The sequence below is a fragment of the Oncorhynchus kisutch genome, linkage group LG19 (genome assembly GCF_002021735.2).
Source record: "Oncorhynchus kisutch isolate 150728-3 linkage group LG19, Okis_V2, whole genome shotgun sequence".
In the NCBI taxonomy this organism is placed as follows: Eukaryota; Metazoa; Chordata; class Actinopteri; order Salmoniformes; family Salmonidae; genus Oncorhynchus; species Oncorhynchus kisutch.
Genome location: NC_034192.2, coordinates 31,550,022 through 31,622,110, shown reverse-complemented (window position 1 = coordinate 31,622,110; position 72,089 = coordinate 31,550,022). Strand labels below are relative to the sequence as shown.

At 43.3% G+C, this 72,089-nt stretch overlaps 2 protein-coding genes across 2 annotated transcripts in view; both read right to left on the bottom strand.

Annotated features, from left to right (window-relative positions):
* The window catches only part of LOC109910115 (short transient receptor potential channel 7), a 60,651-nt gene extending 60,241 nt beyond the window's left edge, over positions 1–410 (bottom strand). The window contains exon 1 of the mRNA XM_031797920.1: positions 1–410. This exon is cut by the window's left edge and continues 343 nt beyond it. Within this exon, the coding sequence (XP_031653780.1) occupies positions 1–410 (410 nt within the window).
* A 29,327-nt stretch (positions 411–29,737) lies between these two features.
* Positions 29,738–68,680, bottom strand: LOC116354965 (keratin-associated protein 5-11-like; the record flags this gene model as incomplete). Its single annotated transcript, XM_031797229.1, has 8 exons — positions 68,650–68,680; positions 68,040–68,233; positions 52,235–52,380; positions 48,283–48,291; positions 40,352–40,470; positions 35,193–35,216; positions 33,925–33,963; positions 29,738–29,781 (listed from the first exon to the last, which is right to left on the bottom strand). Coding segments are annotated over exons 1-8 (606 nt in total), but the record flags the coding sequence as incomplete, so codon positions are not given.
* Between the last annotated feature and the right edge of the window lie 3,409 nt (positions 68,681–72,089).

The following is a 72,089-nucleotide window of genomic DNA, read 5'->3' as shown; positions in this document are numbered from 1 at the left end:
AGCTCCTGTTCGAGGGGACTCTGGGTGAGCCGCAGCCCTTGGCTGAACGCCGGGTTCGCCAATATGGCTTCCACGATACGCACATACCCTTTAGAGATAGCCAATAAGAGCCCGTCGCCCACTCTGGCTAGCCCATCCATCTTTAGCAACAGCTCAGTCACTTCCAGGTGTTCATTGCCCACCGCCAGCTGCAATGCATTCTGGCCCATGTAGTCCACACAGTTGAAGTTGAGGGTCTTGGACTCCTCCAGCATCTTACGGACCACGGGGATGTTGCCGTACTCGGCAGCGTCAAGGAAACCCTCTTCCTCCGGCGTCAGGGCCGAGCCACGCTCGTTAAACATGTAGGCTGGGCCTCGCACAGCCTGGCGACGCCCCTTCTCCCTCAGCGTGGTGTGTCTCCGCTGCATTGCTTCCACTCTAGAAGAGGGGGGAGAGGGAGGGTGACAGGGAGAGAGAAAACGGTTATTAAACGGTTATTAAGGGTTAAACCAATGTAAAATGACACACACACACACACACACACACACACACACACATACAAACACTCAAATAATGCGGCACTGAATCACACAATCCCAAATACTGCACGACAACTAGCTGTCTCTTACACCATCAGTTCATATTTTTTTTCCATAAATGTGTATTGACAGTATATCTGCCCTGAGCTGTAAATGTACACATTGCTTGCCTCTCAGAGGAACTGAATGGGTCAATCGGAATCTCTTGAAACCAACACAGTGTGCGGCAGGCGCCTCAGACAAAAGCCTCCAATATCTGGTTACCTCAAAAACAAACTGTTCAGCTCCTCAAATCACATGTTATACACAGAAAGAGCACCCGAACGCTGAAGCAAAACACTCAGTGATCAACTGCTCTCTGTGTGGAGGAAAATCTATAGACACGTTCATTTTCAAATGAATGGAAAAGAGAAACCATTCGAGAGGTAGAAAAGAGGTCGGGAGCCAGAGAGAGGGAGGGGGATGGAGCAAGAGAAAGAGAGAGATAGGAGGGAGAAGAGGCGGTAAAGTTTCTGCAGTGAAAAGGATGAAATGTACAACTGCATACAATATGCCATCAACAACTAGGGTAACAGGCTTACTCTTTTAGCATTTTGTCCTAGAATTTAGTCTTCATTAAAGGGCTAGATCAAAACTTTGTTTGAGAAATAGAGGTGGTTCCAAAACACAGTCCACTAACCCCTAGTGTAGATGTTTGCATCGGTGCGTAAGAACCGTTTCATCATTATTTTAATTGCGGTTTTATTCATCAAAAATCTGTCTGATTTAAGCTAGAAACTTCCTGGTTTTTGCAAGGGCACGCTATCGGCCTTCCGCATCTGTGAAGGAAGGCGGCTGAGGTACAGTGCTGTCTATCAGACCAGGAGTAATCCCGAAAACCGTCCTTCTCACAAAAACGTCTGCAAAGTCTGAATGGTTTGAGCTACACAACTAATATAATCCCACTATGGAAAGTTGAGCCTCTCACCAACAAGAAAGTGTCCATTTTGCTCTACGAAGCTTCACAGAACCAGGGTTACACATGTAACTGTTTTGTTTTTGTCCCTGATGCTTTCCTATATCTCTCAGATGCATTACAGACACCTAAAACCATATTTCATTTTGATTTATTTTTTTATTCAATGCGTTGCTATGGGGCTAATAACAGTAAGGACAAATTTAATGTTTCATCAGATAATAATCTGTTTATTTTTTGGGATACCTACAGGGGTCCTAAAACTCTAAATCAAATAGCTAAATGGTCCATCTTATGGCCATATTAAAACAATTCCATTTGTTAGCTCAGTATATATTGCCATCTACAGGCTTTGATTTTTAGGGGCTTAACAAAGCCATCACAGGATCAAAACGGAGGAGTGTCGGGAGAATTGGAGAACAGGTGAAAATGGGAACCTATTCACGTGGGACTGAGAAGATGAAGAGAGCTCACTCATGCAACACTGTGTGTGTGTGAGTGAGTAAGTGTTCATTCGGGTACTCTTTTTTTTCTCAGATTTTGTCTAGTCTTAGTCATTTTGACTAAAATATCATTAAGTCTTAGTCACAGTTTTGTCATTTGAATAATGATTTAGTCTTGTCAAAATGACAAAAACAGTGGGCCATTTTAGTCACATAACATTTCTATCATTAACCCATAGTAAACATAAATCACTGACTTCCATGTGCACAAACATACAAAGCCTTGTCCTACCAACATGTTTTTCTTAACATCCAGTTTCTCTTCCCAACAGCAGAGAAATGACAAACGTATAAGAATATATAACACTTTTCCGGCAATGTAAATTCCTAATTCAGCCTATATCGATATTGCACATTACAGAACAAACAGACACACACAAGCAGAGAGAGAGAGAGAGAGAGAGAGAGAGTAGCACAATCACCAGATAGTGCAGCAAAGTTTTGACCAAGCATAATGGGTTGCACCTCCGCCACTCGGTTGCATCACTGCCATTGTTCAATGGTCCCCTGACGGCGCAGCCAAATTGGTGCACAAACGTACAAGGGGAGCTAATGACTGTTTCGCCCAGTGTTATAGTCGAGTCAATAAACCGGAAGTTCGAATCGAGTCCCAAGTCCCTTGTGCTCAAGTCTGAGTCACTGGGTGCACGTTTACTCAAAAAGAAAGTTATTGACCCAGTCAGATATAGGGTAGTGGCAAGAGCCATTTTGTCAATAAATTGTTTGCTATCCATTTTCCTTTCTTTATATGCAACCAAATACTTGCATATAGGCTACTGGTTATGTTACCAGGGCTGCACTCAGTTGCAAAACGAGCATTGCAGGTAGAAATTCAATGAATTTATCAAGGGTTGAGTGAGACTACAAATTCAAAAAGTTTCTGTACTCAAGGGAGAAGAAAACATAGCTAGACTGTTGTTTTACTATTAAACGTAATGCTGCTATTGTTTTACATTTTGGTAAAGCAGCCTGTGTTTCTTAACCAGACAAACGGTATCTACTGTAACTAGAAGGCTGGGTTAGTTTCAGTGTGTATAAATCCGAGGCAGAGCCGGAGCATTGCTTGCTCGCCCGGGGCTCCTGTGCCGGGTGTGGTGTACCATTCCCGCTGCTGAACAGAACTGCGCATCTGTGCCGCTATTGTGCTTATCGCTGACATTTTTTTCTGGGTCTATTTAGTCCGTTACAGTCTCGTAAATTATCAATGAAAAAGTTGTATGAATATTTTTGTCACTATTTTTGTTGAAGAAATGAACAAGGGTCTGTGTTTGTGCATGTTTATTGTGTTTGTGTGGGATTTTATGGTCCCAAAGCACTGTAGTTTATGGGTATCGACTTAAATTTACAGTTGATCAGAGCTGTGTGTGGTAGACTGGAAATCAATGGAATATAGCCAAAAAAGAGAACCGAGCAAAAACCCTTATGACACAAACCTGAGCTTCAGCACAATGTCAACACGTTAGAATTACAATTGATAGAACTGACATTCTCATTCAAATCAATGTTCCATTCTAATTATATGGCAGGCGCTGCCCCTGCTCAGTCGACCGTCCAGGTAAATAGGACTTTCAGATCACTTCAGAACTGGCCACTAGGGGCAACGGTGAGCGCTATTACCATCAAGTAGTCGTGGGGTTTGCTAGGGTGTGGACGGGGATGGCGGATGGGCGTAAACCACGGGCTCCGGCTCTGAGGGTCGAATGTTTAATCCCAGTGCTAGGTACTTGTTGTTAATTGTTTTGTTTAAAAACTATTGTTTTGTTCTAAACTATAAAAACTAACCATTCATAATTAATGCCTATACTTAACCATAGAATTGTTTTTGTTTTAACCCTATGCCAAACCTTACCCCTTAACTTAACCAATGAATGCCTAAAGTGAACCTTCTGTAGTGAGACTGTGAGAGCTTATTGCAGAGCGATTCAATGAGTAAGCTGTGAAGAAGGTCGATGGGAGATGCCCTGATTGTTTTTTTAAAGGATTCCTAGTCCTCTCTCTGCTGTGGTGGCACACACACACACACACACACACACACACACACACACACACACACACACACACACACACACACACACACACACACACACACACACACACATAATTGCCAGCAGCTACCATCATGGGCTGTGAGAGCCACTTAGATCAGTAAACACGGTGTATTTTTATGTCTGTCATGTCCCTCAGCTCAGGGTGGAACAGAGAAACCATTAACTTCACAACCACTGAGACTAAATAGTCCCACAAACACACACCCAAAATTGATTTCCATTCAAAATCCTATTTTCCCTAACCCCTAATGCTAGTCCTTACCGTAACCCTAACCCTAACTCCTAAACCTAATTCTAACCCTGACCAAAATTGGAACACTAAACCTACCCCTAAGGTTAAAATAGCTTTTGTCCTCGTTGGGACATGGGAAATGTCCCCACGAGGGAGAATTTTACTTGTTTTACTGACTTTTGTAATTTCCAGTACCCCCCTTAAACTCACAGGAACAACTATGGCTACTACTACTACCACCAGGGTAGGTTACTTTCTGAATGTCATCTTTTACAGTTACTAATTACCTGTCCACAAGTCCACAGGTGTGTGCCCTTCCAATTTTTGTAAAAATGTTTTAAAAAATATATATATTTAACTAGGCAAGTCAGTTATGAACAAATTATTATTTACAATAACAGCCTACCGGGGAATAGTGGGTTAACTGCCTTGTTCAGGGGCAGAATGACACATTTTTACCTTGTCAGCACTGGGATTCAATCCAGCAACCTTTCGGTTACTGGCCCAATGCTTTAACCACTAGGCTACTAGGCTACCAAATCATGTCCAATCAATTGAATTTAGCACAGGTGGACTCCAATCAAGTTGTAGAAACATCTCAAGAATGAGAAATGGAAACGGAAACAGAATGTACCTGAGCTCATTTTCAGGTCTCATATGAAAGGGTCTGACTACTTATGAAAATAGGATTGTTCTGGTTTTTTTATTATTATTTTTAATACTGTTTTCACTTTGTCATTATGGGGTATTGTGTGTCGACTGATGAGGGGAAAACATGTATTTCATACATTTGAGAATAAAGCTGTAACGTAACACAATGTGGATAAAGGGAAGGGGTCTGAATACTTTCTGAATATACTGTATGTTGCTCTGGTTGTCTTTGTTAAATAACATCTGTAAATATTTTAAATAGATGCTCAAGAACCTATGGAATGATATTCATAGTCATCTTATTTTTCTGTTGTTCAATGCTCAAACTCCCATGATTCTATTTGACAAAACCACTATCACCTACAGGAATTGCTGCTCTGGCAGCCATCATGTGCCCTTTCCAAAAAGCATATATTTTTGTTATTACTTATAAACATGATACTTTTTATTTGTTCCAATAGGCCTCAAGTGTTGTTGGATGGTTACTTGGACAGTCGCTGAGGCTGTATTTGTTTGTTATCGTTGAAAACACGTAATTTCGTATGCAGCAGGTTTAGTTACTTATCTAGCTAGCATTGCTAATGTTAGCACCAAAGATACAGGCTGAGAGACAAGGATTATTTAATGATTTGTCTGTACATTTTGTAAGAAATGTTGTTCTTCTAACAGGCCTACTGTCACGCCCTGACCTTAGCTATCTTTGTTTTCTTTAATATTTTGGTTAGGTCATGGTGTGACAAGGGTGGTTGGTTTAGTTTTTGTATTGTCTAGGTGTTTTTGTCCTGTCTAGGGTTTTTGTATATCTATGTTTTTTTTGTATGTCTAGGTATATGTAGGTCTATGGTAGCCTGAATTGGTTACCAATCAGAGGGAGCTGTTTATCGTTGTCTCTGATTGGGGATCCTATTTAGGTTGCCATTTTCCATTTTGGTTTTGTGGGTTATTGTATATGTGTAGTTGCATGTCAGCACGCATGTTTTTAGCGTCAAGTTCATTTTTGTTAGTTTGGTGTTCTTCGTTTTAATAAAAGAAGAATGTATTCATCTCATGCTGCGCCTTGGTCTCATCGTTATGACGAACGTGACACCTACATGTTGTTTGGACTTTTGTGTAAGACAGTCTCGAAGATGAAAGTCAGCTGTAATTGTTGTAAACATTTATTTTGGCTGTAGCAGTCGGGCTAGCTAGCATGCTAACTAAATACAGCAATTGTGTGTTATTGTTAGCGTAGCTACTAAGCATCTAAATTCAAATGATTTGTTAGTGTATTGCAGTTGATTGGTGACAATCACGTGAACATAACTTATCACATGCTATTTGGACTGTTGTTTAAGACAGTTGCTTAGATGAAAGTTGGCTGATATTGTAGCAAACACTTCGGGCTAGCTACATACAGTAACTCTTATGTTTAGCATAGGTAGTGTAGTTAGCATCTAAATTCTAATACATTTTGAGTGTATTGCAGTTGGTGACAATGACATAAACATATATTCAGCTTAACAGTCATGCAATCATTATAATACATTTACAACCCAAATTTACGACATGAACAAACATATAAACGCAACATGCAATAATTTCAAGGGTTTTACTAAGTTAGTTTATTTAAGGAAATAAGTCAATTGAAGTAAATTCATTATATCCTAATCTATGGATTTTACATGACTGGGAATAAAGATATGCATCTGTTGGTCACAGATACCTTTATTAATTAGGGCTGTGGATCAGAAAATCAGTCAGTATCTTGTGACCATCATTTGCCTCATGCAATGCGTCATAGAGTTGATCAGGCTCTTGATTGCTGCCTGTGGAATGTTGTCCCACTCCACTTCAATGGCTGTGCGATGTTGCTGGATATTGGTGGGAACTGGAAAACGCTGTCATACACATTGATCCAGAGCATCCCAAACATGCTCAATGAGAGACGTCTGGTGAGTATGCAGGCCATGGAAGAACAGGGACATTTTCAGCTTTCAGCAATTGTGTACAGATCCTTAAGACATGCGGCCGTGCATTATCATGCTGAAACATAAGGTGAAGATGGCGGATGAATGGCATGACAATGGGCCTCAGGGTATCGTCACTGTATCTCTGTGCCTTCATATCGCCGTCGATAAAATGCAATTGTGTTCATTGTCCGTAGGTTATGGCTGCCCATACCATAACTCCACCGCCACCATGGAGCACTCTAATTCCCTAAAACGGCGTCGGAGGTGGCTTATGGTAGAGAAATTAACAAAATTCTGACAACAGCTCTGGTGGACATTCCTGCAGTCAGCATGCCAATTGCACTCTCCCTCAAAACTTGATGCTTGCTTCTTCTCGTCAAAGACAAGGCTTTCAAGCTTAATGCTACTGTATCATAGAGCAGATAGAGACCAGAGTGATCAAATACAGACACTGCAGGCCGTTTGGAATATATCCTATTATATTTCCAACTGTAATACCACTGGCTTAGAACATTTTCTAGAGGCTATATGTTATACTTTGTTGTGGCAGCCTTTCTACCTGGGTAATACAGTGGATGACGTCACATGACCACGTCTGTCCAATAGGCTTATTTGTCAAACTTCTCATTTGCATACGGAATATTGACTCAGCACGGCACGCACGGCCCTGCCTCGGTTCCTCTCGCCGCCATCCTTTAACTTATCGGTCTCTCCGGTGTCAATCAAGACTCTCTGAAATCAAGAACAAGCAGCACAAACACGCTGCAACGTTAACCGCCAAGCGGTGTCATGGGCCCGAATTAGGGTGTGCATATTTTAGCTGGATCTGACTGATGGGTTGTATGTATTTTATTTATTTAGTATTTATAATTTTTTTATTTAGGGTTTGGAGTAACACGAGACGAATTCCTTTAAACGAGGATGGAATCCCCCTACTCAGTCTTCAAAGACGAGACACACTCAACTATATTTCCACTGAGAATACAACATTACATTGAAAAACAGAAAGATAAAAGTAGCCTAATAGAATGACAGAAAAAAATGCACAGTTAAAGACAATGAACTAGAGAATGAAGCTATTATCTGACATCATCAGCCATATGGTCACTGTACCTGTTGAGGTCCAGCAGGAAACCCCATTAGCCCATACATCCCCATTGCGCGTGTACAGTATCTCTTGAGTAGAATATTATGTCTGCGCACCCCAATATTTAATCAAACAATATGGCACATCTGTATCCACTCATTCATTGTATGGGATTCATATTTTGCGTAGCATATGGGCTACATAGACTACACCACCCACATGATTAATTTTACTAAATTATTCTGTAACAACTAACTGTGTTTCCTCATATTTGAATAAGGTATAGCCTAACCGTGTCATAATTAATTAAAGGGTAGACTCACGGTGGCTGGGTCTCACTGCTGTCTCGCTGGGGCTCTAGGAGCTGATTAGTGCAGTGGTAATACTCTCGGTCCTGTCCGCGGGGGAGTTGCTGTCCAAGGTCCTGAAACGTTGCCGAGGTGGTGTCTCCGTCTCTGCGCTTTGGAGAGAGGGCATCGCGCCCGTTGTCCGCCGCAGCTGTTAAGCGCGCATTCTGTCTCTGGCGGAACTGAGAGCCCGTCTTCGTCAGTCGCTGGGTTAACTTTGGCAGGGTACAGCGCGGGGAGTCCCCGGGTTTGCAGCGCTCTGGAGACGGGCGGAGGCAGTCCTGGGGTAACGGGGCTGGGTCTCGAAGCACCGGGGGACTGGAAGAGAGGTCTGGCGGCAGTGGAGGAGAGGGGGTTCCGGGGGGCCCGGGTGGAGATGGGGAGGGAGAGCACCGGAGCTCTGCTAGCTCGGCGCTGTCGCTTCTTTCGTCAGACATCGGGAGAAATCGTGAGCAGCATAAGTTAGAGTTAATATTTAGCTATAGCGACAAAATACTGCATCTGAGATAATAAACAATATATATCACGTCAGGGCAGGTTCAGCAAGTTGAAGGCACAATTTTATATTTTTCACCAGCACGGGTCGGGACCGATGGCACCAGTGTTTCGAAAAGCAACTCTCACCCACACACAAGCCGGAAGCCTGGCACACACACACTCTGCGCACGCAACTATCCTATTTAACATCCTCTCTTGGAAAATAATTAAGCCCTCAGATCGATAAAGTCGTTAGTGCTTAGGTTGAAATAATAAAACCGACAAGCATACAACTAGGGAGCTCAGCTCTTGACTATAAACAGACCAAATACAATAGTTTACATACAATTCTATATTCCTAATTAAATTTAGACTGAATTAGAGCATAGTCCTATAGGAGGTAATTTAAAGGTGAAGCATGCAGAATGCAATTCTAATTAGACAACTGGCTATCTATAGGCCTACCTTTGGGTAAGGTATATTTGGTTATGTGAAGCTGTGATTTACATACTTAAATCGTTGGTGGTTTTGAAGTAAGATCTTGTCCAGTTAAGAACTGACAGAATGAAACGGTTGCCTTGGCTTTCATCGTCTGTTTGCTATGAAAAGAGATTCCCTTCTTTCACTGTGGGAAGCTCATGTGAACGAGGTCGGGGTCGCCCCTTTGTGAAGACCTACTTGAAATGTATTTTGTAAAGAGGGGTTGTATCACCTGTTATTAAATAAACGCACCTGCTGTTGTGGCTGTCTTATCCACTGGTAGACGTCACTCAGTTGTGTATGGGTCTACTTGAAATAGCGAATAGACATGTGCCCCCGTCATTCCCACAAAAACTAATTAAGTCATACATGAAGTTGTACACTAAGGTTTTATAACGGTTTTCATGAGTACCCTAATTATTGTGAGTCTTGTTTAAACAGTTTGTGTGTGTGTGTGTGTGTGTGTGTGTGTGTGTGTGTGTGTGTGTGTGTGTGTGTGTGTGTGTGTGTGTGTGTGTGTGTGTGTGTGTGTGTGTGTGTGTGTGTGTGTGTGTGTGTGTGTGTGCATGTGTGGGTGGTCCAGGACAGGATATTTGACATGCAAGACTGGCGGCTGAAGAGCTGCAGGTGGAGTCCCCTAATTAGACACAGACCAATTAGTCAAGTGTACCGAGGTCTCCCTGACCCCTGCCGACAGCACACACACTAACACTGATACACTCAGAGTTGGGTAGGTTACTTTCTAAATGTAATCCATTACAGTTGCTAGTTATCTGTCAAATTGTAATCAATAATGTAACTTTTGGATTACCTAAACTCTAACGCACTGCATCTCAGTGCTAGATGCGTCACTACAGACCCTGGTTCAATTCCAGGCTGTATTTCAACTGGCCGTGGTTGGGAGTCCCATAGGGCGGAGCCTGCAGTGTTGCCAACTTAGCTATTTTCAAAAAAACGTTTGACTACAAATCTAGCAACTTTTTCTGGTGTTATTGGGGACTTTTGGAGACTGACTTGAAAGCATGTATCGTTCTTACTCTTCTCAATGAGCAGCGGATGCTACCGTGGGCCCCACCCCCGTCCCAAAGCACTCACAGGTGGCCCAGTCCTCGCGCAACAGTCCCTCCCAGCTGCAGTCAGAGCAGGAGATGTTCACCCCTCCTCATCCAGACTGCAAATGAATTGCGCATGCGGGAAGCCGCCACTGGCTGATCCCACGCTGGCTTGTAATTAAAAAAACACAATTAACCTGAATTAGGGCCAGACTAGTTACCATAATTTTCTCACATTGCCATTGACAGTTTTTCTATTGTCTATTTTTGGTCCATTTAGGTTGTTAATGTAGATTGTATACAATAAAATGTAAAAATATGTTTTACTGTGACTTGTTGTAGGTTCCTAGGTGGACCATAAGGTTAAAAACCAAACCAAACTAAAAACCAGAAATAAAATATTTAAAAAAATAAAAAACTAAGTAAGTTTACAGTCAGATCAAACAACCATGAACCATAGGCTCTCTCTCCCTCAGTTGCCTATGCACATCAACAACAAGATCAACAACTAATGTTAGCCAAAGCGAGATGAGCTAAAATGTAACGAGGGACCAGTATATAAACCCTCTCAAACTTTCTTAGCTTGTAGTTGGCCGTCAAAATTGCATTGATAAACGATAGGGAATAGTAGCCTGCTTGCCCTTCTGCAGCTTGCCTGCCAATGCATGTTTATCCCAAACCACGTTTTGACAACTGACTGGAAACTTGCCGGCCTGCCCTCCCATTTGATCGATGCCAAATACATTTGATTGACAACGACGAGATATGCTAACTGTGGATAACAGTCGTTCAAGTTCAGCATAGCTAGCTAGCAAAGTGATTCACATCTCTTGCTAGCTAACCAAATTAGACTTGCATCCTAACTGTCGCCAACGAAAAAGTTGGCCACTCACCCACTCGTCCAATGTCAATGACATCCCCCCATTAGCTAACTAATGTTAGTTAGGTTCAAGTGTTTATAGCTTGCTAAATAAATAGCTACATAAAGACAAAAGCTATTAGCCACGTTATGACTGATTTATGGTAATTGCCCTTGCTAGTTTGATTGTATTGACATTCCCAGCCTTAGTTATATTTGTCAGTTTTTGTCCAAAATATTTGGTCATTAAAACTGAAACCGTACATCCCGAAGGGCTGGAGGCAGCATACAATGTACCAGGCCAGCTGTGATTTACAACCTGATAGTAATATTTGTTGGACTACCAAGAAATGTATTGGTGAATTAGTCACTGAATTTTGAGTCAAATATAACCTATTTTAAAACCTTTTATGAAGTTGGTTTTGTAGCATAAATTGGGAATTTGATATGTTTTACTGATATTATGATTGTCTGTTTGTTTCATATCTACAAAGTAGTTAAAACGCTGTCAGTTCCACTTTAATTATTTAATAGGATATCTATACGTGACCCTTTGATACCTCGATAATTTGCAGATGTTTAAATCCATCAAAAGTGTGCTAGTTTAAGCATATGTCTGCTTCTACATCTGCATCGTTGCTGTTTGGGGTTTTAGGCTGGGTTTCTGTATAGCACTTTGTGACATCTGCTGATGTAAAATTGGCTTTATAAATACATTTGATTGGTTGATTGATATGCCTTTGGATTTGTTCTTCTTTCATCAGCCTGAATTTGATTGAGCAATTAAAGCCCTCCTCGTTTTTGACAGTGTGTATGGAGCACAATACCATGGAGGAGTTTACAACAGTTACATTTACATTTTAGTCATTTAGCAGACACTTGTATCCAGAGCAACTTACAGTTAGTGCATTCATCTTGAGTTACAGTAGCTAGCTGGCAAAACCACATATCTCAGTCATATTAAGTCCTCAATAAAGTACTTATCAGCAAAGTCTGTGCTAGTAGGAGGGAAAAAAATAGATATTTTTTCCCGTCATTTAGTAGATGCTCTTGTCCAGAGCGACTTACAGTAGTGAGTGTGTATACATTTTCATTTGTAATATTCCATAGGCTGGGATCTGCCCTAAGCAGCTGTTGCAAGAGCACATTTGTCACTGGCTGTCCACAGATTGCACAAATAATGACTGCTTGGCAACTTAGCCTACACTTCAATTCATCCAATATTGGGGTAAAATACATCCATACATTTGGGAACAGCCATCCACAACAAACACAATCCATAAGGTGCAAATGATTGAGAGGGCAGCAGTGTGATTCACATAATTGCTATGTAGATATCATTAATAGACCTAAGTGACATCCGTATCACCTGTATGCTAGCTAGTTTGGCACCGTGTTTGGTTATTTGGCTACATTAGCTAACGTTAGCTGGATAAAGTTGCACTGTATCTCACCGTGGTGTAGTCAGACATTCCTGACAGTCGTCAGACTTTTCCTACGAGTGAATGTGCCTAACGTTAGCGATTAGCACTAACTAGCTAACGTTAAATATACCTACCCTGGTGGACTAGCAGGCATGTCACCACACGTGGGGTCAGGGGAAAAGTCTGACTACACAAGCGTTGAGCTAATGTAACTAGCATCTGTTTTGTGCTTAGTGGGACTATCATTTGTTTTTCAACAGGACAATGACCCCAAAACACACCTCCAGGCTGTGTAAGGGCTATTTGACCAAGAAGGAGGGCGATGGAGTACTGCATCAGATGACCTGGCCTCCACAATCACCCGACCTCAACCCAACTGAGATGGTTTGGGATGAGTTGGACTGCAGATTGAAGGAAAGGCAGCAAACGAGTACACAGCATATGTGAAAACTCCTTCAAGACTGTTGGAAAAGCATTCTTCATGAAGCTAGATAAGAGAATGCCAAGAGTGTGCAAAGCTGTCATCAAGGCAAAGTGGGGCTACTTTGAAGAATGTCAAATATAAAATATATTTTGATCTGTTGAATACTTTTTTGGTTACTACATGATTCCATATGTGTTATTTCACAGTTGTGATGTCTTCACTATTATTCTACAGATTCTGTAGAAAATTGTAAAAATAAAGAAAAACCCTTGGCATTGGCAATTTTCCTATTTTGTTGCCTTACAAACTGGAATTAAAATGGATTTTTTGGGTTGTTTGAATTATTTTGATTTGCATAACATGCCTACCACTTTGAAGATGCAAAATAGTATTATTGTGAAACAAACAAGAAATAAGACAAAAAAACAGAACTTGAGCGTGCATAACCATTCACCCCAAAGTCAATACTTTGTAGAGACACCTTTTGCAGCATTTACAGTTGCAAGTCTCTTGGGGTATGTCTCTTTAAGCTTGGCACATCTAGCCACTGGGATTTATGTACATTATTCGAGGCAAAACTGCTCCAGCTCCTTCAAGATGGATGGGTTCCGCTGGTGTACAGCAATCTCAAATCAAATTTTATTGGTCACATACACATGGTTAATGCAAGTGTAGCAAAATGCTTGTGCTTCTAGTTCCGACAGTGCAGTAATATCTAACAAGTAATCTAGCAATTCCACAACAACTACTTAATACACACAAATCTAAAGGGGTGAATGATAATATGTACATATAAATATATGGATCAGCGATGGCCGAGCAGTATAGGCAAGGTGCAGTAGATGGTATAAAATACAGTAAATACATGTGATATGAGTAATGTAAGATATGTAAACATTATTAAAGTGGCATCGTTTAAAGTGACTAGTGATTGGGTCTCAATGTAGGCAGTAGACTTTCTGAGTTAGTGATTGCTGTTTAGCAGTCTGATAGCCTTGAGATAGAAGCCGTTTTTCAATCTCTGTCACGTATACCACCGAAGGTGGCTCCCCTTCCTGTTCGGGTGGCGTTGTCGTCGTCGCCGGTCTACTAGCTGCCACCGATCCCTTTTTCCTTTTCGTTTGTTTCTTTTTCCTTTTCGTTTGTTTTCACCTGTTCCTTGTTGGGGTTTTGGGATGGGTGTTATTTAAGTTTGTTTAGCCCGCTGGTGTTTGTGCGGGCTTGTGGTTATTTTATGTTAGTGATGTTTGTTTGTTTTGGGTTTTCGCTGTCCGGTATTTTTATAACAGTGGTTTTGGGTTTGTTGCGCCTGTGTTTTGGGCTTCACCCATGTTTGTACCTGCTACTGTGATTGAGGACATGAAAGCGTTTTTTCCCGTCTACCTTCTGCTCTCTGCGTCTGACTCCACACCCATCACTCTCCCGACGTTACAGAAGCCCGCATCACCATATGGAGTCAGCAGCAGCAGCAATCACCCCTCTCCCCACGATGGAGGAGAGAGTCCTTCATTATAAGTCCGCATCGGATCAGCGATGGATCAAATGATGGAGAGGATGGACCGTTGTGAGAGGAGTGGTCTCCCTACTACCCCACCTACCCTCCCACCAGCAACTCTACCATCTCCTCCAGCGGGATCAGGTGCCAGCGCTCTGCATATCATGCCTCCGAGGGAGTAAGATGGAGCGGCGGCGGGGTGCCAGGGATTCCTGTTACAACTAGAGCTCTACCTGGCCACCGTTCGGCCGGCTCCATCGGACGATGCCGTCTGGAACGGGCCCGACTCAGCGAGGGGCCACTACCTGGAGTTCATCCGCCGTTCCCGTTTCGATCATCCTCCGGAGGGCCAAGCAGCGGGTGAGAGGTTGTTCCTTCTCCGGCAGGGGACGAGGAGCGCGCAGGACTTCGCGCTGGAATTCCGGACCTTGGCCGCTGGAGACAGGGCCCTGATAGACCATTACAGGTGTAGCCTAAGAGAGGATGTCTGCAGGGAGCTGGCTTGTCGGTACACTATGCTCAGCTTGGATGAGCTGATCGACATGTTAATCTGGCTAGACCATCTGCTGGCTGCTCGCGGACGTTCTGAAAGGGTCCTGTCAGTTCCACCTCCTGGCGCCCCCACTCCCATCCCGATGGAGCTAGGAGGGGCTGCATCTAGGGAGACCGCAGGAGGAGGCTCCTCCTGTACCCATTGTGGCCGGAGAGGGCACACTTCCGGTCTGTGCTGGAGGAGTCCATATGGGAGTCAAGAGGGCAGGCAGAACAGTCCTCGGTCACCCCAGGTGAGTCAGCACCACACTCTCCCAGAGCTTCCTGTTGGTCACATGTTTTTGTTAATTTGTTTCCTGAAGTTTTTCCCGTCTCTCCAGCATAAGGCGCTAGTCGATTCAGGCGCAGCAAGGAATTTTATAGATCGCGGACTCGCCCAGAGGTTGAGGATTCCGTTAGTTAAGGTAGACCCCCCCTTCCCCGTGCACTCCTTAAATAGTTGACCGTTAGGGTCAGGGCTGGTCAGGGAGGCCACGATTCCTCTAGAGATGATTACGCGTGGGAATCATAATGAGCGGATTAGCCTGTTCCTTATCGATTCACCTGCGTTTCTTGTGGTGCTGGGGATTCCCTGGCTGGCTATTCACAATCATAGGATTTCGTGGAGACAGGGAGCTCTCCAGGGAGCACTCCAGGGGTGGTCTGATGAGTGTTCAGGCAGGTCTTTAGGAGTTTCCATCGGTGCGACAACGGTGGAGAGTCCAGACCAGGTTTCCACCTTGCGCATTCCTGCTGAGTATGCCGATTTGGCTACTGCCATCAGTAAGAAGAAGGCGACCCTATTACCACCCCATCGACAGGGGGATTGCGTGATAAACCTCCAGGTAAACGCTGCACTACCCAGGAGTCACGTGTATCCTTGGTCCCAGGAGGAGACTTTGGCTATGGAGACATATGTCACGGAAGCCCTGGAACAGGGGTACATTCGGCCCTCCATGTCACCTGTCTCCTCAAGTTTCTTTTTCGTGAAGAAAAAGAAGGGTGGTTTACGTCCGTGCATTGATTATCGAGGTATAAATTCCATCACTGTGGGTTTTAGTTACCCACTACCTCTCATCGCTATAGCGGTGGAATCATTTCACAGGGCGCGATTCTTCACGAAACTGGACCTCAGGAGCGCGTATAATCTGGTGCGTATTCAGGAGGGAGATGAGTGGAAAACCGTGTTTAGTACCACATCTGGCCATTATGAGTACCTCGTCATGCTGTACGGGTTAAAGAATGCTCCAGCCATCTTTCAATCCTTTGTTGATGAGATTCTCAGAGACCTGCACGGACAGGGTGTAGTGGTGTATATTGACGACATCTTGATCTACTCCGCTACATGTGCCGCACATGTGTCTCTGGTGCGCAAGGTTCTTGGGCGACTGCTGGAGCATGACCTGTACGTGAAGGCGGAGAAATGTGAGTTTTCCAAACGAACCGTTTCCTTCCTGGGTTATCGCATCTCCACCTCGGGGGAGGTAATGGAGGGTGACCACGTCAAGGCCGTGTGTAATTGGCCGACTCCGACCACGGTGAAGGAGGTGCAGCGGTTCTTAGGGTTTGCCAATTACTACCGGAGGTTTATCCGGGGCTTTGACCAGGTAGCGGCTCCTATTACCTCACTGCTGAAGGGGGGGCCGGTGCGTTTGCAGTGGTCAGCAGAGGCGGACGGAGCTTTCCGTTGTTTGAAGGCGCTGTTCACCGACGCGCCAGTGTTGGCGCATCCGGACCATTCTTTGGTATTCATAGTAGAGGTGGACGCATCCGAGGCTGGGGTTGGAGCTGTGCTCTCACAGCTGTGCTCTCACCCATGGAGCCTGACCTCGGGTTATCACCCAGAGAGTAATGGGCAGGTGGAGAGAGTGAACCAGGAAGTGGGTAGATTTCTGCGGTTGTATTACCAGGACCGGCCAAGGAAGTGGACGAGATACATCCCCTGTGCCCAGAACTCACTAAACCACTCCTCTACCAACATGTCACCATTTGAGTGTGTGTTGGGGTACCAGCCGGTTCTGGCACCATGGCATCAGAGCCAGACCAAGGCTCCTGCGGTGGAGGAGTGGGTGCAGCGCTCTAATGAGACATGGAGAGCCGTCCAGGAGTCATTGCGTCAGGCGAGTCAGGCGATACATTTGATTTCCATTGATAATTTTTGTGTGATTTTGTTGTCAGCACATTCAACTATGTAAAGAAAAAAGTATTTAATAAGAATATTTCATTCATTCAGATCTAGGATGTGTTATTTTAGTGTTCCCTTTATTTTTTTGAGCAGTGTATATACTGAGACCATGTGACAGATTATGTGACACTTAGATTGTACACAGGTGGACTTTATTTAACTAATTATGTGACTTCTGAAGCTAATTGGTTGCACAAGATCTTATTAAGGGGCTTCATAGCAAAGGGATAAATACAACACTTGCAACACTTTTCTGTTTAATTTTTTTATTTAGAACTTTGAAACAAGTTATTTTTTTCATTTCACTTCACCAATTTGGACTATTTTGTGTCTGTCCATTACATGAAATCCAAATAAAAATCCATTTAAGTTACAGGTTGTAATGCAACAAAATCGGGAAAAATGCCAAGGGGGATAAATAGTTTTGAAAGGCACTGTAGGTGTGTCCAAACTTTTGACTGGTAATGTAGACCAAAGCCCAGTCTATTTTACCATTACTAAAGTCAAGTCTGTGGGTTATTGTATTTTAATATAGATGTTACCAGTTTAGTAATCAACTTAGCTAGCTAGTAAAATAAACCCACACTCGGGTCTGCAGCTGCCGTTTTCCGTAGGGAAAGATAAATACAACAATGAATTTGTAAGATATATATACACACAGTATGTTTGTGTATTGTGCTCATGACTTAAGATTGGGTGTTGATGGCGCTAAATACATGGAAATTCTTGAGGGAAACCTGTTTAAAGAACGGGCAAAAATGCCAAGCTTATAGAGACGTACCCCAAGAGACTTGCATCTGTAATTTCTGCAAAATGTGGCTCTACAAAGTACTGACTTTGTAGGGTGAATAGGGTGAAATGCACGCTCAAGTAGTTTTTTTTGTCTTATTTTTTGTTTGTTTCAAAAACAATATTTTGCATCTTCAAAGTGGTAGGCATGTTGTGTAAATCAAATGATACAAAACCCCCCAAAATCTATTTTAATTCCAGGTTGTAAGGCAACAAAACAGGAAAAATGCTAAGGGGGGAGGGTGAATACTTTCGCAAGCTACTGTATGCCATTCCAGTGAACTACAGTGCATTCAGAAAGTATTCAGACCCCTTCACTTTTTCCACGTTTTGTTACATTAAAATGTATTCAATAGTTTTTTTTCCTCATCAATCTACAGGCAATACCCCATAATGACAAAGTGAAAACAGGTTTTTTGACATTTTTGCAAATGTCTTAATTATAAATCTTCTTAAGGATCCGCCCCTTTTTACCCAATTTTCGCCTAAAATGACACACCCAAATCTGACTGCCTGTGTCTCAGGGCCTGCAGCAAGGATATGCATATTCTTGGTACCATTTGAAAGGAAACACTTTGAAGTTTGTGGAAATGTGAAAGTAATGTAGGAGAAAATAACACAATAAATCTGGTAAAAGATAATGCAAAGAGAAAAACCACCATTCTCTTATTATTATTATTATTTTACCATGATCTTTTAAATGTAAGAGAAAGGCCAAAACATATTTTTCCAGCCTAGATTTTGGCCACTAGATGGCAGCAGCGCACGTGCAAAGTTTTGGGCTGATCCAATGAACCATTGCATTTCTGTTCAAAATGTTCTATCAAGACTGCCCAAATGTTTCAAATTTGTTTATTAATAACTTTTCATATTCAAAATTGTTAACTCGCCTAAAACAATAACAGGGTATTCTTTCACAGTAATAGCTACTGCAAATTGGACAGTGCAGTTAGATTTAACAATAATTTAAGCTTTCTGGAAAATGTTCTTGTTAGTTACAACCTCATGCTAGTCACATTAGCATACGTCAACCGTCCCGTGGATGGGACACTGATCCTCAAAATAAAAAACAGAATTACCTTATTTACATAAGTATTCAGACCCTTTGCTATGAGACTCGAAATGGAGCTCAGGTGCATCATGTTTCAATTGATCATCCTTGATGTTTCTACAACTTGATTGGAGTCCACCTGTGGTACATTCAATTGATTGGACATGATTTGGAAAGGCATACATCTGTCTACAGTTGAAGTCGGAAATTTACATACAACTTAGCCAAATACATTTAAACTCAGTTTTTCCCAATTCCTAACGTTTAATCCTAGTAAAAATTCCCTGTCTTAGGTCAGTTAGGATCACCACTTTATTTTAAGAATGTAAAATGTTAGAATAATAGTAGAGAGAATTATTTATTTCAGCTTTTATTTCTTTCATCACAATCCCAGTGGGTCAGAAGTTTACATACACTGAATTACTATTTGGTAGCATTGCCTTTAAATTGTTTCATTTGGGTAAAACGTTTTGGGTAGCCTTCCACAAGCTTCCCACAATAAATTGGGTGAATTTTGGCCCATACCTCCTGACAGAGCTGATGTGACTGAATCAGGTTTCTAGGCCTCCTTGCTCGCACACGCTTTTTCAATTCTGCCTACACGTTTTCTATAGGATTGAGGTCAGGGCTTTGTGATGGCCACTCCAATACCTTGACTTTGTTGTCCTTAAGCCATTTTGCCACAACTTTGGAAGTGTGTTTGGGGTCATTGTCCATTTGGAAGACCCATTTGCGACCAAGCTTTAACTTCCTGACTGATGTCTTGATGTTGCTTCAATATATCCACATTATTTTCCTTTCTCATGAAGCCATCTATTTTGTGAAGTGCACCAGTCCCTCCTGCAGCAAAGCACCCCCACAACATGATGCTGCCACCCCCATGCTTCATGGTTGGGGTGGAGTTCTTCGGCTTGCAAGCCTCCCTCTTTTTCATCCAAATATAATGATGGTCATTATGGCCAAACAGTTCAATTTTTGTTTCATCAGACCAGAGGACATTTCTCCAAAAAGTATGATCTTTGTCCCCATGTGCAGTTGCAAACCGTAGTCTGGCTTTTTTATGGCGGTTTTTGGAGCAGTGGCTTCTTCCTTGCTGAGCCTCCATTCAGGTTATGTCGATATAGGACTCGTTTAACTGTGGATATAGATACTTTTGTATCTGTTTCCTCCAGCATCTTCACAGGGTCCTTTGCTGTTGTTCTGGGATTGATTTTAACTTTTCGCACCAAAGTACATTCATCTCTAGGAGACAGAACGCATCTCCTTCCTGAAATGTATGACGGCTGCGTGGCCCCATGTGTTTATACTTGCGTACTATTGTTTGTACAAATGAACGTGGTACTTTCAGGCATTTGGAAATTGCTCCCAAGGATCAACCAGACTTGTGGAGGTCTACCATTTTGTGGAGGTCTTGGCTGATGTCAAGCAAAGAGGCACTGAGTTTGAAGGTAGGCCTTGAAATACATCCACAGGTACACCTCCAATTGACTCAAATGATGTCAATTAGCCTATCAGAAGCTTCTAAAGCCAATACATCATTTTCTGGAATTTTCCAAGCTGTTTAAAGGCACAGGCAACTTAGTGTATGTTAACTCTTGACCCACTGGAATTGTAATACAGTGAATTATAAGTGAAATAATCTGTCTGTAAACAATTGTTGGAAAAATTACTTGTGTCATGCACAAAGTAGATGTGCTAACCGACTTGCCAAAACTATAGTTTGTTATCAAGAAATGTGTGGAGTGTTTGAGAAACGAGTTTTAATGACTCCAACCTAAGTGTATGTAAACTTCTGACTTCAACTGTATAAGGTCCCACACTGACAGTGCATGTCTGAGCAAAAACAAAGCCATGAGGTTGAAGGAATTGTCCGTAGAGCTCTGAGACAGGATTCAATCGAGGCACAGATCTGGGGAAGGGTGCCAAAAGATTTCTGCAGCATTGAAGGTCCCCAAGAACACAGTGGACTCCATCATTTTTAAATGGAAGAAGTTTGGAACCAACAAGACTTTTCCTAGAGCTGGCCGCCCAGCCAAACTGAGCAATCAGGGGAGAAGGGCCTTGGTCAGGGAGGTGACCAAGAACCCGATGGTAACTCTGACAGAGCTCCAGACTCTTCAAAAGGTTCACCTTCCAACAGGGCAATGACCCTAAGCACACTGTCAAGACAACACAGGAGTGGCTTCGGGACAAGTCTCTGAATGTCCTTGAGGGGCCCAGCCAGAGCCTGGACTTGAACCGATCGAACATCTCTGGAGAGACCTGAAAATAGCTGTGCAGTGACTCTCCCCATCAAATCTGACAGAGCTTGAGAGGATCTGCAGAGAAGAATGGGAGAAACCCCTCAAATACAGGTGTGCCAAGCTTGTACCGTCATACCCATGAAGACTCGAGGCTGTAATCGCTGCCAAAGGTCGCTTCAACAAAGTACTGAGTAAAGGGTCTGAATATTTCTGTAAATAAGGTATCTTTTTTTTTTTATAATACATTTGGAAAAGTTTGTTAACCTGTTTTGGCTTTGTCATTATGGTTTATTGTGTGTTGATTGATGAAAAAAAAAACATAACGTAACAAAATTTAGCAAAAGGGAAGGGGATTGAACACTTTCCAAAAGCTGTAAATCAGGTTTGATTTGATTGATGACATTACAGCTGTAGAATATTTAATACTGTAATTTTAACTAGGACAAGTTCAGTTTTTCTATGAACTTTTAATTGATAACTTGACATATCCATCCTGAGCTGGGCCTTCTCCTTGGCAGAGGGTAACTTGGGGAGAGGAATGAAGTGGGCGGCATTGGATAAAGCGGCGATAAAAGTTGGCAAACCCCAGGAAGTGTTGCAGCTCCACCCTGGACGTAGGCTGAGGCCATCCTCCACCACTTTCACCTTCTTGGGATGCATCTGGACACTCCCAGCAGAGATTATGTAGCCCAGAAAGGTAATGGTGGGGTGATAGAACTTGCAATTTTCCACCTTAACGAACAACTGGTTTTCCAGAAGGTGCTGGAGAACCTGCTGGACATTTAGCATGTGTTCTTTGGGGGAGTGGGAGAAGACGAGGATGTCATCAAGGTAGACGAAGACGAACTGGTTCAGCATGTTGCGTAGAAGCAATTCAATAGCAATTCACCATAGCCTGGAACATGGTAGGAGCGTTGGTGAGGCCAAAGGCCATGATCAGATATTCATGGTGGCCGCGTTGAAGGTGGTCTTCCACTCGCCCCCCTCTCATATCCACACCAGGTGGTAGGTGTTTCATTCATCCAGCTTGGAGAAGATCATGGCCCCCTGGAGCGGCTTGAAGGCTGAGGAAGTGAGTGGTAGTGGTAGTGGATAACAGTTCTTCACTATGTTGTCATTGTGTCCCTGGTAGTCAATGAGCAGGGTCTTGTCCTTCTCCACGAAGAAGAACCCTGCACCAGCGGGAGAGGAGGAGGGACAGATAAATCCTGTAGCTAGGGAGTCCCCAATGTAGTCCTCCATAGCCTTGGTCTCTGGTCCAGACAGCGTGTACAAGCGTTTCCGGGGCAGCGTGGTACTGGTGAGGTCAATCCCGCAGTCATGGGGTGGTGCGGCAGAAGGGAAGAGGCCGGGCTTGCTGAACACCTCCTGCTGGAGGTCCTGGTAGTCTGCGGGAATGGCAGAGAGGTCCGGAGCCACCTCCGAGGTCCCAGGAAGATATCCCAGGGCAGGATGCACCGATTTCAGACAATGGGCGTGGAACAGACTCCAGCGCATGATAGCCACCGTAGACCAGTTGATGAGTGGATTGTGTAACTGGAGCCAGGAGAATCCCAAATCTCAATCCCATGTGAAATCTGGGGGGACTTGATGAGCAGGAACTGAATGGTCTCGCTATGATTCCCTGACACACGAAGGTTGATGGGAGTGATGGTATGGGTGACGCAACCTATAGGGCGCCCGTCCAGCGCTCTAACATCCACGGGACTGGAGAGAGGCTGAGTGGGGATGTTCAGCTCGGAAGCCAGTGTGGCATCCAAAAAGCTCTCATCGGCCCCAGAGTCAATGAGGACCCGGAGATATTTGGACTGGTTTCCCCACAGCAGAATGACAGGAAAAGGGGTGCGAGTAAGGGAAGCAGAAACATTCTCCATATGGCCCTCCAGAGTACTCGCTCTCTGGTGAGCCTGGTCCTTTACCGGGCACGAGGACACAACATGACCAAAAAAGTCCCGTAATACAGACAGCTCCTTTTGCTGATCCTGTGCTGCCATTCCAGCTCTGCCTAGTTGCATGGGCTTGGGAAACAGTGCCTCGGGCCCTGTTCGTTGACTCTCGAGGAAGGTTGGGAAACCTCGGGTGCTCTCGGCCACGTCGGGTTCATCCGGGATGGCTCAGAGGCAAGGTGGAATCCCTGGACGTGTGAGTGACATTGAATTCCCTTTCCATCTGTCGTTCCCGCAGTCGCCCATCGATGCGGATGGTCAAAGCGATGAGGGAGTCAAGAGTCGTGGGTAATTCCCGAGCCGCAAGCTCGTCCTTAACCTCCTCTGAGACGCCGTGCAGGAACATGTCAAACAATGCTTCCGGGTTCCATGCATTCTACGCTGACATGTAGAAATCTATTGCATAGTCGGCCACTGTGCGGGTGTCCTGCCGGAGCTGGATTAGCTTCCGGGCAGCTCCTCTCCCGGAGAGCGGGGCATCAAAAACCTTCCTCACCTCCCCATGAACCCCTCCAGGCTCATGCATATGGTCGGCCCAGGTAAGAGCCCTTCCAAACATGATGAGGTAGGCTATTCTGGAGCAATCCGAGGGGAAGGAGGAGGGCTGAAGCTCAAAAATGAGGACTCACTTAGCTAAAAACACCTGCCAGGTGCTCGGCTCTCCATTAAAGCATTCCGGGGGAGGTAACTGGGCTCCCAGGAAGGTGGGGTGGACGGTGACGCGGCTCTGCTAACCGCCGAGTTAATGAGTTGCGGTTACCACCGTGCAGGCTGCCCCCCAGCCAACCCGCGGAATTGCTCCAGCAGCATGTCCAACGCCCAGTCATGTTGCTCAGCCAACGTTTGGACCCCCTCCATCAGCCCACAAAGAAACTCCTCATGCCTACCAATGGAGGCTCCTTGGGAGGAGATGAAGTTGAGCACCTGGCCTGGGTCTGCTGGGTAAGTCATGGCCAGTTCGTATTATCAGGTTTAAGGTAAGACCCCGATGCAGACCGTGTTGAATAAACAATAGTTTAATGATCCAATAGGGGCAGGCAAGAAAGGTCAAGGCAGACAGGGGTCAGTAACCAGAGGTGAGGCAACGGTACCGGACGGCAAGCAGGCTCAGAGTCAGGGTAAGCAGAGGTCAAAAATCCAGGGGGGGGGGGGGGGGGGGGGGGGGGGCAAAGGTACAGGTCGGTAGACAGGGTCAGGGGCAGGCAGAATGGTCAGGCAGGCGGGCTCGGAGTCAGGACAGGCAGAGGTCAAAACCAGGAGGAAGAGAAAAGAGAGACTGGGGAAAAGCAGGAGCTGAGAAACAAATCGCTGGTTGACTTGACAAACAAGATGAACTGGCAACGGACAAACATAACACCGATATATCTACACAGGGGATAATGGGGAAAATGGGCAACATCTGGAGGGGGGTGGAGACAATCACAAGGACAGCTAAAACAGATCAGGGTGTGACACATGTAGTGGGAAGGATACTATCAATCAAGACTGTGTGAATGCAGGTACCACTCCATATAAATAAATACTGTGCTTTTGAAGATTTGTCTCTGGTCATGCAACCACAATGCAGGCTGGATGTCTAAATGTCAATTCTGAATGTCAATAGACATTTAGATTCATTCTCATCAGTGACAACATTCTAGAACTGAGTTATCACTCATTTAAGCATCTAGTAATCTGGTTAAGGATTTTTTATAATTAATGAATTGTATTGCTAAGATGCTCAAACTTAACTTAATAGCTACACTCACCGACACAGGATAAACTTTATCCCTCATCCTGGCCCTGACCAAACCGGTAAGTTGCCTCTCACTATAGCTGCACTTCTCCACATGGTCAGACTTATCGCGGTCTTCTCCCCTTTTAACGGTCTCTTGCTCATACTTGAAAATTGCCATAAGATCTGAAATAGACTCCAAAGTCGACATACTGTATACCAAATGATCTAGGTAAAGTAATAGAAAATAAATGTTTTGTCTACTGCTCTGCTAACTAGCTAGCGAAAGTGTAGTCAGTGGCTAGCTAAGACAGAGAAAGGGGACAGAAGATGTCAAATACGTTATTCAATTCATTTCAATAGAGCGCATGGATTCATCAGGTTTTCTGATTGCGCTGGTGAACGGTAGCTGACAGTGTCGGCTAGAGATGACATGCAGGATCTTCTTGCAGGAATTGGTAGTCTTGCTGAGGTCTTCTCTGTTGCTAATCAGCATTTTGAATTTTGAGGCAAATATATTCATAGAACTCACCTTGTCCGAGAAAAGAATTACACGGTTATCAAACATCACACCAAGATAAGCCGACACCAAACACAATAATGATTGGAACCACTTCTGTGTTTGACCACTAGGTTTTATGGGATGCATCCACTGTGGAGGACAATAATGTTCTCTGGCTTGTGGTCAGACTCGCTCAGGTGGAACAAACTTAAATTTGGGCCTTTTCATTTTTTATTTGAATGTCATTTAGAAAACAGAAATGTGTCAAATAATTTTTTCATTCTTTCTGAATTAAAATTAATCAAAAGTATCTCTAATCTGATTACAGTATTTTAGCTAGTATTTTAGTCATGGAAATAATTATACGTTTTGAACTGACCAAATAGTTTCAAATTACATGCAACTTAACAGTTACATATCACAAAATGTCGATTTGAAACATTTTGGAAATCAGAACAACCTTGAGGGAATCTTATTTGAGTCAGAAAATGATCTTCATATGATAGGGAAGATATACAAAACCTTGCAGAGAGCATATCTAATTGACAATCTCTTAGAAAACAATATACACTGTTGGAACCAAGACTTAAAAAGAACTGATGCTGGCACAAGATGGAAGGAAAGATGGAGCATAACTAACAAAGTTGCAGTTAATGAAAATGTCCGCTTAATCCACTATAATCCAATATATAGAATATATTATACAAGAGACTAAATTAACTAATTCTACAGCACAACGGCAGAGTCATGTCTTAAGGTAAAACTAATAATGACTCAATAATTCATACTTTTTGGGAATGCTATAAAGTCCAGAAGTTGTGGGCGGAACTAGGAAGTTGGTTGTCAGAAGTATTATAATGTAAACCTTTAAATCCGTTTGTCTGCATATTTCAAGACATGGCATACGGGGTTGTAGTGCGACCCAATGGGCTGGACGATTTTCTTCTCATCACTTATCTTGAAAAAAACGTATACTAAAAACGTGGAAATCATTCAATCAGCCATCATAAACACAATGGAAAAATCTCATGAGTGACTGAGAAAAAACTAATTGGTTCAATTTAATAAGGCCAAGTGGCAAACAATAATGCAGGCAATAGGGATGGGGGTGTGAGCATGCATTTCTGGGCAGATGAGATGTAGTCATTGTTTGTGTGCGTCTTTAATTTGTTGTTTGTATGTATAAGTTTGTATCTGGAGTGGATTTTGATTTAGATTTTATTTATTTAAAAAAAAAAAAAAATGTGTAGCCTCAATTAGTCTTTGGCTATGCTGGATTAAGTGATATGACATGCTATTCTATAAAATAATTTATCCGTAATTAATATTATCTGATTGAGCTAATCATGTAAATGTAATTAACTAGAGAGTCAGGGCACCACGAAAGAATATTTATAGAGCTGTTATCTTCCGAAGAAACTCTTAAAGACCTAGTAATATTTTACATCAATGGCAGTCAATATTAATCCTCACCTTAATTCAGTCTCATCTGAAAGTTGTACAATCTTGGTTATCTGCATGAACCCTGCCTAACAAGTTGAATCAGCAATACAAAATTGGGTTTAATTATTTATTTACTAAATACCCAACTAATCACACAGAATTATACATACACATAATTAATCATAACTTGTTAATAAATTACGTCATAAAGGAAAACGTCCCTAGCGGGCGGAACAGATATGACACTTGTTACACAAAAGAAAAGGGGCTGGGTTTGAGTGAAAGAGCGGGAAGACTGAGGAACACAGGGAGAAGCTGTACTATCATAAATATCTTATGCATTCTAAATTACCGCCCATTTGGAAAAGGAAAATGCAATAATGGCGACCCGTCATTCAGGGCAGGTGGGGCACCTGTTTTGAGCCCCACATTTATTGCATCTTTTTTTGTCAAATGAAGAGAAATAATGAAGATAAATTATAGATAAACCGTATTGGTGCTCATCGTCCATTGTCATCATCGTCCATAAACATTACATAAGTTGGAAATTGCAAATTCAACAATGAGTGGTTTGGAAGGAATCGTGACAGTGGCTAACTGCAAGCAATGCAACGGGGAAATCATTAATAATCAAACTGGGAAAATGTGTTTTGAATGTCCAACTCGTAATTGTAAATCCAGCCTCTCTTTCTTTGATGCCTCCTTCCTGTTCAAGTGAGCACATCACAACAAGGTGAGTCCTATAATGTCTTATATGCTGCTGCATAAATGATGTAATATGCCAGGGAGATATGTATACTGTAGCTAAGAAAGTAATACTAAGTGTATGTTGTCTAGTAAGATATTAGTAGCCCATGTGCCTCACCCTAATAATTTGGTATATATTCACCTCTTAATTTCGACTATTGTTCTGACTCGGTGGTGCACATCTAGCCTATAACCTGTTTTTGAGAAATGTAGTCATCAAATATTGTAAGAGCTTTCATTGTCTGCTTGTATGCCCTCTTTATTTATCTTACGGTTCTGACTTGGTGGCAGGTAATGAGGCTGAATGAACTGTTTTGCTGCCAGACAAGGTTCCACTGATAGCCAGGTGTAGCAGTGGTAAGGTGTTGGGACTGCTGTTGGGACAGCTTTATGTAGGTCCTAACAGTTTGTGGGAACCGTTTGTCATCGTTATAGTGTAATTAATGTATTGTTTAATGTTGTGTTGTGTAGTGGCTTTGCTGGCATGCATCCCACTTTTTTTTTTTTTGCCTCACCAAGATTTACATGCTGAAATTGCCACTGAAGTTATTGCATAGCTTCAATAGCACTCACACTGATATAGGTGCTAGGCCTACTGTAAATTGCATTATGGCTGAGCATGGACAAGCAAAAAATTGCCAATAAGCAAGATTAAATGCATTGATAAGGCATAAAAAGATAATGAACAAATCGAATCAAATTCTAAACAAAACAACTACTTGCTTTAAATAGCCATGTCACACTTACAGGCCCCATCTGTAAGTGAGAATGTCCACTAAACAAATACATTTCTGCTGCTACCAAATAGGCCTATTTTATATGAACATAATCGTAACCATTTTACAGATCAGATCACATTCACACATCTCCAGACAATGCATTGCATGTGCCCTACGGACGATGCACCCATAAATACCAGGGAGGTGAATCATTCTAATAAGATTGGTTGTAATAAAAGTAAATGAAAAACAAGCAATCTGTTTTTTTTTTGTAACAACAACAATAAATAAACGTCAAATGTAATTGTATCATAAAATCAGCAGGATAAATAAGACACATATTGCTTTTGAACCAGCCTTCTTTATAGTAGGCTGAAGAAAGGGCTTGTGTTTTAAACAATGAAAGGGAAAAAAAAACAATCCATTGTTGCACGTTACAGATAACTTCTAAATACGAGGGTTACTGGTATTCGCAGAGGTTCTAATCTCTCGTTTCATGATGGTCATGGACACGTAGCCTACATCATGGAGGGGGTTTTAGGCACGTGCTAAATGGGCCCTGCATGGCAAAAATTATGTGAACCTGCTTACAAAGTGTACATAAAAAGGGAATGTCAGCTCACTGTTTTACTCTCAAACTTTATACTCTAATAAAGCTTCGGTGATTAAGCTTCATTTCCAAGAGGTTTCAGGAGTCAAACCCTTTATCGGCCATCTCAACTACTTTGTGATTGCATTGGGCAGGACAAAAAAAAAGGGGAGGCTATGCTTGGTTTTTAACCAAATAAAACAAAAACATTTCTAAATATGAGGTACAGTATAAAGGCACCTAAAGCACATTAGGCTACTCATGTTCCATGCACATACGGGCAAAGTGCATCACGGCTGGATAGGCTGCATTTCCCCTGTCAAGATTCATGCCATAACAAACTGCGTTACCACTAAAACCAGCTTGTGGTTGGTCTTAAATATCCCTATCAGCAATACCTGAAATACCGAAATGATCACTTTGGATCATGTATTTCCTTCCCATGTTTCCGCTCTTCCCGTCTGAGTGCAAGCGAGCTGATATAAGACAGGTAAATTGCCAAACCTGGCGTCAGGGTTGGAAAATGCCAGTGCGGCAGTTTTTACATGCAAACTAACAGGTGTTTGACACTAGTGCCGCCTTAACGGCAGCCGAAAAAAACACATGTTGCCTTAATGCCAGTGAAAATAGAGCCCAGAGTCCTCATGCCATCTTCTTCCACACGGCAGACCTCGCACATGCATTGTCCCTCATCTACCTCAGACCACAAAATAACACACAAACACGCACACACACACACACACACACACACACACACACACACACACACACACACACACACACACACACACACACACACACACACACACACACACACACTGAGAATAAACAAGCCAACAGCCCTGAGGTCCCATCTGACCTAACTAGCGCACACACACACACACTGAGAAAACAGGCTAATCCTGGCTAGCAGGAGGAAGGACAGCTAACAACCTCATTACAGACACTGCAGAGAGGATGTTTACCAAGCAACAAACAACAGTTCCTTCCTCTCACCAGGAGCCTCCTTAAGTGTGGAGAGAACAAATAGCCTTCATGCTGAGTTCGAAGACAACCATGAAGTGAGAGAATCAGTTTAAAGGCTCAGTGCAGTCAAAAACGTGATTGTACTGTATTTTATATATATTTCCACACTATGAGATTGGAATAATACTGTGAAATTCTGATAATGACGATAATGCCATTTCCTTATTAGTGTAAGAGCTGTTTGAAAAGACTGCCTGAAATTTCTGCCTGTTTTAGTGGGATCGAGTTATGGCCTTTCTGGTGACATCAACAGGCGGTAAATTTGTAAACAGACCGCAAATAACAGCTAGTTTTGCCCTTTTCCCTCCCCACTCAGACCACTCCCAGACAGTCCTCGAAAAATGATTGCTTGAGAAATTGCTATTTTTGTTTCACTTTGACAATTTTACAGTAAGGTACTTAATTGTTACTCAGAAATGATTTGATATTGAGATAAAAACAGCTGCAATGGACCTTTAACCAAAGTGGGGAAAAGTAAGTGCCAGATGAGTGAGAGGGTGAAAAGAGAAGAGGAGGTCCAGAATGAAGGTCAAGGGAGAGACAATGACAATGGGCTCGATTTTAACAAACCTAACGCAATGGTAAATCTGAGAGCTGGTGGTAGCGCTTATAGGTCAGGGGGTGTGTCGGAGATATTTTTGTTATTTTCACAGCCAGAATTATGAGTGGAGTAGCTGGCGATGGTGTGAAAGGGCTGGGTTTTAATTCATAAACAAGCTGTAGGTGTGACGAGGGCTTGGCCACTAATTGGCCAATGAACACATTCCATGGCTTAACACGCATGCGTTTTATCTCAAGTTTTGAAGGTTATTGATGGTCTTTGCGTTGTCATCAACTCCATTTAGGCTGGGAGGAATATTCTAATCCTGGTCCATTGTGGATTGATACTACAGTTTATTACATGGCATAGGCTACGGTAACAAGTAATAACAAAACAAAAATCTGTGTTTGCTCAATAGCCTACATTAGGTGTTAGTGTTGGCAGTCAACATTGTTGTAATTGGCTTCAACAAGCCTAGCCGTATAGGTCTTTACGAATCACAATTCTGCTAAATAAGAATTACTAGGCTTCCGTCGATTGTATTGTATGTCTGAGGCATGTTCTCAATAAGCAAAATTTAGCCTAGGCCTATACCATAAGAGGCTGGTGGGAGGAGCTATAGGAGGACAGGGTCGTTGTAATGCCTGGAATGGAAAACAAGCTGTTTCTAAATAGGATGGGGTCAAAAGGGTGATATCATCAATTCCATCTTTCATTTCACGTAGGCCTAAATGTCATTACTCATAACATTCGCACATCTATACAAAATCCTAGGCTCCTGTCAATTTCATTGTTACCTACAGTGCCTTTGGAAAGTATTCTGACCCCTTGACTTGTTCCATATTTAGTTACGTTACAGCCTTATTCTAAAATGTATTACATCGTTTTTTTTCTTCCACTCAGCAATCTACACACAATACCTCATAATAACAAAGCAAATGTATTAAATATCATGTTTACACAAGTATTCAGACCCTTTACTCAGTACTTTGTTGAAGCACCTTTGGCAGCGATTACAGTGTTGAGTCTTCTTGGGTATGATGCTACAAGCTTTACATACCCGTAGTTGCGGACTTCCTTTCTCTGCAGATCCTCTCAAGCTCTTTCAGATTGGATAGGGAGCGTTGCTGCACATCTATTTTCAGGCCTCTCCAGAGATGTTTGATCACGTTCAAGTCCGGGCTCTGGCTGGGCCACTCAAGGACATTCAGAGACTTGTCTCGAAGCCACTCCTGCATTGTCTTGGCTGTATGCTTAGGGTCGTTGTCCTGTTGGAAGGTGAACCTTCACCTCAGTCTGAGGTCCTGAGCGCTCTGGAGCAGATTCTCATCAAGGATCTCTCTGTACTTTGCTCCGTTCATCTTTCCCTCGATACTGAGCAGTCTCCCAGTCCCTGCTGCGGAAAAACATCTGCCACCACCATGCTTCACCGTAGGGATGGTGCCATGTTTTTTCCAGACGTGATGCTTGCCATTCAGGCAAAATAGTTCAATCTTGTTTTCATCAGACCAGAGAATCTTGTTTCCCATGGTCTGAGTCCAAGCAGGCTGTTGTGCCTTTTACTGAGGAGTGGCTTCCATCTGGACACTCCACCATAAAGGCCTGATTGGTGGAGTGCCACAGAGATGGTAGTCCTTCTGGAAGGTTTTTCCATCTCCACAGAGGAACTCTAGATCTCTTTTAGAGTTACCATCGGGTACTTGGTCACCTCTGTGACCAAGGCCCTTCTTCCCCGATTGCTCAGTTTGGCCCGAGTTGCCAGCTCTAGGAAAAGTCTTGGGGTTTTCAAACTTCTTCCATGATGGAGGCGACTGTGTTCTTGGGGACCTTCAATGCTGCAGAAATGTTTTGGTACCCTTCCCCAGATCTGTGCCTGGACACAATCCCATCTCGGAGCTCTATGGACAATTACTTCGACCTCTTGGCAATCAAGTTGTAGAAACATCTCAAGGATGATCAATGTAAACAGGATGCACCTGAGCTCAATTTTGAGTCTCAAAGGGTCTGAATACTTATGTAAATAAGGTATTGCTGTTTTTTATATTTAATACATTTGCAAAAAATGTATAAAAACCTGTTTTCTCTTTGTTATTATGGGGGTAAGGTGTGTAGATTTCTGAGGAATTATTTGATTGAATCCATTTCAAAATACGGCTGTAATGTAATGAAATGTGGGAAAAGTCAAGGGCTCTGAGTACTTTCCGAATGCATTGTATTAATATGTCATTATAGGAGGACTGAATAGTTTGGACTGGAGGAGCGTGACCTTGGTAATCGGTCGAGGGGCGCTCTTTGAAAATGAGGCTGGATAGCCTACTTGAACAAGCGAAATTAAGTGTGCAGGTATGTGAATTGTGAATTATGAAAAAGCCTGATGGCAAATTTTTTTAAAAATATTTCAAAGCACTCTCAGTAGACCATTTAAATGCATTTATTCATAGGCTACTTTGCTAATGGCCTTGGATAAAACGTTACACCTATGTGATTCCGCTAAACCAGGTTAGGCTACGCTTGGTTTATAATCAAATTAGACGAAATGGGGGGAAACCAATCGTTTTTTAAAAGGTTTCTAAATACGACATTCACCGGCACAAAAGGCCCATCTCCCTTCCACTGTGCATCATGGATGGATAGGCTGCGCTTCCGCTCTCAAAACCCCATGCCATTATCAACTGGGCTACGGTTAAGTTCTGCTTTTTGTGGATCTAAAAAAGTTCAATTAGCCTTGAATAAAATGGTGGCTTTTTTTTTTAAGGTCACACTTCAAATATTGCCACCTCTCCCACATCAGCACAAACGAGATGATGTTAGACAGGTAAATTGCCAAACCTGGCGTTAGAGCTGGAAAATGCCAGTGGACCAGTTTTGTTTTTAATGATGGAATTGCGAACTAACATGCATTTGACACTTGCGCCTCCTTAGTGCACGCCGAAGATAGAGCCCAGAGTAGCGTTAATACCACACTCGCACACTGTGGAAATGCCTATGTCTTGGCGAGAGAGATATGAGAGAGATATCTCATCCATATGGACGAGACACTGAGGTGAGGACTGCTTGGGAACGTAATCCAGCAATTCTGAACGAATGTCACAGGGTGGGCTCCCATGCGTGCGTTCACACACACAATCTTAGGTAAAGTGCTGTCTGAGTGCGTTGGTTCGTTTTGGAATTCCAAAGGTGTGTATGTTGGGGCTGTGTCACACGTGGAAGTTATATTTGGAATTAATAGTTTAAGTTCTAGGTAACCACCATCCCTTACACGCATACAAACACAGACACACACACTCACACACATTCACTCTTTCACTCGCACGCAGATGTGCGCACACACACACACACACACACACGCACACACACCTCTACCCTCCTGTTCTTCATCCCTTTGCCTGCAGGCGGATACTGTGTACACACACATAGACACACACACACACACCTCTACCCCTTCCTTCCTTTTACTTCAGTCATACAGTATATTCATCAGTATTCCACATACAAACTCAGACACACAGAGAAGCTTCGGGTTTGTCGCAGATTATGGTCATATCTAAGCCAAGATCCAAATGTTTCTTTCATCTTTACACATTTCCTATTGTCAAGATCTCTCAGCCCAGTCCTGCACACCTGTAATAGTCAGGGACCAACTTTGAAAATGGTACTTCGGTCAGCCAATAAAGATAAACTAAACTCCTTTGACTGCATTTACCCATGCAGCCCAATTCTGATCTTTTGCCAATGTCTTTTGTCTTTTGACAAATCAGATCCAATCTTTTGCCAATAATTCGCAAAAAGATCAGAATTGGACTGACTGTGTAAACACCGCCTTAGAGTCTAAATGAATAAACAAATTTGAGTGCTAGGGTGTGTTTCAGATCTATCCAGATAGACTGATGAATGCATTAGGCTGTTCTTTATGTAAAACGATGTACTCAGCAAATCTCTCTTACCAGTCTTCCTTGTATTACTGTCCTGTAAACAATACAGCCCTATCATCAGTACCGTGCTGCTGTGTCTATTATCAGGCCATCACTCACTTCCTTATTGAATTATGCTAATACCAATGAAAGCCTGATGGATGACTGACAGCAGGCTGAGCCAATCAGTGTCATCACTCCAATGGGCGAAGCATTGGTTAATCATTCCCTGCCTCCCGTACTTACTTCCTGATAACAGTATCCTTCAGTCTCTGGCTCCGTAATGAACTGTAATATAGCAGAGTAATGATGACGCACAGATATTGTAATCAATATCCACCTTATGCATATTTTATCCACGCGGCGACACAGCCAGGGAAGAGGAGGAGGAGATGAGAGGTGATTAAAACCTATAGCTCTCTGTGTGGTTTGATGAATGGGCTTGTGACAGAAAGATTATTGAGTTACAAGACAAACGGAGCTCTGAGAATGACGGAGGAGAAGTGCCTCACGCTTCATCCAGTCACTCACATGCACACAGACATTCACAGCAAGCTAATGCAAAAGGAGCACGCACAATGTTGGATACCTCAGGTCACTTCCAATCACCCAGGCTGCTATATGGGAAATGAGGATCCTCTGTGTGATAGGACTCAGTCACATTCTGTTCATTCACTCAGTCTGTTCGTTCTGAATACGGCGCTTATCCTGTCTTATTGCACACCCCCATAGTAGTCTCTCTAACACACACACACACACACACACACACACAAAGCTATCCTCTCACATGGCATGTTATTCAAAACATGATCCTTTACCATCTTCGAGCAAACAGTCATCTACTCTCACAGCCAGCTAGTTCCAGTGCACCGTTGCTGATCTAAATTAATCTCTTTATTTTTGATGAGTGGACTTGAGAGAGAGAGAGAGCTCCCCTTTCATCTCTTTGCTAGCCTATTGAAGGACATATAAGGACAAAGCATCCCTCCCTACCTCTCTGCCCAAAAGCACCATTTTGCGTTCCTCCCCCCTTCCCTCTCTGCCTCTAAATCACTCCTCTGTCCTACTCCCCCCCCACTGCCCCATAACACTACTCTGATTGACTTTAGGGTTCACTGCTGCCCTGTACAGTTTAAGGCCCTCTGGGATATCCCTTGTCCAGTGTTGTGTGAATAACTCCCTGTGACATCTGCTACCTCCCTCAGTCTCAACTCAGACGAACTCCCACTACAACTCCCCCAACCTCCTTCCTCGACCTCGCCTCACCCTCAGTCTGACCCCAAATCCTCACAGTCACTCCCTCTCCCCGTTCCACTTCCCAGCCACAAGCAAGCCACATCCTCCCATCTCCTCAGCTTTCCTCTCACTCAGCTACAGAGTACATGTTAGTGTGTGACTGGGCGCTCTACCCCTCTCGACACTTTGAGGCAAAGCCTTTGATTCGTGTTTATCTCGTCAGGGCTCACGCTCCAGTGACGATCGTTTCCATTTAAAGCCGTTCTGTTCTAGCAATCATCCCCATTTGCATATAAAGCACTTTCATTCCACAAGTTCTGAGAACATGTCTACGACTACAACATGCATACCGTGCTAACCCGCCGTCGTCGACACACACGCACATGGACGCACGTTGAAGTGCTTGATTAGAATCCATAAATCGTATTACAGTCAACAAGGATTCCAAAATGTCTAAGGACACGGCTATCCCGGACACTTGGATAGAAAAAGCACTTTCTACTCTGTACAGCTAGGCTGCCTATGACTGCCGACACATAGCAGTACCTCGCTAGCTGCTCCGCCTCTTGTCCTTCGCCTCTTCTCAGCCTACGCACATGGCCGAGACTCCCAAGCAGTGGCACAGCAAGTTTGCACCGACGACCAAGTCTGTTCAGTCGCGACACGAGGGGCTGGCAGCGACTTGGTAGCAGAGGTCCTTGTAAGAGGCCTGCTGAGTGGCACCGCGGTCCAAGGCACTGCATCTCAGTGCAAGCGGCGTCACTGCAGTCCCTTGTTCGAATCCAGGCTGCCTCACATACGGCCGGGATTGGGAGTCCCATAGGGCGGTGCACAATTGGCCCAGCGTCGTCCGTGTTTGGCCGGGGTAGGCAGTCATTGTAACTAAGAATTTGTTCTTAACTGACTTGCCTAGTTGAATAAAGGTTCAAATTCAAAAAATAGTCAAAAGAGCATCCAACTTCCAAAATGAGCACCTCCCTGTGGCCTCCCCCACAACAACAACAGCTGGCATATTTGGAATATAAGAAAACGCATCATCATCAACATCAAACTATCCTCCACTGACAAGAGAAGGAAATTGCACTCATTTTTGGACTGTCTGTATCACCACAGTAGCTATACGGCGAACCAGACGTATGAACGGCAACCATTAACAACGTGTGCAAGAGACGCAATTACATTTGACAACTGTGATAAACAAAACGAAACAAGGTACCAAAAGTGCTGGGTTGTATTTAGTTGGTAGAACCTGCAACCTCGCCTTAACAGTAAAAGTTAGAATGTCACACACACACACACACACACACGCCCCCTTTAGAATCACACACTTATCCAATAAGGCCCCTTTTCATCACATAACTACATAACTACTGAAGGGGCAATTCAAATGAGAAGCCAATGTGTTCTCACTCATTTAATTGGAGTAAGAACTCAGTGGTGTTGATTGACATAGTGTTAACCCTGTACATCGCAGGGTTGTGATGTGCTGTCCAAAGTAGTGTTCATTCTGAGCCTGGGTAATGAGCACAGGTTTCTATAGGGGAAGGATATCCAGCTAGGGGAGGTCAGGGGAGCCTAGTGGGAAGCAGGTAGATCGTGAGAGAGAGAGCGAGAGAGAGAGAGAGGGAGAGAGAGAGAGGGGGGGGGGGGGGGGTCAGGGGAGCCTAGTGGGAAGCAGGTAGATCGTGAGAGAGAGAGAGAGAGAGAGAGAACAGGGATATAGGAGAGAGAGACAGAGAGAGACAACAGGGATATAGGAGAGAGAGACAGAGAGGGACAGAACCGGGATGTAGGAGAGAGAGAGACAGAATAGGGATATAGGAGAGAGAGACAGAGAGAGACAGAACAGGGATATAGGAGAGAGAGAGACAGAGAGAGACAGAACAGGGATATAGGAGAGAGAGACAGAGAGAGACAGAACATGGATATAGGAGAGAGAGAGACAGAGAGAGACAGAACAGGGATATAGGAGAGAGAGACAGAGAGAGACAGAACATGGATATAGGAGAGAGAGAGACAGAGAGAGACAGAACAGGGATATAGGAGAGAGAGAGACAGAACAGGGATATATGAAAGAGAGAGAGAAACAGAATAGGCATACATGAGAGAGAGAGAGACAGAACAGGGATATAGGAGACAGAGAGAGAGAGACAGAACAGGGATATAGGAGAGAGAGAGACAGAACATGGATATAGGAGAGAGAGACAGAGAGAGACAGAACAGGTATACAGGAGAGAGAGACAGAACAGGGATATAGGAGAGAGAGACAGAGAGAGACAGAACAGGTATATAGGAGAGAGAGACAGAGAGAGACAGAACAGGTATATAGGAGAGAGATACAGAGAGAGACAGAACAGGTATATAGGAGAGAGAGACAGAGAGAGAGAACAGGGATATAGGAGAGAGAGAGAAAGAGAGAGAGAACAGGGATATAGGAGAGAGAGAGAAAGAGCGACAGAATAGGGATATAGGAGAGAGAGAGAGAGAGACAGAGAGAGAGAACAGGGATATAGGAGAGCGAGAGAAAGAGAGAGACAGAACAGGGTTATCTGAGAGAGAGAGAAAGAGAGACAGAATAGGGATATAGGAGAGAGAAAGAGAGAATGTTCTCTGCTGATCCTTAGACCTGAGGCTGTCTACTGCTGTGTTATAATGATCTGTTGTTTAAATAGCTAAATAACCTCCACCTGTATTACAGTGAATTAACATGACTTTAGTACAGAACACAGATAGATACTCTGCCTTAGAGCATTATATTGTTTATGTTTCTGGTGCTCTTGCTGTGAGCTCCCAGACACCCTTGTGGTAGGCATGTGGTCTGCTCGTTAACGAGGATTGTGTGTGTGTGTGTGTGTGTGTGTGTGTGTATGTGTGAAAAAAGAAAGAAACAAAAAGAAAGAAAGAAAGAAAGAAAGAATGAGAGAGAGAGAGAAAAAGAAAATAAATAGAGGGATAATAGACCAACACCCAAATCTGATCTTATACAAACAAAGTGTAATGAAATACTTCATTCTGTAGGGAGGCAAGTAGACAGATGCAATCCCAAATGGAATTACATGTCATTCACTTTCCTTTGTTTTGATTGTCATCCAGCGATCTAATTTTCGTTAGGTAGCAGGGGAAGGGAAAACTATGCTGACTCTCGGATGGAAAAGATTGTTTGCCAATAAATTACGGGAACCCGCCTCATCATCTTCTCTGGTATCTCTCTAGCAACAAACTTTAAAAAAGCAATTTCTCCCAAGATGGTCCTTGTCAGGTTTTGAGAGCAATGTGTGCTTTCGGAGTGCTGTTAAACAGAGTTCTAACCCAGAAAAACAATGTGAAATAGGCAGAGAGGAATTTCATCTCCGATTCAGAGACTCATACGTACGGAAGAATAAAACATTACTCCATTCTACAGCAACTGAGCTCAAGTGAATTCTGGGATGGATAAAGGAGGAAAACAACAAAAACAGATTGAGCAGAAATTGGAATATTCCCCAAACAATGATGGTTCTGCCACGCCAATTTGTTTTACCATTATGACATCCCAGAGGGAGATCATCGGAGGGCAGTGAATCTGGAGTGGAGGTCTCTTCACAAGGGTTATCTCTCTCTGTCCAGCATCCGCTGGCCAGGCTGGCTGAGCTAGAGAGCCAGGGTGTATGTGCACACACACTCACACACATACACACACATACACCACAACCTCATATCACGAGCTCTCAATAACATCTCCACTGTGAAAGGAGGAGACAGAGACAGAAAGAGGGGGGGGGGGGATACAGTTGGACAGAGTCAGATAAAGAGAGAAAGTGAGAGAGGGTGAGGTTAAAAAGGAGAGAGAGGAAATAAGTTATTGAGAGAGAGAGAGAGAGAGAGAGAGAGAGAGAGAGGGAGAATGAGAGGTAGAGAGAGAAAAAAAGTTTGTTCTTGTTTGTCACTCTTGGTCTCCTTCAAACAGCCTAAAAACAGCCTGTCTCAGTTAATCATCAAGGCGATTGACAAAGTCACCCTCCAGCTGTCAGTTCAGCCATCCAGATGGGAGATTATACCTCAGCCCTGTCAGTACAACAGAGACTGTAACAACATCACGGTGGAAAAACGCATGCAAAAGTAACAGGGGAAAACAGTATAATGTAACAACATCAATCCCTTGAAAAGAGCCCCAGAGAATACAATAATGTTCATAAAAGGAAGAATGTCTGGACATGTAATGGCAATGGCCCCGCTTGTACTCCTCTTTTCCATCAGCATCCAAATGATATAAAAAGTTTAAATTGACTGAGGAGGAAATAAAAATGTGTGTAAACACACTTGACATAACAAGGCGAATGAGAGAGCATTCAACAGAGGAGTGTGTGTGTGTGTGTGTGTGTGTGTGTGTGTGTGTGTGTGTGTGTGTGTGTGTGTCTGCATGGCTAAACTAACAGGTGGCCAGGCAAGATGCGACACAATGATTCACCTTTGACCCCAGACCTTGCCTGTCATTGGTTAATGAGCTCACAGGTGCTCATCACACCTCTGACCTCTTGACACATTGTTATCCTTATCTTCGTGGAGGGGTTAACATGTCATGGACAGACCTGAGGGAGAGGAGGAGGGGAGGGAGAGCAGGAAAGAGAGAGAGAGAGAGAACGAGAGGCACATGCAGGCATACACACAGGCTCGCACGCACATTCTCAAACACACACACACACACACACACACACACACACACACACACACACACACACACACACACACACACACACACACACACACACACACACACACACACACACACACACACACACACACACACACACACACTTGTTAAATTGATTGGTAATGCAGGCAGCGGTGGCTGTGGATAATAGCTGTGAAGGTTGACTCTGTGGAGGGTCTTATTAGTGCTATTTCTACAGACAAAAAGGTTGTGCATGTCTGTGTTCTAACAGTAGGACACACACAGCCACAGCCTGATTAAACACATTACATTAACGAAAGGCCTTCATTAAATTTAGAATATTGTTAGAGATAAAATACCTGGAAGCTCTACAAATGTACTAAGAACTGTGTGAACTTGTAATCGATCCCTGACAACGCCCAGGCACAATCACTCACACAATAGCATATTTCACATTTCGGAAGGGGAGGGGACATTTGGCCCCTACACTTGCCTGTAAATTGCAAAAAGAGAGGGCGGAGCTTCTCGTTCTCGTGACGCCCCTCGTTTAAGCATCTATTCATCCCTTCTCTTAACATGCATGGACCCAGAATTAATCAAGCATCTGACCAATTAAGCAAGAATTTAGTTCTGGGTTAACCAAGATGATATGTCAAGAGACACACATCATTGAATATCAGGTAAACAACAGAATATAACACACACTATCTTGCTTTTTAAACAGAATCAGTTGCAGAACACATCTCCCTTTTCCCAGTACAGTCAATCTACAGTGGTCATTTTCTTCTTGAGCTGTGTGGAGAACACAGTGGCACCACGGGAAGAAAAGCAGAGATGTTTCAATTACATAACCGTGAATAATAGATGCCAATTCATTTGATTAGCATATTCAAATACAGAACGGATGGGCATTATGATTATGAACCCATCGAATAGGATTAGCTATTAATTGTACAAGCTTTTCAATAATTCAAGATGAGGCCAGGATCAAATGAATTGCTGCCCACGTACCTGTTTATATACGCAGTTCGGAAGTCCTTGTCATTTCACCAAGGCACGTTCTAGGGGTTGAACTCCAGAGAGGACTCTCAGTGTTCATTTCAGGGCTATTGATGTCACCTTCGGTCCAGAAGACAAAAGAAAGACTTCATTGATTTGTTGCTAAGACTTCCAATCACTGGAGTGAGAAGGGAATCTCTCTAAAATGGAGTTATTCATATTTAATATGTGTTAAACAAGATGTCAAGTTGAATTAAACTGCCATTGTCTTTTGACAAGACGGGAAATTAAACTTTTCTCGAACTTCTTTCCGCCCAGCTTAGTGTCCCGCTGGGATGAAGGGCTGCCTGCACAGAGAGGGAAAGGACTGCAGCTTTCATCATGCCATCCACCCCACAGAATCTCCCATGGTGCAATGCTCCACAAGGAACCAGAGGCTATTCAAGGCATTAAATGGTTATGCAAAATGATACTATTTTTAGGAACATTTTCTCCTGATATACCCAAGTCTGTAGGACAAGTATTCTAAAGTAAAGCTCAAACATGCTTCAACCATTGACATAGTTTAACATTCTAGACAAACACACATAATTCCCATCATTAAAGGCCCAGTGTGGTCAAAAAAACGTGATTTCCTGTGTTTTATATATATTTCACACTATGAAGTTGGAATAACTACTGTAAAATTGGGAAAGTGATAATGCCGTTTTAGTGTAAGAGATGTTTGAAAGGACCGCCTGAAATGTCTGCCTTTTTTGGTGGGATGGAGATTTAGCCTGCCTGCCAATAACAGCTAGTTTTCAGGTTACATATCCCTCGTCCAATTAGATCCCTCACTCAGACCACTCCCAGACACTCCGAACAAAATTCTAGCTTTAGAAATTGTTCTTGGCAAAGAAGCTATTTTTGCTTATTTTTCATTTTTATTTTAATTGAACAAAATAACAGTAAGGTATTTCATTGTTACACTGAAATGATTTGATATTGAGATAAAAAAAACAAACTGTATTTGGCCTTTAAAGTCCTTGAGAAATTGCAAGGTCAGACAGATAACATATATAGCCCCCACACTCACCCACTCATCCCCATGAAATGGCTAGAGCACATCTGTAAGGAAGGTCCCATATTGGACGACTTTAGACATATTCTGTAATGTGGTCCTCTGAGGTTTTATAAAACCCACAATCACAATGTGAAGATGTGTTTGCTTTGGGTGGGTTTGTGATCCAATCAAAATCAAATCCATCCACCAATCCTAGCCCTGCGTGTATCGTTTCAACCAAAACTCTGATCCCACACGCTCAACCTCACTTTGCAATGCCAAGCACACACACACACACAACACACAATACACACTTATAATATGATCCAAGGTTGTTTTGAGGAGTATATTCTCATCTTTTGAGTCCTTAGTCAGCTAAGACACTATCCATTCATCCATTGCCTGGATTGACCGCTGCATTTACTCTCTTCCAAGATAAGCCTCGTATTCATCTACTGACCTGGTTTAAACTACAGCACTAGGCAAGGCTCCCTTGTAAAATGGATTTCTGTCTCGATGCCTGATCAGATAAAGGATGAAGGAGATAGTGGGGGTTTTGATGGTGTGGATTTGAGGCAGACGAGTATGAGAAGTGGACATAAGGACCGGGTGACTTCAGAGTGCTTTCCAAGAAGAGAGGAAAACACATCCGGGTCAATTAACTGTGCATTAGGCTTGACTCTCTCATTATTCATTTCATTTCTCTGTCTCGTCCAGTTGTGACTAGAAGGAGTACGGCTACTCCTTTTCGTAGCAGGTTAGGAGATCATTTTAGCTAACCTAACCCTAACTCTTTCCCTGAACATTTTCCTAACCTGCTATGTTAATTCTCCAAACCTGCTGCGTAAGTTCAACTAACCTGCCACTTAAGTATTTAGAGGGAAGTGGCATTAGAAGACCATATTATTATTCCCCTCTTGAAGAGCTGAGGGAGAGTCAGTCATACTGTTCATTAATAAAAGAAGGAGAGAAGGAGGGCAGGGGAAAGGTGGAGCAGAGGGTAAGATATGTAGTGACAACCTCATGTCACCAGGCTTCCATTCTTTACAGTAGTAATTCTTTTTCATTACAGCCCTGAGACGACTACTAATCTAGACCTCTGCTTGCATCCCTCCTCTCCATCCCTCCTCTCCATCCCTCCTCTCCATCCCTCCTCTCCATCCCCGCTCATCCCGCTTTTTGGACCAATTTTGAATTAATACATAAACTCTTTTAAACCTAATCTGAGATAAGAAAAGCTACAACTCCTATCATTTGAAATAAGACTTTTAATACAGCTGTCACGCCCTGACCATAGAGAGCCCTTGTTTCTCTATGGTGTAGTAGGTCAGGTTATTCTAGTTTATAATTTCTATGTTGTGTTCTAGTTTTATTTTCTATGTTGGTGTTTTTGTATGATTCCCTATTAGAGGCAGCTGGTAATCGTTGTCTCTAATTGGGGATCATATTTAAGTAGCTGTTTTTCCCACCTGTGTTTGTGGGATATTCTTTTTGTGTTTGTGCATGTGCACCACGTAGTCACTTTCCGTTGTTCGTTTAATTGATTTATTGTTTTTGGCTTAAGTTTCACTTTATAATAAATATGTGGACCTCAACATCCGCTGCGCCTTGGTCCTGTTGCAACAACCGTGACAATAGAAGGGTTTTAAGTATCCTCATGTGAATGTAGGACTTTAATTTCTCTGTGTGAAAATTTTTGTTTGTGTGTTCCACCATTGGAAATAAAAGCAACCCAAATCTGATCATCTACTGGTGCTAAGAACTAACAAGGAGTCCGATGGAAGTGGAGCATCGCTCATTGAAAGGGAGTTTGGAAACCAAGAAGCCAAACAGTGGGCAGCCTTACATCAACAACACAAGAGAAATTACATCACAACAACTCAAGTGAAGTGACATCACAACAACACAAGAGAAATTACATCAACAACACAAGAGAGGTGACATCACAAGAGAAATTACATCACAACGACACAAGGGAAATGACATCACAACAACAGAAATGACATCACTACAACACAAAAGAGAGGTGACCTCACAACAGAACAAGAGAAATGGCTAACCGGACTATTTGCATTGTGTGCCCCCCCCCCCAACCCCTCTTTTACGCTGCTGCTACTCTCTGTTTATCATATATGCATAGTCACTTTAACTATACATTCATGTACATACTATCTCAATTGGCCCGACCAACCAGTGCTCCCGCACATTGGCTAACCGGGCTATCTGCACTGTGTCCTGCCACCCACCACCCCTTCTTTTACTCTACTGCTACTCTCTGTTTATCATATATGCATAGTCACCATATCTACATGTACATACTACCTCAATCAGCCTGGCTAACCGGTGTCTGTATTATAGCCTCGCTACTGTTATTTTTCACTGTCTTTTTACTGTTGTTTTATTTCTTTACCTACCTATTGTTCACCTAATACCTTTTTTGCACTATTGGTTAGAGCCTGTAAGTAAGCATTTCACTGCAAGGTTGTGTTGTGTTCGGCGCACGTGACAAATCAACTTTTGATTTGATTTGAAATGGCATCGAAACGACATGAGATGAACGGCAGCACGATAATAAAACAGAGGTGACATCACAACAAGAAGCAGCATTGTAAACATCCATGAAACAGAGCGACATCCTAACAACCGACGTCCCAACTCTTAATTGTCCTAAAGAGCCCCCATGCATCATTAGTACTAAACACAGTCCTCATCTACACACTGTCGCTGACGTCCCATTCCCTGATAATAATGTGTCCGCGAGTGCCCCGGGCTACAGCGTGTCTCTGTTAGTTTAACACCGGAGCGCTGTGTAAATTACTTTTATCATTAAGGCACGAAGACTCATCAAATATGAATGGGATATTGATGCAGGGACTGTTCCAACAGAGAAGGCTGTTATACATATATATTATTAAAAGACTGAACGTAGAGCTACACATATGAATGACGTCAGACTCCGCTTTTACAATGCAGGCAGTTCTGAGGTGGTTTCCCCTGGTCACAGAGAGGTCAGTGTAGTAGAGAGAACAGCCGTGCTCATTCAGGTCAACACAATCCACACGCTTTGGCAGATATTGTTCTGGACTGCTGCTGAGTCTGGGAGTTCTAACAGGAGTTTTAGATCCATTTCTGGGAATAGGAGAGAGAGATGGTGGGAATAAGGGGGAGGAGGGGGAGGAGAGTGAGTAGGGAATGAAGAGTTCACCATCTCATCAATATTCAGTGCTGGTGTACAATGTTTGGCTGAAGATTGTGCTCATAAAACAAGGTCTGTACAGTACATATTTGTATAACACCAACCAACGTACACTGAGTTTACGGAACATTAAGGACACCTGCTCTTTCCATGACATAGATTGACCAGGCGAATCCAGGTGAAAGCCATGATCCCGTATGGATGTCACTTGTTAAATGCAATTCAATCCATGAAGGGGAGGAGACAGGTTAAAGGAGGATTTTTAAGCCTTGAGAGAATTGAGACATGGATTGCGTGTGTGTGCCATTCAGAGGGTGAATGGGCAAGACAAAAGATTTAGGTACCTTTGAATGGGTACCATTTGGGCACCATTTTATGTCAAGAACTGCAACGCTGCTGGGGTTTTCCACACTCAACAATTTCCCATGTACCTCAAGAATGGTCCATCACCCAAAGGACATCCAGCGAACATGACACAACCGTAGGAAGCATTGGAGTCAACATGGGTCAGCGTCCCTGTGGATCGCTTTGACACCTTGTAGAGTCCCACGCCCCGACGAATTGAGGCTGTTCCGAGGGCAAAAGGGGGGGGGGGGGTGCAACTCAATATTAGGAAAGTGTTCTTAATGGTCTCTACAACTGCTAGAGTCGCATTCACTATCATTGTGCTGGTTTTGGAATACAAATGGGTGATATGGGCAAAGAGAGAAAGAAAGAGAGAGAAAGAAAGAAAGAAAGTGAAAGAGAGCGAAAGAAAGAGAACTGAAGACATCTGAGAGTCACATCAGCGATATCAATTACAGCTCAGGGGCTCATTTCCTAATCAGAGCTCTAATGAAGACTAACGTGCAACCTTTTGTGTGTGTGTGTGTGTGTGTGTGTGTGTGTGTGTGTGTGTGTGTGTGTGTGTGTATGTGTGTGTGTGTGTGTGAGAGAGAGAGCGTGCGCGCATCCATGCATGTGTGCGTGCGTGTCTGCTACATTCGGTATCAATTTCTGGGAATGTGAGGAAGATGGTGGTAATAGAGGAAGGAGGGGAAGGAGAGAGGAGAGCGACAGAAGAGGAAAGAGAGTGAAAAAGAGAACGTGTGAGATAAATTGCAAGAAAATTCGAGAGAAACAGAGCGAGAGAGTGACAGTAAAAGAGTGGGACAAACAGAGTGAGAGAATCTAGGAATTGGGAATGAAGGAGGCTGTATGTACAGCCTGATAGCACTGGGCTGCATGCTGGACTATACAGTAGTTGCCATGGACTACACTGTATTGCCGTTTGGGAAATGAAATAGTCATAGAGACAGAAGAAGTTGAGCAACCCTCTAGACACCCAAACAGATGGACCCTCAAATCCTACCTCACTGAACCAGAACAACACAAACACAATTAGTACACACACTCTGCTTTCTTGGATTTCTCCATTTCATCAGTATTCATTGCTGGTGTAAGATTATGGTGTGGTTAAGAGTAAACATAACGCTGTGATTTATGGCTCAAGATTGCACTCATAAAACACGGTCTGTACAGTACATATTTGTATAACACCAACCAAAGTATATGATGTGCAATTGCTAGAATAGCATTCACTATCACTGTGTCGGTTTTGGAATACAAATGGAAGATATGGACAAAGAGAGAGAACTGACATCTGAGAGTCACATCAGCTATTCCAATTACAACTCAGGGTCTCATTTCCTAATCAGATCTCTAATGAAGACTAATGTGCAACCTCTTTGTCTGTGTGTGTGTGTGTGTGTGCGTGCGTGTGTGCGTGTGTGAGTCTGTGTGTGTGTGTGTGTGTGTGTGTGTGTGTGCGCCTCTGTGTGTGTGTGTGTGTGTGTGCTTGCGTGCGACCGTGCGAGTCTGTGTGTGTGTGTGTGTGTGTGTGTGTGTGTGTGTGCGTGCGTGCGTGCGCGTGCGTGTGTGTGTGCGTGCGCGTGCGAGTCTGTGTGTGTGTGTGCTTGCGTGCGTGCGAGTCTGTGTGTGTGTGTGTGTGTGTGTGCGTGCGTGTGTGTGTGTGTGTGTGTGAGCGTGTGTGTGTGTGTGTGTGTGTGTGTGCGTGCGCGTGCGAGTCTGTGTGTGTGTGTGCGTGCGTGCGAGTCTGTGTGTGTGTGTGCGTGCGTGCGTGCGCGTGCGTGTGTGTGTGCGTGCGCGTGCGAGTCTGTGTGTGTGTGTGTGTGCGTGCGTGCGAGTCTGTGTGTGTGTGTGTGTGTGTGTGTGTGTGTGTGTGTGTGTGTGTGTGTGTGAGCGTGTGTGCTACGTTCTGTTTAAATTGTCAGCTATGGGCACAGTATCTTTGCAACATGTTGTTGTTATAAAAGCAGATATAAAGTCAGGGACTGTAATACATGCATGGTTATACCTACAGCTGTGAAGCACCCTTAACTACCTAACAAGAACTGTACATATCAACAGACCATCTGTTTGAATGAGGTTTGACTGCCAACAGCTATACCCTCAACACACAGTCACTTAAAAAAATGAAATGATTTGCATTTATTACAACCCGCACTGCATAGCATGATAATGATGTGGTTAGGGCGCAGGGAGTGAAGATTCACTGGTTATTAGGCAATCGTCCCAGGAGTTTGCGATTCTGAAATCAGATTTTATTGGAGGGCGAAAAAAAATCTGCAATTCCCTGCATTATGTGCAAAGGTTTGCAAATTTGACCAACCACCACATGGTTCCTGCGTAAAACAGTCAAGTCATCACACATTTACTGCATATACCTGTCCAGTCACCACACTACAAAAAGACGGCTCACAATTTTAACCTGTTACTTCACTTTTAATACGTAAAGTTGTGAAATCAATAAATCAACAAACCTTTACCCCTGTCAGCACAAGTTCCATGACAAATTTGACAAAATAATTACACGTTTTCATGCAAAATGCCAAATTGCCATTTGGTGGACAGAAAACAGAAGAAACTGCAGAATCCTGAAGTGACTGATTAGGTTTCTGCAGACTATCCATATGATGTGTGTCTCAGTAATGACTTGGTCTAGTGAAGAGGGCAGGCAGACGTCGAAGAACTGATGTCTCCCCAACCTGTACACACACACACACACACACACACACACACACACACACACACACACACACACACACACACACACACACACACACACACACACACACACACCAATTTCCCAGCACCAGGGACACTTGACAGCCACTTGCTTTCCTATTAGAAGAAATTCTATCCATACCAAACTTGAAATTGTATTCCCAGACACTGGTATTAGTTTTGACACGATTCCTCCGCCCCCTGGCGGAGTATAGAGAGAAATATGGTGTCTCCTATTGCCCTGGAAGAGGTGGTCTTCACTGATATATCCCTTAAACACTGTAATATGGTGTCTCCTATTACCCTGGAAGAGGTGGTCTTCACTGATATATCCCTTAAACACTGTAATATGGTGTCTCCTATTACCCTGGAAGAGGTGGTCTTCACTGATATATCCTTTAAACACTGGAAACTACGCCTTGGTCCTATTATTTCTCACACAGTCACTATTTGGTGCAAAATTGAAAAACAATGTAACTGGGAATTACATGCTCATACCTCAATATTTCCCAATAAAGCCTGGCGGTCTGGAGGGCGGCCTTTTGCATCCCTCCAATGGTCTAAACGTAGAATCCGTACCCTTAACCGATATCATGGACAGTAATGGTTTGAGAACATTCCAAGATTTGAAAGATACCTACACATTACCAGGCAGCTCCGTTTTCTATATTTACAAGAAAGGTGGGCTATACTGGCCTGGGGAATCTCTTGGGAAACCCAATTACTGAACCAACCAATGAAGGGATTCAAAAATGAATTATCTGGGTTCCCGAAAGGACTGATATCTTTAATATTATTCCTGAGGTAGCCATTAAAAAAGTATGGTCCACAGATCTAAGTGAATCTGAACAACCCTTTAACTGGAGCAGAATATCAACAAATATGACCTTGGCATCCCATAATCCGGATCATCAGCGTGTACATTTGACATTTGTTCACAGACTGTATTTAACACCAAGGAAAGGTTTTAGGATGAAATTGTCCCTAACTCTAAACGGTTCACTGTGTCCTCTAAATCAGGCACATGTATTCATATCATGTGGGAGTGCCCTGCAGTTAAATGCTTCTTGACAAAGTTATACAATTCATTTTGAGTGCATGAATGTAAATACTCAATGCTTTGCATCTATTACGTTACTTAATGATCGGAGACGATTACTGCTGGCAGGCAGCACTGCTGCAAAAAAAAGATGTTGGCTCTTAGATAGCAATCACCTCGCTCTCTCCCAATTCGCCAGTGGATACAGTTACTACTAGAAGGAATAACATTTGGGGCCTCCCTAGTGGCATATCGGTCTAAAGGCACTGCACCACAGGCCTAGAGGCATTACTACAGACCTGGGTTCATTCCCGGGCTGTTGCACAACCGACCGTGGCCGGGAGTCCCATAGGAAGGTGCACAGTCGTGCAGGTCAGGGGAGGGTTTGGCTAGGAGGGGCCTTACTTGGCTCATCGTGCCCTAGCAACTCCTTGTGGTGGGCCGGTGCCTGCAAGGTGGTCAAAAGGTGTTTCCTATGATACATTGGTGCGGCTGGCTTTTTCTTAAGATGATCATAATGATCAATACATTTTCTGAAAAGAATGGTTACTCATAAATAAATTATTTTGAAAAATATTAAAATAAAGTTCCTTCCTGGAAGAGAAACAACTCTGGGAGGGAGATTGAGTCTGTGACCTCTTAATTCTGTCAGAACTAAGGGAGAAGGGATGGTGTCCGTACAGACACAGGAAGAGGGAAAATAATAACAATGATAGTACAGGGAGATAAAGGAAACACACACAGCCATAATCAGCTAACTGCGAGCAGATATAACTGCGAGCAGATCCCCATAAACCCAGCTGGGTTAATAAAGTGTGTGATTAAAACTGCGATCAAAGCCCCATAAAAATGTATGACAGCGTTATCAGCCCTAGAGGAACAGCCACATAGTTAACCACGTGAATCTAATCGAGAGGAGACAGTACAGTAGTGACAGGGTTACCATCAGACACGCACACAGCTCAGCTTAGCACAGCACAGCACACCACTGCACTGCAGGATGAATGAGAGATTGTCTAATCCAATGTCACAGTGCTCTCCCAGAGACAGATTCATGACACATGTGACAGGTATTCTGTGTACAGCCCTTCCTTTGACTGACTGACTTACACACGGTGTAACTTCCGTGACACACACACACACACACACACACACACAAATACGAACACTTGCCCGTGCACACACTCACCTAATTTATCAAAGTTTCAATACAAGTCTAGATTCCAATTGGCATTTTAATATTTCCATTCTACTGACAATAACTCGAACGTTGAAGCAATAGGCAGCCAGCATCCTAGAATAATTAGGCAGCTCCAACCTACCAGATACCCACCTCTTTTGAGGCCCAGACACTGAATGCACTATATCTAAACCTCCATAAAGTGGCATCCATAGCGAATGTGCCAGTGCCTACCCAGGTCAGTGGCCAGATTAAACTCACAAATAAACCTTGATGAAGCCCAAGTTCACCATACAACAGATAGCTCCAGTAGCCAGAGTGACATAGGCTATTAACCGAAATTGCCAAAAATGTTCACCAAAAGTAAATACCAATGTAGCCAAGATACACTAGCGATATCCTCTAATGCCAAAAATATTTCATATCATCCGACTGCCCAGCTGCTGGAGGCTACAAGAAGCACTCAAACTAGTATCGGTGCGTGGGTAAAATCATCAGGGATATACCACCGTGATATATAGGCCTAAGGCTGAGACAAGAAGACACAGTGGCAGAATAAATTCAACCACACATTTGTTTCATGACAAAACCAGAGATCAACATCTGTCCTGTGAAGTCCAGAAAATATATTGCATGTAACTATCAGTTACATGAGTTACAGCAGGTCAAGCAAGGTAATGTTTCCGACATTTTCAGACCACTAAACTACTATTGATTTAGAACCGCAGAAAGTTACCGCAAGTCACAAAGAAAGGAGATGCCTCCACTATTCCAGCACCATTTCAACTTCAACGTTTCAACTAAATCTAATCACCTATACTTAGTCTATTACAGTGACAACTGAAAGACACTAACAAGTATGTGTATGTGTGTGTTTGGAAGGAGGGGGGGTCTCACACATTCATGTCCACAAACACACAGTGTTAAAATTGAAAGTCACCCAGTAAAATACTACTTGAGTAAAAGTCTAAAAGTACTTGGGTTCAAATATACTTACATTAAGAAAACCAGATGACACAACTTTCTTTTTTTTGATTTACGGATAGCCAGGAGCACACTACAACACTCAGACATGAATTTACAAAGCATTTGTGCTTAGGGAGTCTGCCAGATCAGAGGCAGTAGGGATGACTGGGGATGTTCTCTTCATAAGTGTGGGAATTGGACCATTTTCCTGTCAAAATGTAATGAGTACTTTTGGGTGTCAGGGAGTGAAAAAGTAAATGTACGGAGTAAAAAGTACATTATTTTCTTGAGAAATGTAGTGAAGTACAAGTAAAAGTTGGCAAAAATATAAATAGCATAGTTAAGATACAGATACCCCTTAAAACTACTTAAGTAGTACTTTAAAGTATTTTTACTTAAATACTTTACACCACTGCACACACACACACACACACACACACACACACACACACACACACACACACACACACACACACACACACACACACACACACACACACACACACACACACACACACACACACACACACACACACACACACACACACACACACACAGAAGAATCTTCCAGCTCCACAGACAGTTCAACCAGGTGAGGAATGCACTCAGGAATCAGCACCCTAGCTCGGAGCAATAGCAATCACACTGTCACAATATCAAACCCAACCAAGCATGTCTACCATATCGACCTTCATTACACTACCTGCAGCGCCCGTTCAACAGCTGAGCCGTGCGTATCTAGATAAATATAAACAATTCCCACTGATGATGCCTCGCTTTGACAGTGAGGGGTATACATGTAACTACAGTGGGGTCTGAAATGATTGACACCCTTGATAAAGATGAGTAATAATGACTGCATTAATAATGATTGCATTTTTGGGGGGTGTTTACAGTTTACTTTAGGCACGTCATTCAGGCGGAAATTGAGAAGAAAGGGGCCTAGCCCTAAGAAGTTGTCTTTCTCTGAACAATTGTACTAGTATAAAATAATAAAATGTCCAAATTTTTTTGAAAATATAATATAGCTCAGTGTTTTAATTATTTATTTTATACAGTCATTATTGCTTATCTTTCTCAAGGGTGTCAATCATTCCAGACCCCACTGTATAATGTTGTATTTATTCCCATTAGGCCTATAGTGTGTGGATTTGTAGCCTCAAGCATTTTTAGTAGCTGGGTCAATACACCAATTCGGTGCCTTTTAAGATGTGTAACTTAAAGGGTTGAAAAAAAGTTACGTGCACATTTTCATCTTGATAAAAAACAAGTTTTCCCATCTCAAGAGGTTTTAACCTTTTACTACAGTGGGCTAAATCAGGGTGACACAGTGTTTCTTGGTAGTCTTAAACAAATCTACTCACACACTTGGTTATGGGCTTTAAAAAAATAAGACACCTGTACTATTATACTTTATATACATCACAGAAGACCGAAATATAACAAAACCGTTTGACATAGGAGCACCGGATTTTCGCCGGCTTTTTTGAAATAATGTTTATTCATTATTCATTATGAAAAATATAACATTCCATCCATGAAGCCAACAGGTCATTTGACTGCAGGAAAGGACTACATAAAACAAATACAATAGTAATTGCCTATTAAGTGCCAAATAAAGCAACCTGAAATCAGCCATAATTCTCATTGTGACAGGGTGAATGGAAGCTTGTTGTGCGCAACAACAGGGAGGGGCAATTGAATACAAGCTTCAAATGTCAAAATGAAATTTTTAAAACGTTTCTAGCCTGTCTATCTATGGGTAACAGTGTTGACATGTTATGCTGGACCACTCAGTGTTCCACCACAAAACACCAGAAAATGGTCCAAAAAGAGTAGAACAAGCCCACCTGCTTTTACACTATGATTTGACTGTTAGATGTTCACCTGTTTTGGGGGAAGAAATCCCCTTTATAATGAAGCATTTCAGGCATCTATGTAGACTAACAATACAATACCATTCCTAATGTGATGAGTAGCCTGAGCATAGGACAAGATTCGGTAACAATATCACTCCAGCCTAAGTTAATTTTACTTATGGCTGTTGACAAAAAAAAAGAATGTGCACATGTCTTTTTATTGCATACTGACAACAGTTTAGAATGGCAACCCAATAGACAACACAAGTGGGAGTGTCACGTTCTGACCTTTATTTCCTTTGTTTTGTATTTATTTAGTATGGTCAGGGCGTGAGTTGGGTGGGCAGTCTATGTTCGTTTTTCTATAATTTGGGTATTTCTATGTTTCGGCCTAGTATGGTTCTCAATCAGAGGCAGGTGTCATTAGTTGTCTCTGATTGAGAATCATACTTAGGTAGCCTGGGTTTCACTGTGTGTTTGTGGGTGATTGTTCCTGTCTTTGTGTTTTGCACCAGATAGGGCTGTTTAGGGTTTCACACGTTTCTTGTTTTGTTGTATCAGTTGTTCATGTGTAAGTTGACATATTAAAAGAACCATGGACACTTACCACGCCGCATATTGGTCCTCTGATCCTTTTCGCCTCTCTTCCTCGGAAGAGGAGGAGGAAATCCTTGACAGAATCACCCACCCAACTCGGACCAAGCGGCGTGGTAAACAGCAGCGACGACAGCAGCAGCAGCAGCAACAACAGCTGCCAGCATCACAGGACTACACAACTTGGGAGGAGATAGACAGGTGGGCGGTCGACCCAGGGAGAGTGCCAGAGCCCGCCTGGGATTCAATGGAGCAGTGCAAGGAGGGTTACAGGAGGATGAGGTTGGCGAAGCCAGCACGGCAGTGCGACAGGTACGAGAGGCAGCCCCCCCAAAAATTGGGGGGGGGGCAGACGAGGTGTGGTACTAAGCCAGGTAGCAGACCTGAGCTCACTCCTCGTGCTTATGATAAGCAGCGCATTACTGGTCAGGCACCGTGTTATGCGGTTAAGCGCGTGCGTGCCCATAGCCCGGTGCGCTATAGGGCAGCCCCCCGAAAGTGCCATGCGAGTGTGGGCATTGAGCCAGGGCGTATGGTGCCTGCTCAGCGGGTCTGGTCGCCGGTACGCAGTTTTGGTCCAGGTTATCCTGCGCCGGCTCTGCGTGCTGTGTCTCCGGGGCGCTGGGGGAGAGGTGCGTGTAGTGAGCACTAGATCTCCCGTGCTTATCCACAGCCCGGTTCAACCTGTGCCTGCACTCTGGAGGGTCCGGGCTAGAGTAGTTGTCCAGCCTGGGGAAGTGGTGCCAAGGTTGCGCACCAGAGCTCCAGTGCTCCCCCACAGCCCGGTCCTTCAGGTGCCTCCTCCTAACACCAAGCCTCCTGAAGGTCTCCCCAGCCTGGTGGTTCCTGTGGCAGCCCCACGCACCAGGCTGTCTCTCTGTCTCCTCCCTGCAGGTGGTCCCGCCTGTCCGGCGCTGCTGCCGGAGTCTCCCGCCTGTCCGGCGCCGCTGCCGGAGCCTCCCGCCTGTCCGGCGCCGCTGCCGGAGCCTCCCGCCTGTCCGGCACCGCTGCCGGAGCCTCCCGCCTGTCCGGAGCCTCCCGCCTGTCCGGCACCGCTGCTGGAGCCTCCCGCCTGTCCGGCGCCGCTGCCGGAGTCTCCCGCCTGTCCGGCGCTGCTGCCGGAGTCTGAGGCGCCAGAGCCCCTCAGCCCAGAGGCGCCAAAGCTTCTGCCCCTCTGTCCAGAGCTTCTGCCCCTCTGTCCAGAGCTTCTGCCCCTCTGTCCAGAGCTTCTGCCCCTCTGTCCAGAGCTTCTGCCCCTCTGTCCAGAGCTTCCGCCCCTCTGTCCCGAGCTGCCCCTCTGTCCAATGGGGTCATTGAGAGGGGTGGCCATGGTGAGAAAGCCACGGAGGCGGACAATAAGGCGGACTAAGACAATGGTTAAGTGGGGTCCGCGTCCCGCGCCAGAGCCGCCACCGCGGACAGACGCCCACCCAGACCCTCCCCTATAGGTCAAGGTTTTGCGGCCGGAGTCCGCACCTTTGGGGGGGGGCACTGTCACGTTCTGACCTTTATTTCCTTTGTTTTGTATTTATTTAGTATGGTCAGGGCGTGAGTTGGGTGGGCAGTCTATGTTCGTTTTTCTATAATTTGGGTATTTCTATGTTTCGGCCTAGTATGGTTCTCAATCAGAGGCAGGTGTCATTAGTTGTCTCTGATTGAGAATCATACTTAGGTAGCCTGGGTTTCACTGTTTGTGGGTGATTGTTCCTGTCTTTGTGTTTTGCACCAGATAGAGCTGTTTAGGGTTTCACACGTTTCTTGTTTTGTTGTATCAGTTGTTCATGTGTAAGTTGACATATTAAAAGAACCATGGACACTTACCACGCCGCATATTGGTCCTCTGATCCTTTTCGCCTCTCTTCCTCGGAGGAGGAGGAGGAAATCCTTGACAGGGAGACTATTGCCAGCGCTGCTCCAGAGGTCTTGATATCCGCCACAAGGGGTAGAGAAAAAAAGAGGGAGGGCGAGAGAGACCCGACTAACTCAAACTAAACTGTCTATCGTACAGCAGAGCGTGTGTCAGACTCAAAACTCCCACAACTCAACAGATAAGAGCACACAGTGCCTCCAGAAAGTACTCATACCCCTTGACTTGTGCCACATTTTTTTGTTGTGTTACAGGCTTGAATTCAAAATGGATTACATGTATTTTTTTCTCTCTCACCCATATACACACACACAATACACCATAATGACAAAGTGAAAACGTGTTTTTACGAATCTTTGCAAAGGTATTGAAAATGAAATACAGAAATCTCACTTGCATAAGTATTCGCACCCCCGAGTCAATACTTTGTAGAAGTGCCTTTGGCAGCGAGTCTGTCTGGGAAAGTGTCTGAGAGCTTTCCACAGCTGTATTGTGCAATAAAACACAGGTTAGAAAGCAAATGGCTCCTGCTGAAAAGAGATGACTCTAATCTGTCTGCTGTAGGCTACCAAAATATTTTATCAACTTCCTACGAGGCCTATTGAGCGAACACTGTTTTACAAAGTTAAAAAAGAGAAAGGTAGGCTTTTGGCATGAGCACATCAGCCATTAGCCATCTGCGGTGAGTGAGCTGCGCAATCATTGGGTTAGTCAGTGAAACTGGAAAGCTTTTTTTAGGACTATAATTTCCTCCTCATATTGTAAAATAGACTGAGTATACAAAACATTAGCTCTTTCCATGACTGACCAGGTGAATCCAGGCGAAAGCTAGGATCCTTTGATGTCACTTGTAAAGTCCACTTCAATCAGTGTAGGTGAAGAGGAGGAGCCTTGAGACAATCGAGACATGGATTGTGCATGTGTGCCATTCGGAGGGTGAAGATTTAATTGCCTTTGAACCGGGTATGCAAGTAGGTTCCAGGTGCACCGGTTTGAGTGTGTCAAGAATGGTCCACCACCCAAAGGACATCCAGCCAACTTGACAACTGTGGGAAGCATTGGAGTCAACATGGGCCAGCAACCCTGTGGGTCGACACCTTGTAGAGTCCACATCCCGACAAATTGAGACTTTTCTGAGTGCCAAAGGGGGTGCAAATGTTTTGTGGTCGTTTTATTTGATCTCAGATTCTCAGTTTGTCCGTGTCATAGTAGCCTGTAATTTCTATAATTTGCGATGATATGCATGCAAAGATTGATTATAGAAATAAAGCATTCCGGTACCTCAAAGCTCCCCAGGTCACTTTTTGTTCCAGCACCTCCTGGTTTACAAATGAAAGCACTGAACACAGGTTGTCTTGACTCTAGTGAACCACCTTCCAGCCAGCCATATATCATGAGTTATTAAGATGATGAATATTAGGCTATATTAGGAAGTTATTATTTAAGAGCATTGAAGATAAATCACAATCAATACTCATAGTCTCACTCCTAACTACTCTCCCTCTTTCCCTCTCTCGCTCTCCTCCTAACTGTGTTCTCTTTCCACCTCCCTCCCTCCCTCTGTCATTCCCAGGTGAGCAGGTAGTAATTCAGGATAGTGATATGCAGATGGTCAGTGTAACAGCTCCAGACGTTCAATTATTTCTGGTTGTTCCTTTTGTTCTTTCATTAAAATATCCCATTTTAGCTGCACAACACTGGCATGAGGACAGACAGAGGAGTCCCTGAGGCAAACTACCAATCCTGACACGCGGAGCCCTTTTATACATCACTCGGCTACACATGCCTCTCCCCAATCTCTCCCTTTATCTTAGCCAGGTCGCAGTTGTAGATGAGAACTTGTTCGCAACTAGCCTACCTGGATAAATAAAGGTGAAATATATATTTTTTAAATAAAGAAAAAATGTCAATATGCCTTGTCTTATCGCTGTTCTGGTCAGTGATATTTGTCTTATTTCACTGTAGAGCCCCCAGCCTTGCACAACATGCCTTAGATAGCACATTTGTTCCACCCTCCACTATTTTTATGTTTGGAAAAACAAAGTTCCCAAAGTAAATGGCCTATTTCTCAGGACCAGATGCTAGAATATGCATATAAATTGACAGATTAGGATAGAAAACACTCTAAAGTTTCCAAAACTGTCAAAATATTGTCTGTGAGTATAACAGAACTGATATTGCAGGCGAAACCCTGAGATAAATCCAATCAGGAAGTGCCTCTTATTTTGAAACCCTTCTGTTCCTATGCATGCCTGTCAACCAGATTACTTTTTCTCTGGCTTCCCTAAGGTGTCAGTCTTTAGACATATTTTTCAAAATAAAAGCCTGAAACTGAGCGTGAAAGATCACATTGCTTAAGTGGATAGGTGGGGGCTCTCAGAGTGAGTTTTTACGCTACAGAGTAAAGCCGCCATTGTTCCTCCCGCTGTTATTGAAAAACCTTCACACTCGGTTGATATATTATCGAATATATATTTTAAAAACTACCTGAGGAATGATTATAAAAAACGTTTAACATGTTTCTGTGGACATTATGAAGACTATTTGGAATTTCCGTCTGCGTTGTCGTGACCGCTCTTTCCTGTGGATTTCTGAACATAATGCGACAAACAAACGTTGGTATTTTGGGTATGAAAATGATCTTTATGGAACAAAAGGAACATTTGTTGTGTAACTGGGAGTCTCGTGAGTGAAAACATCCGAAGATCAAAGGTAAACGGTTAATTTGATTGCTTTTCTGATTTTCGTGACCAAGCTTCCTGATGCTAAGTGTACATAATGCTATGCTAGGCTATCGATAAACTTACACGAACGCTTGGATTGCTTTCGTTGTAAAGCATAATGTAAAAATCTGAGACAACAGGTGGATTAACAAAAGGCTAAGCTGTGTTTTGCAATATTGCACTTGTGATTTTGTGAATATGAATATTTCTTAGTAATATTATTTGACTGTTGCGCTATGCTATTCAGCGGTTGCTGACAAAAATGATCCCGCGACAGGGATGGGTAGCGTCAAGAAGTTAACCAAGGCCCTGCAGCCCCCAGCACCATTCCCATTCCCCAGGCGCTCTCATTTGTTAACTTCTGTAACAGTAAAAGCCTTGGTTTCATGCATGTTAACATTAGAAGCCTCCTCTCTAAGTTTGTTTAACTCACTGCTTTAGCACATTCCGCCAACCCTGATGTCCTAGCCATGTCTGAATCCTGGCTTAGGAAGGCCACCAAAAATCCAGAAATGTCCATCTCTAACTACAACTTTTTCCACAAGATAGAACTGCCAAAGGGGGCAGAGTTGCAATCTACTGCAGAGATAGCTTGCAAAGTTCTGTCATACTATCCAGGTCTGTGCCCAAACAATTCAAGCTTCTACTTTTAAAAATCCACCTTTCCAGAAACAAGTCTCTCACCGCTGCCACTTGTTATAGACACCCCTCAGCCCCCAGCTGTGCCCTAGACACCATATGTGAATTGATTGCCCCCCATCTATCTTCAGAGTTTGTACTGTTAGGTGACCTAAACTGGGATATGCTTAACACCCCGGCCATCCTAAAATCTAAGCTAGATGTCCTCAATCTCACACAAATTATCAAGGAACCTACCAGGTACAACCCTAAATCCACAACCATGGGCTCCCTCTTAGATATCATCCTGACCAACTTCCTCTCTAAATACACATATGCTGTCTTCAACCAGGATCTCAGTGATCACCGCCTCATTGCCAGCATTTATAATGGATCCACGGTCAAACGACCACCCCTCATCACTGTCAAACACTCCCTAAAACTCTTCAGCAAGCAGGCCTTTCTAATTGACCTGGCCCGGGTATCCTAGAAGGATATTGACCTCATCCCGTCAGAAGAGGATGCCTGGTTGCTCTTTAAAAGAGCTTTCCTCACCATCTTAAATAAGCATGCCCCATTCAAAAAATTTTGAACTAAAAACAGATTCTTGGTTCATCCCAGACTTGACAGCCCTTGACCAGCATAAACACATCCTGTGGCGTTCTGCATTAGCATCGAATAGCCCCTGCGATATGCAACTTTTCAGGGAAGTCAGGAACCAATATACACAGTGAGTTGGGAAAGCTAAAGCTTTTTCAAACAGAAATTCGCATCCTGTAGCACTAATTCCAAAAGGTTTTGGGACACTGTAAAGTCCATGGAGAATAAGAGCATCTCCTCCCAGATGAGGCTAGGAAACACTGTCACCACCGATAAATCTATGATAATCGATCATTTCAATTAGCATTTTTCTACGGCTGGCCATGCTTTCCACCTGGCTACCCCTACCCCGGCCAACAGCTCTGCACCCCCTGCAGCAACTTGCCTGACCCCCCCCCCCCCTCCACTTCTCCTTCACCCAAATCCAGACAGCTGATGTTCTGAAAGAGCTGCAAAATATGGATCCCTACAAATCAGCTGGGCTAGACAATCTGGACGCTCTCTTTCTAAAATTATCCACCGAAATGGTTGCAACCCCTATTACTAGCCTGTTCAACCTCTCTTTCGTATCACCCCCCTTTTCAAAGGGGGAGACACTCTAGACCCAAACTGTTATAGACCTATATGCATCCTGCCCTTCCTTTCTAAAATCTTCGAAAGCCAAGTTAACAAACAGATCACCAATCATTTTGAATCCCACCGTACCTTCTCCACTATGCAATGGGTGCAGAGCCACGCTCAAGGTCCTAAACGATATCATAACCACCACCGATAATAGACAGTACTGTGCAGCCGTCTTCATCGACCTGGCCACGGCTTTTGACTCAGTCAACCACCACATTCTTATCGGCAGACTCAACAGCCTTGATTTCTCAAATGACTGCCTCGCATGGTTCACCAACTACTTCTCAGATCGAGTTCAGTGTGTCAAATCAGAGGGCCTGTTGACCGAACCTCTGGCAGTCTATGGGGGTGCCACAGGGTTCAATTCTCGGGCCGACTCTTTTTTCTGTATATATCAATGATGTTGTTCTTGCAGTTGGTGAATCTCTGATCCACCTCTATGCAGACAACACCATTCTTTATACAGTTGAAGTCAGAAGTTTATATACACCATAGACAAATACATTTAAACTCAGTTTTTCACAATTCCTGACAATTAATCCTAGTAAAAAGTCCCTGTCTTCGGTCAGTTAGGATCACCACTTTATTTTAAGAATGTGAAATGTCAGAATAACAGTAGAGAGAATGATTTATTTCAGCTTTTATTTCAATCATCACATTCCCAGTGCGTCAGAAGTTCACATACACTCAATTAGTATTTTGTAGCATTGCCTTTAAATGGTTTAACTTGGGTCAAACATTTCGGGTAGCCTTCAACAAGCTTCGCACAATAAGTTGGGTGAATTTTGGCCCATTCCTCCTGACAGAACTGGTGTAACTGAATCAGGTTTGTAGTCCTCCTTGCTCACACACGCTTTTTCAGTTCTGCCCACACATTTTCTATAGGATTGAGGTCAGGGTTTGTGATAGCCACCCCAATACCTTGACTTTGTTGTCCTTAAGCCATTTTGCCACAACTTTGGAAGTATGCTTGGGGTCATTGTCCATTTGGAAGACTCATTTGTGACCAAGCTTTAACTTCCTAACTGATGTCTTGAGATGTTGCTTCAATATATACACATAATTTTCCTCCTCATGATGCAATCTATTTTGTGAAGTGCACCAGTCCCTCCTGCAGCGAAGCAACCCCCACAACATGATGCTGCCACCCCCGTGCTTCACGGTTTTTCCTTCCCTTTTTCCTCCAAACATAACGATAGTAATTATGGCCAAGCAGTTATATTTTTGTTTCATCAGACCAGAGGACATTTCTCCAAAAGTAGGATCTTTGTTCCCATGTGCAGTTGCAAAGCGTAGTCTAGGTTTTTATGAAGGTTTTGGAGCCGTGGCTCCTTCCTTGCTGAGCGGCCTTTCAGGTTATGTTGATATGGGACTCATTTTACTGTGGATATAGATACTTTTGTAACTGTTTCCTCCAGCATCTTCACAAGGTTCTTTGCTGTTGTTCTGGGATTGATTTGCACTTTTCGCACCAAAGTACGTTCATCTCTAGCAGACAGAATGCGTCTCCTTCCTGAGCGGTATGATGGCTGCATGGTCCCATGGTGTTTATACTTGCGTACTATTGTTTGTACAGATGAACGTGGTACCTTCAGGCATTTGGAAATTGCTCCCAAGGATGAACCAGACTTCTGAGGTCTTGGATGACTTATTTCGATTTTCCCATAATATCAAGCAAAGAGGCACTGAATTTGAAGGTAGGCCTTTGAATACATCCACAGGTACACCTCCAATTGACTCAACTTATGTCAATTAGCCTATCAGAAGCTTCTAAAGCCGTGACATAATTTTCTGGAAATTTCCAGAAACTGTTTAAAGGCACAGTCAACTTAGTGTATGTAAACTTCTGACCCACTGAAATTGCGATACAGTGAATTATAAGTGAAATAATCTGTCTGTAAAGAATTGTTGGAAAAATTACTTGTGTCATGCACAAAGTAGATGTCCTAACCGACTTGCCAAAACTATAGTTTGTTGTTGAAAAAGTGGTTGAAAAACTAGTTTTAATGACGCCAACCTAAGTTTATGTAAACTTCCGACTTCAACTGTACATCTGGCCCTTCTTTGGACACTATGTTAACAAACCCCCAAATGAGCTTCAATGCCATACAACACTTCTTCCGTGGCCTCCAACTGATTTGAAATGCCAGTAAAACTAAATGCATGCTCTTCAACCGATTGTTGCCAGCACCCGCCCACCCGGCAAGCATCACTGCTCTGGACAGTTCTGAATTAGAATATGTGGACAACTACAAATACCTAGGCATCTGGTTCGACTGTAAACTCTCCTTCCAGACTCACATGAACTTTTTAGGGATAGGTGGCAGTTTTTGGAAATTTGGATGAATGATGTGCCAAAAGTAAACTGCCTGTTACTCAGGCCCAGAAGCTAGAATTTGCATATAATAAAACTCTGAAGTTTCTAAAACTGTTAAAATATGTATGTGAGTATTATAGAACTGATATGGCAGGCGACAACCAGATTTTTTTTTTAGGTCACCACCCATTGAAATGGCTGTCTATGGGAAGATCAAAGGAATACCTCCCAGATTGCAGTTCCCAGGGCTTCCACTAGATGTCAACAGTCTTTAGAAAGAGTTTCAGGCTTGTTTTTTGAAAAATGAGCTAGAATTTGTAGTTTTTCTAAGTGGCTCTCATTTTGACTGTAGTATTGTGGTGCGCGTGGATGAGGGCGCGCACTTCCTTATTTATCTCCGTCTTAAATTTGATCATTTATTTACATATTAGGGTACCTGAGGATTGATTCGAAATTTTGTTTGACTTGTTTGGATGAAGTTTATTGGTAACTTTTGGGATTCCTTTGTATGCATTTTGAACAAGTGAAACAGATGGATTACTGAATCAAGCGCCAACTAAACTGACTTTTTTGGGATATAAAGAAGGACTTTATCGAACAAAATGACCATTTGTTATATAGCTGGGACCCTTGGGATTGCAAACAGAGGAAGATCTTCCAAGGTAAGTGATTTATTTTATCACCATTTCTGACTTTTGTGACGCCGCTGCTTGTTTGGAAAATGCTTTTAATGCTTTTGTATGCGGTGCGCTGTCCTCAGATAATCACATGGTATGCTTTCGCCGTAAAGCCTTTTTGAAATATGACAATGCGGCTGGATTAACAAGACATTAAGCTTTTGAACGATATAAGACACTTGTATTTTAATGAATGTTTAGTATTATGAATTCTGTATTTTGAATTTCGCACTCTGTAATTTCACAGGATGTTGTCGAGATGGGCTGTTAGCACCCCACCTGTCCCAAAGAGGTTTTAAGCATCTCCAATCCAAAATTAAATGTAGAATTGGCTTCCTATTTATCATGCTGCCAAACATACCCTCGTAAAACTGACTATCCTATCGATCCTTGGTTTTGGCGATGTCATTACAAAATAGCCTGCAACACTCTTCTAAGCAAACTGGGTGTAGTCTATCACAGTGCCATACATTTTGTCACCAAATCCAAATATACTACCCAGCACGGCGACTTGTAGGCTCTCGTTGGCTGGCCCTCGCTACATATTCGTCGCCAAACCCACTGGCTCCAGGTCATCTATGAATCTTTGCTAGGTAAAGCCCCGCCTTATCTCAGCTCACTGGTCACCATAGCAACACCCATGCGTTGCACGTGCTCCAGCAGGTACTGGTCGTCCCCAAAGCCAACACTTCCTTTGGCCGCCTTTCCTTCCAGTTTTCTGCCAATGACCTGAATGAATTGCAAAGATCACTGAAGCTGAAGTCTTATATCTCCCTCTCTAACTTTAAGCATCAGCTGTCAGAGCATCTTACCGATCACTGTACCTGTTCACAGCCAATCTATAAATAGCACACCCAACTACCTCATGCCCATGTTGTTATTTATCTTCTTGCTCTTTTGCACCCTGGTATCTCTACTTGCACATCATCTTCTGCACATCTATCACTCCAGTGCTAATGCTAAATTGTAATTATTTGACCTCTATGGCCTATTTATTGCCTTACCTCCCTACTCTTCTACATTTGCACACACTGAACATAGATTTTTATATTGTGTTATTGACTGTACGTTTGTTTATTTCATGTGTAACTCTGTGTTGTTGTTTTTGTCTCACTGCTTTGCTTTATCTTGGCCAGGTCGCAGTTGTAAATGAGAACTTGTTCTCAACTGGCCTACCTGGTTAAATAAAGGTGAAATAAATAAAATAATAACACTCTCTCTCTCTTTCCGTCTGAGCTCCATTTTCCAACCCGTGTTTATATCGGATTGACCTTTTGATTACCTGATCTCTCTTTAAATGTTCTATCTGGTCTCTTTTTCCTATTTCTCTTATTCACCTGGGATGTATTTCTTTTTATCCATCCACTCTCTCTTCTGTGTGCCTGATCTGTCTGTCTCGACTGGTCTGAAGTGTTTTGCAGGTGAGGCAATGCACTGTAACAGGAGCCCACTCTAGATCTGAAGGCCAAAAGAGTGTTGACTGCTGTCCTGTTGATATGAACCTCAGCACTAACACTGTAAGATCTGTATCCAGCCAGACACACACGCCAGTAGTTTTGACATTGAAAACTGTGTGTGTGTGTGTACATGTGTGTATATGTGTGTGTGTGTGTGTATTGCGGGCTTTAGGTGACATTGAAACAGCCTATACTGAGATGTAAACTTCAGAGAGAGATGGAGTAGAGGAAAGGAAGGGAAGAAAAGGAGAGAAAACAATAAGGATCCTGTGTTTAATTAGGCTCTTACAGATGATGGGGTTTTTCCACCGGGACCATGCAACCATCCTGGCTTCATCCAATTAATCTACCACTGAGAGACAGAGAGAGAGAGAGACAGAGAGACAGAGAGAGAGGGAGAGGGAGAGAGGGAGAGGGAGAGGGAGAGGGAGAGGGAGAGGGAGAGGGAGAAAGGGAGAGGGAGAGGGAGAGGGAGAGGGAGAGGGAGAGGGAGAGGGAGAGGGAGAGAGGGAGAGGGAGAGAGGGAGAGAGGGAGAGGGAGAGGGAGAGGGAGAGGGAGAGGGAGAGGGAGAGGGGAGAGGGAGAGGGAGAGGGAGAGGGAGAGGGAGACAGAGAGAGACAACAAAATAAAAGACAGAAAACTTAAGAGAAAGACAAGAGATAAAAGTGACAAAAGTTTCCAGGTGGTTATATGTAAATAACTAGTCTGTGATACATAATTTCACACTCTAGCATCCATCTGCTGTTGAAGCTTACCCAGATGGGGGGGTGGGCTATGTCTGCCATGCAGGCCAGGCAGTAGAATGATGAGCTGCTCTGGGACTCTGTTCTCCATGTAGACTCCTGGCCGCCTCACACATCCTGGCTCTAACACAGCTTCAACCCTCCAGGGCCAGCAAACAGTGACTGGGATGCAGGGTAATGGGACAGGGACAGCTGGAAGTGTCAACTGAACACACACACACATGCAGAACCGCACACATGCACGTACAGGCATACACACACACACACTTCATCCGTCCATCCCCCACTCTGATTGAGAGGGCATATCAATTCGTGCTGTCTGAAGACCAACCCTCAGCTGGCAAAAGATTGCCATGCTGTCCCCACTATCGCTGGGGGAAACGAGAGTTCACACACATACAGACACAGACACAATATCCCACCAGCACCCACACACACACGCCTACTCACACACCTACTCATACACACACACAAACACACCTCAAGTTTAAAGGTGTTGCCCTTTTGAGAGAGTGAGAGACAGAGTGAGAGAGAGAGGAAGAGGGAGAGAGACTGGGAGAGAGAGAAACATGGGTTGAAACCGAGGAGGGGGTCACTGTTACCATGGAAACCAGACCATCTCATTACGGCAATCAAATCACTGGGTGGACATGGAGAGGGGAGGGTTCTCTACTGGACTCTGCACTCTCACCCCATTGGTTGTGCATAATATCAATAGAAGCTATTGATTGGTTAACCAGTCCACTAACCTGGTTTGTAAGGTGTCTAAGTGTTACTGATTAAACCCTGGAATATTATGATTGATATAGACAGTCATGGGTCCAGAATTTGGACCTTCCGGTTCGGTATCATACAGGTTGATCAGAATCTCCCCTCTGACCTCTAGAATTCTCTTGAGACAGTTTATTTAGAATCTGATTGAGAGAAAGCGAGAGAGTATTAGAACCAATAGTTAGACCAATCAGAGTTGAAGGACACGTCATTCCTCGGCTGTGGCCTCCGTCTTGGTGTCCCATGACAACTGGGTCAGTGAAGTCACCCTGAGTGACAGCCTATTTGCCAAATCGGCATCACACACCCGTTCTAATGGAGTCACTGCTGACGAGGTCACAATCACATCACACCCTATCAGTCAACGGTGGTGTGGTGTGTGTGTGTGTGTGTGTAGTTTTGTGTGTCTTTGTATCGCTGTCTGGCTTTCCATTCCTCCATCAGCCCCCACCTCTCCACTCCTCCACCACTCTATTTCCTGCCTCTCCATCAGATATCTCTCCTCCACTCAGCACAGGTCCATCTCTCTATCTCCTCTCCTCCTCTGCCTTTGTGCTGTCATTAGGTCTGGGAAATAGCAGTCTGCTGACACACACAAACACACACACACACACTCCCGTTTATATGCACGCTGTCGTGGAAATTTCCTGTATTACCAAATCATGAGAGAGCAAACCACACAGAAGTCAGAGTTATCAGGAAGTCCATCTTTAATTATATGAGCTTCACCATAGCCCTGTGACTCTCAGATCAATTCAGTGTCCATAAATGAATTCCCTGAGAGTGTCAACATAATGGCAACTGAGATCCTTTATAGCAAAGATTCACCCCCTAGTCGACATGACAAACCACAGGTCTTAGGAAAACTGCACAAAGGACACATTTTACTTGAGAGAGGAGTATCCCTTAGCCAGACAGCATTAACTATAGTTCAGTTTGCTCTCTTAGACGAGGTTCTACTTCTCGTTCTTGGTACAACATAGTACCAAAACTTTACCTCATCCAATGGCATATATCAATTGTCAATTCTAGATACTCCCATATCAAATACAACCCCTCCTGGACAAGATCACAGAGAGGAGTGACTGGCAGACAGACGTTGTGGAGCCAACTAGCTGGTTCCCCTTTAATCACGCCATCCCTTCACATGGTTTAGGAATTGTTACAGACACATTCACAGATAAGACTAACCTGACCTCTCCCCTCTCTGGGCCCCAAGTAACTGAGCCCTAGCAGAGAAGGGATAACTGCAAACTGCCAACAGTATTATTCAAAAAGAAGACATTCTAATGACAATAAATAAGATAAAACATCTTATTTATCTATGTTACCTAACTAATTCTGATTCTGCTACCACAACACACACACACACACACACACACACACACACACACACACACACACACACACACACACACATACACACACACACACACACACACACACACACACACACACACACACACACACACACACACACACACACACACACACACACACACACACACACACACACACACACACACACACACAGGCAGAGCAGGATCAAAAACTCAGTTAGCACCACTCTCACATACACAAGAACACATGCACATACACACAGCAACAACACAACTACCTAAACATAACTACGGAAGCCCCGAAGCCCCAAAAGAACAACTTAGTATCTTGTTTGAACGACTTCTCTAGTTGGAATGACATGGTACAAAAATACTTCTTTTTTTTTACTACGTCTTTTAAACGAGATACTTAGTCGTTCGAACGAGATACTAAGTTATTTGAAAAACGTGTTATCTCGTTCAATAAACTTTTGTCTAATTCATTTGTCTATTTAGGCCTCCTTTGTTATGCAGTGCCAGTTGTGTTTGTCAGACCGTTGCTGCAGCCATTCGTTCACTGATTCCATCCATTGATATAATTCTTAATTGATGTTCATTTGATATGGCTGCTTTTGAATGCCAGAGCATGTAAGTGTTTTTGACAGCCTGGTTTGCTCTTCATGCTCAGAGTCATCCTTCCGAGGGTCACGTGTTCAATCCCAGTGGGATCCTAAACCTTAACCCTTTTACCATAACCATTTGGACACTTAACAGTGTCGTTGTTTAAGTTTGAATCCTATCCAAAACCTTAACCCTTAATGGACAATTCTGCCACTTATTCATCAACTCCAGCACCAAACCTGTGTCTACACATGTGAAAATAGCAGCTTTTATGATCTGTGGTTAAACCGATAAGAAGAAAGGTCCTAAAACATTTGTTTTCTCTGTGACATCACAGGGTAGGATTAAGGTATTTTCTCGCTCGCCACGTCCCCTCGAATCTCATAGTGTTTGAAAATCACTGTTTTTAAAATGTTTTAACTTTTTATGTTATCAGGTAGAACTTTTTAAATTAATATTTGTTTTCATACAAACACAGACATGCACCATTTTCACATGTTTTTTTTTACATTTTAATTTGAATTGTACCTTTATTCAACCAGGTAGGCTAGTTGAGAACATTTACAACTGTGACCTGGCCAAGATAAAGCAAAGCAGTGCGACACAAACAACAACACAGAGTTACACATGGAATAAACAAACATACTGTCAACAACACAATGGGGGAAAAAAAGTCTATATACAGTGTGTGCAAATTAGTTAAGGGATAAATAGCCCGTAGTGGCGAAATAATTACAATTTAGCAATTAAACACTGGAGTGATAGATGTGCAAGTAGAGATACTGGGGTGCAAACTAGCAACAAAAAAAAATAACAGTATGGGGATGAGGTAGTTGGATGGGCTATTTACAGATGAGCTATGTACAGGTGCAGTGATCTGTGAGCTGCTCTGAAAACTAGGTTCTTAAAGTTAGTGAGGGAGATATGAGTCTCCAGCTTCAGTGATTTTTGCAATTCGTTTCAGCCATTGGCAGCAGAGAACTGTAAGGAAAGGCGGCCAAAGGAGGAATTGGCTTTGGGGGTGCCCAGTGAAATATACCTGCTGGAACGCGCACTACGTGTGGGTGCTGCTATGGTGACCAGTGAGTTGAACTAAAGTGGGGCATTACCTAGCAAAGACTTATAGATTGACACTGATATTGTGCTGGAGATTATGAAAATGAGGTTGAAATATTGGTGGAGTTGCCCTTTAACTTAAGCATTCAGAATGAATAAAGAATGATGCTGAGCAGGAGGAAAAGAGCAACCAAGGGTGTCAAAAACACTTTCAAATGTGAAGTTTGGAGAAACGTGGAAAAACATCAAAATCTGAAGTCAAATTGGTAAAACTGTGAGTTTAAGTCACACACTTACGTCCGCTGGCATTCAAAAGCAGCCCGATCAAAGAACTGTCTGACAAACGGACAAACGGTCTGACAAACACAACGGGAGCTGCATAATAAACTAGGCAGAATTAGACAAAAGAAGAATGAAGTAGTTCAAACAAGATACTAAGTCATTTGGACGAGATAATTCCAAGAGTGTAAGTAAAAATGGTTCTTGCCCTGTGCTTCAGGGTCTGGCTCTCACAGTGTGTTCACATCATTCCAGACAGGCAGAAAGACAGAGCAGAGTTAAGCAGATCACAGTACAACAGGGAACTGTAGCCGGAGTAGCTAATATCTGCTTATTGTTATTCAACTGGTGGACTGGGAATAGATAAAACCACATCTGGTACTCAGTTCTGCTTCATATATCCATTGTCTACTGTATGTAAAACCTTAAAAATGCTCTGCCAACAGGGAGACTGGCAGCGACTCATGCTCCTGTTGCTCAAAGCCCTTTTGTGACTTCGGTAGTACTGTGTTTTCAACTCTCCTCTCTAACAATATCCGCCTCTCCTCTCCTCTTAATCCACTGACACATTCACTTCCCCTGTGAGATGTAACGTCTGTGAAGGGCGTTGATAAAAACACACATCCTCTTGGGAGAAAATGTAAATGGTATTCCTGGTTTGATGTGCTGTCAGATTTGGGATTACCAGGCATGCAATTAAAGCTCTCAGCAGCAGTAGTAGCAGCAGTAGCAGCAGTAGCAGTAGCACCAGCAGCACAGTCATTTTAAGAAATTACGGCCTTTTGCATCCCTTTGATACATCAAGTAGAAATTGTGCACAAATTAAGCCTGTTATATTAAATGACGTTCCCTCTAATATAAACCACATGGAAAATATGATACATCAGATTGTTTTGTATGAATAACAACTTGCTAAAGTGCCAAAATGCAGCATTTTCACGTGTCATCTGTGATTCTTCTGTGAATCTTCTCTGATTTTAACCCACTTAACCCAACATTTCTCCATGTTTTCACCATCATTGTAAAGCCCTAGTCATTCTGTTGCTTTGACAAAGTAATTGGGGGGGGGGGGGACCGATCCTGTAGAGGTTAACATAGCAAATGAAATGTGACAATACTTTATCACTCATACAGAATATCATCAATGATGCTGTTTTGGCCTCCAGTATGTAGCATTTGCAAAGTCATCAACACCTATTGTTTCAGTTCAGCCCAGAATTGAACTAAAAATAGACAATACAATAGGGGATAAGGTTTCAAGCTCTGGTTGATTTCCAATTGAATGATATGTTGACCCAACCAAATACATACATTCGAAGGATATGTCATTTCTGCTTGGATAGTTCCTACTGTGCCACTGACTTAGTCTGGCTTGAATTCCAGTTGACTACAAATGAATAATTGATACGTTGGATTTACATCTTCAACTTAACCAAAAATTCAAGTTTAAGAATGTTAATAAGCCAGTGGCGCATATGGAACTATCCACGCAGTAGATACATCTACTTTAAATGTTGATATTTGGTTGCATTGTCAACCAAACGCAATTCAATATGACTTTTGTATTACAGTAAATAGAGTAGATAAAACTATTGTCACGCCTGCTCCCGTTCTTCTTCCATCTGGCGCTCGAGGGCGCCAGACTCCCCAACATTACGCACTCAAACCACCTTCAGTACGCACACCTGCCTATTCCCCGGTCACCCGCATTAGCACTCATCGGACTCATGTGGACTCAATTACTTGTGTCATTTCCTTCCCTATGTCTCTCTGTTTCCTAGCTCTGTTCCCTGCATAGGGATTGTTGGTCATATGTCCTTGTTTACCCGTGTGCTGACGCTGTTCCTGTCGTGTCCTATGTCTGTTCCTGTCGTGTTCTATGTCTGTTCCTGAATAAATGTTTGACTCCGGCCCTTACACCTATACCCTTGGAAGGACTTTTAAGTAGAGAACTCTGTACAATCATTCTTATGATAGCACATTGGTGATAGTGAGTGACAAAAAAACATAGCTAAGCAGGGCAGGGCTTGGTTAAAACCTCTTATATGTAACTACATGTAATCCAAAATGTAATCTATATGATCCCTTGAAAATAATGATTTATCATGAAAGGACTGTGAACAATAACTAGTAATACTGCATACTCC